Here is a 72,089-nt window from a genome sequence, read left to right as displayed (position 1 = left end):
AAATCCACCGAGCCTGTAAGTTGTGCCAACATAAAATTGGGAAAACATTTTGATTGTATCTCATTTTAAAGAAACGGCATTTCATGCAGGACTACTGTCATTAAAAGGAGGATTTGAGCTTTCTTGGTTACTAGGGTTCCACAGGTGAACTTTGAACTTTAGTCAATAACCCCTTGGTCTTTTCCTGTCCTCCTCTTTTCTCCTGTTTCCATAGTTACATTGGTGTTTTCCACATGTCTCTATCTTATCATCTGCAAAGGATGGTAATGTCATAAGCTCTGTTTTTCCTAAGAAGAAGCAAGACCAAATAACAGTTGAGAAAATGAAGTACTAAATGAGGATGGAAATAGTCTAGACTGATGAAGTGTTGTACACGATAAGTAATGACCCTTGTGGCTGTCCTGTATTGTGGAAACCCAAACTCACAACGGAGTACACGGTGCCATGAAGGTTAATGAGCTCAGTAAACATGGAACTCTTTCAGAATTATGTGGTCCAGAAAGAATTTTCCATGCCTGGGTGTGAAGAAAGCACTCAAATTTCTAAAGATCAACACACATATTTTCCACCTTGTTTTCTTCAAATATCCTTTTCAAACAGCCTCCAGGCCTGTACTCCAAGGCAGGCTGTCAGTGTAATGAATTTAGCTCTGTCAAAATAAAGACAGCGTGTGTGTAATGTAAGATCTTTTGTCATTTTTACAGTGCACACACTTTCCAGCTTTATGTTGTAGTCCACTGTAATACTGTGTTAGGTCTATCTTCAGTGTACATGTTTCACCCCCAGTGTGTGAAAATAGAAGATTAAATGAGACCGAGCAGTTATTCGATTTACCAAAAATATTTCATGAGACAGTTTTTGGTCTGAAATGGAATTTAGATGATTGAGAGTTTGAGCATTTCTCCCTGTCTGTGAAAGAATCGGGCTTTGTGATTTTGAAAATAATTTAATCCCTACAGTATATTTAACTGAAAAAACAACATATCAGATGTTGAATCTCAGAGATTCTATTATTTTTTTAAATCCACATCCTCATTTTGCATGTAATGCCAGAGAAAATATTTTTCAAAAAGTTTGGACAGGGACATTTTTACCGCAGTGCTCATGTCTTCTACTAACAACACACAGCCAATATTCAGGAACTAAGAGGGATAGTAATTGTTGTTTTGAGAGTGAAATGTTATTTTTTATTTTTGCCTCATGAAGGATTTCAGTTGCTCAATGATTTGGGGCCTTCTCTTTTTCCTTTTTCGTTTCATGACGCTTCAAATATATTTAATGGGAAATGGCTGGGGATTGCAAGCAGACCAGCTTGGTACCTGGACTCAATTACAAATAGTTTCATCATGTTTTTAATCGTGCAGAAAGTAATTTGGCATTGTCTTGATGAAATAAGCAAGACCTTGTCCAGATGGAACCACATATTGCTTTAAAACCTGTACATATCATTTAGCATTATGATGTCTTCACAGATGAACCAGCCATGTGCTGATAACAAGCTGTGTGACTTCTCTGTACCACAGACTCCAAACAGAAAAGATACTTTAAGCATAAAGAGGATAACCAATCTATCATCGACACATCAAACTAAACAATGGAAACATATTAAAAGAATTGCAATAATAATAATAATCAATTAACTCCGAAAAAGATCACTTATGCTACTGAAGTGTAACTTCGTCAGGTAGATGTAATGTTCAAATGATTTGGAGATTATCACATTCTGTGTTCATTTACATTTTACACATCATTCCAGTCTTCACTAAGTGGGGCTGTATTATTTATTTAAAATGTCATTAGAGACATTAACAGCCTTACTGAATGTGATAAACATCTGGATTGGCATAGCTGATTTTTCCAACTTTTTATAAGTCATTACTGCACATTGTAAAAATCTCTGTTGAAATAGCAAAAAACCCAACTTAAGGACTTTTGAGAGACATATAAGGGCACCGACTGTGTCTGCTGATGATAGATCCTTCTGTTATGTCACATTTGAAATTTTAGATGTGGATATGTCTGTAGAGAAATAGTGTGGTTCATCTTATCTGCAGACAACATTTGCAAATACAAATACAGTTAATTTTACATCCTTAGTGCAATGACATATTAATCTACTTCAGCAAGAACTTCTGTCTGATGCATTTGGGATTACCGTCTGACGGTATAGCTGTATATACACAAGACGAGGATAGAACACATTCCTAATTCAATGTGTTGCAGTATGAGAATGTGACTTTGCATATTTGTGTGTGTGTATGTGTGTGGGTGTGAGTCTCATATTGCTGCTGGCATCTGCAGACCTCAGGAGCAAACACAGTGTTCATATCCATGAAATAGATACGTCTTTAGAACAGTTTGACACCCCACCTTATTGACCTTTAGCCTTTTAATCTGGTTTTCCAATTGGTCACATAGCCTTACTTTGCCTTGTGTTGCTCTGCAGCCACGTGGACTTCCATAATCTCATTTGGAAAATATTTTTCTGGTTTACATAACAGATATCAACTAAGCACAGGATGAACGAGATGACTCCCACATTCTAATTCAACCCATAAGCTTATGTTCAATATTTGTAAAATCATGTGATCACAATGGTGTCCAACTTTGATTTTCTTTCATTTTAAATGCTATTAGATGTCTTGCAATTTAGCTACCTGAGAGAGATGAAAACATCAGTGTCTAGCTGCCTCCCTTAAAGAGATTCACACAAATTTGATGCTTATTTTTCATTCATGGAAACCATAACAGAACAGACAGGGAAATGAAGGGATGGAAATGGATACAGAGTCATGAGTGAGACTTTTTCCACATATTGATCTTGGAGACTGAGGATACTTGGAAAGTGTTGAGGGCTATCAGGTGTTGTGGTGAATAGGAAGTGGAGAAGCAGAGAAGAGATAAAAAAGAAAAGTGAAATGGAATTAGTGTCTCTGTACTGTCTGGTGGCATGTGATGGCTCGTTATCAGGCAGGCCTCATTGTATCTCACCACTGAGAGTGACACTTCGAAATGGCTTTGGATGCTGCCTCTTTTTGACTCTAAAGTTAGAAATCTGTTCTGTTGCATTTGTTTTACAGCATAACCAAAATCAGTTGATTTAAATGTTATAGTTTTTGTTTCATGGTTGTAGTCTAGCCTGTTGGGGTCATTAATTCTCTTGATCATTCAGTGTTAGTGAGCTGACGGGAGAGTTTGTGTGTCATGAAATCTGCCACAAATCGGTAGTAAAAGCAACTTTTTTCATAGGCTGTTCTTTTATTTTTGACACTGATATATTTGAACTACTTTACTACACATGTTTGATATTGAATATTTTCAGGTCAGTCCCACTTTTATCTGTAATATCATAATCTGCAATCCCTCTCACAGTAGGCAATAACATACAACTGGGACAGGATTTAATTGTGATGTATTACCAGGTAAGACAAACTTTCCAGTTGCAACTGGTGTTCAAACTCTGTGCAGCAGTGATGTAAATATGACACCCAGATTGACAAGACAAATGTCTCCTCTTCTCTGACATAATGCTCTGAGCTTTATCTCCTCTTAAGGAGGAGATAGGTTTGTTTAACATGAACTGTGCTTCATTATAACAGGCATCAGCAACACTAGGCTGACACAAAAAACTTTTGTTACAGTAAGCCAGACAGTTTACAGAAAACTTTAGTCTGTTATGAGAGTCATAGTGATACTCATATCCAGCTAGATCTTATCAACAATGTTATTATTCATCATTTTGTCTTCTGTTGTTTTAAATATGACATGATAGCCTACATTAAAATGATTTGATCTTTGTTCATGGTTAAAACTCCATTTTACATGAGTTCCAATGTAAATCAGGATCATCAGGTGGTAAGTCGGACATTTCCTACCCTTGCCCGAGGCTGTGAAGTTGTTGGAGCGCAACTGTGGTGCTTGGCTCCACAAACTCCAACCACTTCTGTCCTCTGAGATTTATGTTGTCTATGTTTGCATGACATCAGAGCAAGTTGGAATCTAGCTGTCATGCACTGTGTGGTGATCTCTTGTTATTGACTCTGTGTGGGTCTGGCATATCTCAAATGAGCCTTTTGTAAGCTTTTGGTCTTTGTAAGAGTGACTTCATCGTGTTTGCCAAGTCAAAAACACCCATCTTTGTCCAAGCAGAGATCAGCTGCCGTTCAGTTGCTATTGAATTTGAAGACATTGAAGATAAACCTGAAAATACAGTATAAACACCATGTTAGTTTCTGTAGTTTTTAATAATTATCATAATTATCCAAGGGCAATGAGAAGTTTTAAGTAATCTTAAAAATTAGAAAAGAAATTAAATAGAAATTGAAAAGGGTGTCAAATTTTCTTTTCTGTTCACATATTTTAAAAAAAGATTTCCAGCTATTTTGATTCTGATTATTATTTAGATATAACGATCTTGATTTCAAATATAACCACTTGCTAACAAAAAATATCATGAAAATGATTTAGGAAGGTGTAATATAGTCCAAATGTAAAACAAAGAGTAAGAACTTTAGCAGAGGCAAGCAGACAAAGTATCATAACTCTCTTTCACAAATTATCAAGCCAGGTATGTGTGTAACCGTATATGTGCACGCTTGGTATTTTTCAGAGGCGTGAATGGTGATGAGCTGCCAGCATTGAAAGATCAAAAGCTTAAAGGAAATGTTTGTCACAGTAACAGCTGCAGCACTGTGGATTTCTACTTGATACTGCTAAGTATCATCAAAACTGCAGGAACCTCTATTTAACAGTATCTGTTGAATGAGTATTACTTTAAGTTCTTTTTTTTTAATAAAAAGCATTTGAACTTAATAAGGCTTGTCCACATGTTTACTTCCATTTGTCACTTTTGCAAGGTTCACGCTGGCGATTTTACAAAGAAGCAGTTGCAACATTTGCAATAGCACACACAATGTTTCTCTCTGTTTTATAGTGGATAATATCCAAATAGAATAATATCCAAAAACATTGCATTAGGCAAAATCTCAAACCTTAACTCAAGATAAAGCAATACAATGGAAAACAGCAGGCAGCACAATAAAAACAGAAATCCATCTATCAAACCTGATATCTGCTATTCTTAAATTTATGTAGAAATCTATTTCATGATTCACATTTCTCCTTAGAGCTGCTATTCGACTTGTGTGCTGGCACAAAAGCTGTGAGAATTGGCATTCTTAGTAATAATCAGTTCTAGCTGTTGCTGTAAAGATAAAGGCTACTTTCTTTTTTTTTCTGGGAGATTCTTTTTCAGATTTAGGTCTATTCACTTAGCTAAGCAATGAATGCCAATCAGAGGAGAAACGGTCCATTTTGCAAGGTATTGTGTACAGCTGCAACTGAAAAATGACATCCATGACTCTTCAGCCCTTACATTACTTCATCATTCATAAGAACCATGGCACGGCCTGGTACTCACATCAGGTTGTCACATAGCTTCCTTATTTCTTCTTTTTTCAGAAACAGATTTGTGTGACGGATGATTCAGTGCTTTCATAAAGCGCAAGCTGCCAGTGCCTCTCTGACTGTGATAAGCCCCGTCTCCTAGCATTTGTCTTAATGAGCTCATTCCAAATTCATTGCAAGCTAATTACTTTCCACAATCACGACCAGACACATTGTAGCCTTACAGAATTTTTTTTTCATCAATGTAATGTCTTTATTTTTTGTCATTCCTTTTAAGTCCATTCCTGCCTTCTTCCTTCCTGTGGTTTCAGAACACCCACCCATATGGCTTGGCCTTTGATGTCTTTCCGAAATCCACATGCATGTTGGTCATCATGTTGCTTCATGGCAGGCACATTCCTATCTTCCAGCATGAGGGCTTCCAAACTAAGAAACACACACATACCCTCAGTGACTCAGTGCTTCCATTCAGATATCTATAGCAGTAAAGAACTTCAGTTTATGTTTTTTTTAATCCACTTAGGTAAGGCATATTTCATTTTTCGCCGTGAGTCAGAGAGACAGCTGTCTCCTCACAACTATGCAATGTAAAACTTTTTTTCTCAAAGTACCTGCACAGTAAGAGGTACGGCAGCAGCAGTTTTGGCAAGCATGAAGGGCACAGCTATCATCAGAACAGAGGATGTTCGGTAGTCTTCTGCAGGTGACAGATGACTGCACTCACTGCTATTTTATGGCTCCTTCAGCCATGCTTAAAGTTGATATATGTGTAGGAATGAGGACAGAATCTATTTCACACAAGTAATGGAGGTCATATTCAACCTGCTGTGAATTTTATGGTAGTTCAGATTCTTCCTCAATAGACATTGTATGTATGTGCGTGTGCGTGTGTGTGTGTGCATGTGCGTACACATACATAAGTGTTAATGAGAAAGAGAGAAAGAGGAAGAAGATGACATAAAAGTCACAATCAACTTGATATATAGCATAACATTCTCGGTGGAAAGTGTCATTTCATAAAATTTATTATCCTCAGCCCCCCCCCAGTTGTTCAGGTCTACTGACTGGATTCAAGGCTCTCCACTCCGTTATGTCTGATATCCATCTATGGAAACCTTCACAAGCATTGTTTGTCTCACTGAAGGAATGGAATTTAATATTGCATATTTCTATTGCATATGTATGTATAAATATGCACTAGAAATAGTATGTCACATGTATATCATATTAAATTGGTGGTGTCCCAGGTAACAGAGGGCAATAGCCAGGGTCACACATTCCGTCACGGGACAACCATGCACACTGATGATCACAAACCAGTAATCACAGTGGGTTGCTGCCGAAACCAGAGCACTGAGAAAACATAAGAAGAAAATATAAACACCACACAGAAAGGTCCCAGGTCATCAGAATAAAAACTTCCCTCTGTGAGCTGACAGTGCTAACCGCTGTACTCCTGTACCATATATAAAATCCACTTTAATGGATTCTAAGAACATTTAAAAAAAAAAAAAAAATTTTCACCATTTTTGTTGTATGATGAATGCACCCAATATAAATGCCACACGTAAAAGACCAACAATTTAATGCTGGACTAACAATTTCTTGGCTTGATCATATTTTACTTGCGCAAATGTCCTCTGTGTCCTTTAAACTGGCTTTGTTTATTCAAAGCGTATGATAATGGTAATTTCTTCTTGTGTGTAACCGTGTGAGTGTGCAAGAGAGATAAATCGAGGGAGATTCAACACTGGGAGGTATTACTCCACTTTGGGTGTTGTAAAGCCATTACTATTATGCAGATGAGTGGGTTAAATGTAGTTGGACACCAAACAGCATGTCATTAATTCTGTAATGGCGGTGGGACTGTAATGTTAGGCCCCTGCTGTAATGTGCTCTGTCTTTCCATATTCAGTACACTTGACAACCCCGAGCACCCATTAACCACCTGGCAGAGTGTTGTACAAGCTGATATATGAATATATATGTATAAAGACTGGTTAAGATATATAGTTAATTCTCTGATATCCTTCATTCTTACTTTTTATTTATTTTTTCTTTGCTTTCTTTCATCTCATTACTTTCTCCTTTCAAAAGCAGAGACATATGCTAATTACCTCAGGCTCATCCTTTTATGCCATGAGTGTAGATGACATAAATATAGTGGCTCATACCTGCTTGTAATGACAAGCTTAGCACATCACCACAGCGAAAGCCATTACCACAATTACCCAATTATCTCAAATGACGGGTGATTATCAGGTATCATCACCAGTACTGCTGTAGCACCACATCTAGAGGAGCTCCTCAGCCCGACTGAATATAACTATTCATGTCTCCATTTTCTTCATGTCAACACAGAGCCACATTCAAACATGTACACATTTAAACTTAATCATTGGCATGCTGTCATGTGCCTATTTTGACAGGTCATTCAGTGCCATGTTTTATTTTTTGAACCATTCAGGGATCCCAGATGAAGCTCTCATATTCTGTGGCAAAGGGAATAGAGCTGTTAGTGCAGGGTCACAACCTCTCACCTGACATACGAGAAGTCTGTGTGTGTGTGTGTGTGTTCCACTGGGTGACATGTGAGAAGAGCAGATCACAGTGTTAGGCCACTGATATGTTGTTTTTGTAGCTTCTCTGTGTATCTCCATCTATCCATCTGTCCTCAAACTCAGACCTCCAAAAATCTGTGTAAACAGAGCTCTGGAAAAAAAAAGAAACTGTTTCAATGACAGCAGGAGCTATGTAGTGCAACAGTCCAAATCTCTGTCCTGTAATCAGTGATAATAGCCTTGGGTCTTCATGAATCTAAAGTAAAAAAAAAAAAAGGAAGCCTAAGTACTCCTGCATTACTGCTTCCTGATGATTATCCATCTCCTCCTCCTGTTCCCTCTTCAATGATTTTGCTCTTCCGTCTCTTCTCCTCCTCCTCTTCATCTTTTCCACCCATCTCCTACAATTTATGGGATTGTGCGCTGTGACGATGGACATCTCAATAACTATTTATTTCATTCCAGAATAACAGGCTAGATCTCAAACAGTCTTAACTTGTACATTTCTAGCATGTAAGGTGCAGGGTCTGCTCGCATTTGTGAGCACATGCATACTTGTCTTTGAGAGGTGGTAGGGGTCACTGGTCAGGTCATGTGTATGTATCTATGTCAAGTAAAAGAGATGTCCAACGAAGAAAGAACACTTCTGTGTCTAGTCGTCATCTCCCATGAGACATAGTGTTATTTGCCCCTTTGCCTCCTCCCCCATTCTTCCCATCTCCCATCGACTGGTGGTAATACAGCCAGGACTATTCTTAGTTTCAGTGTTAACCCTGTCTCTAGGGAGTGGCTGAAGGGCCTCTCTCTCTCACACACACACACGGACGTCTTAAGACATTCCGAGTTGATTTTTATCAAGCACTGTAACTCTGCAATTTTAATTAGTAGTGTAGGCATATTGGTTTTTATTAGGTTACCTGCAACTGTCATGACATGTACCTGGTGACAGCCCCATCTTTGATGATCAGTAAGTGCCCTGAATTTAGAAATAAAAGCAAGATTACTAAAAGAGAAACACTGTTGCTCTATTCTCTGTGAAAGTGGATGCTTGCTCTTTGCCATAGGTGAAGCAAGAGATACAATATGATATACAACAGCACCAGGCAAATAACATGCAGACAAATAAACACAGCATCCAAATCCTATCAAATGAAAGCTAGTAAGTGTTACTTGATTATATTTAACAAAAACTACGATGACCGCTTTGAGGTCTTCTAATATTTAGCATGATATACAGCAAACACACTTAGTGTCACCAGTGGTGTGGACATGAGGCACATAACCCAGACCTCGGTCAAACGTTTGAGAACTTGACTCAGTTTGACATAATGAAAAATTTGAGACTTGGTTCCAACAAGTCTCAAAATGAAACAGGTTAAGATGAAAAAAAAAATCTAACAGTGTTGCAAGAAATGCATATGTAACATTACCAATGGCTCTACTCTTTTGGCAAATATAGACAAGTTCATTAACACCTGTGCAAAATGAAGAGGTGGAGGAAAGAGCCAGAATCCTGGCTGATTGTAGTGAACAGCAGAGTTGGCCACTGCTAAGGATGAGTAGCATAACAATTTTGCATGTGATTCTGCATGTATTTATCCCTCAGCTCTCTGTGACTCCGTCTGTCCCTGTCACTTTGGGGAAAAAAAGGGTGGTTTGCCCTGCCGTTTTGGTAAGTTTGCACTCCATTTAAAGAAGGCATTTTGACAGAAATTAAGGAATTTAATGTAAGATGTAGGAGAATGGTACTAGCAGGAGGTGATTATGTGCAGTTTACTCACTGTCTGTCATTAAAAAAAGCTGTCTTTGTTTCTGCAACAACAGTGGCACAGTTCGACATAATAGGCCATTCATCATTTGCTTATGTGTTTTAAAATCTTTCAGTTCAAAGTGCACAAGTTGGGGCGCAAGTGTAATTTTATTTACTGTGGTGGCAGAAGTCTTTGGATTCAAAAACAAATGCACTAATACCACTCTGAACAATTGAATGACTAGAATATAAAATCTTACTTGAGAAAATGTATGTATTAGGAAAACACACATTTGAAGAATGAAGAAGAAAAGAAAATGTACTCATATGCATCAAGTATGCACATTCTGAAACACTGCATTCCAAAGGGTTAATGGAAATTGCTAAATTCAGTTCCCTGTGGTCTTAATGAAATGTCTGTGACATGCGTTAGTCAAAATAACCCAGAGAGACACAACAGTAATGTCTTTTTCTTGTTTACACCTCTGTAGAGGAAATGCACACTCAGGTTCCGCCCACTTTTAACCACTGTTTGACCAGTTGGAAAACAGAAAACAAATCTAAAATGGTGAAGAGCTGTTGTGTAATAGACTGTACTGTCATGTTCTCACAAAATGATGAAAATTAAAGAGTGGAAAGTCAAAGAGATTTCTTCCAATCACAGAGACAACTGGAATCCAGGCTAAGAAATGTGGCTTTGCAGTAAATACTTTGTGTTAAGTATGCTCATTTTTGAGTAGAAACTTTAACTTTACAATATTATGAACAGCCATAGATGTTATAGGCTATTTAGCATCTCCCTTTTATAGCCCGTGTAACCCTAATATTTTTGCTTTTAAGGGCCTGCACCTTAGAAGAGCAAAAACAAGTCTTTTCAACAAGTATATTTTTTACAAAAAAATACTTATCATTAAAATAGTGACATTATAATGGATGGCTAAATTTAACCTGCCTTTTTGATCACAATATCTTGTAGCATAAACAATCCCATGAGTAACAGCAGCAGCCATGTTTAATGTTTTGCCACGAAAGAGCCAACAATTTAAGCATTCTAGGTGTTGCGAGATAGAACAATGAAGTACCTACATCACCTCTATTCGAACAGATTCAGTGACAAATGGAAATCTCAGCTTCTAACTAAAATACTTGAGGAACTCGAATTCATTCTCAGGCATAAGAAGACATAAGATTTTCTGTCAAAATCAAAACAAAAAGTAAGAGCAAAAGAGGAGGAGGCGTGTTAATCCCCCAAGTGACTCAGGTTTACCCTAAAAATCTGAACAGCTCACTAAATGCCACATTTTTAGATATGTGGGGCCCAAAACAAAATGTCAGTTGGCTCATTTAAAGAACAATCAACTGTTTCAACACTTTTATTTAATAAAATGAATAAATTTTGTAATAATAAATTATTACAAAATACTGCTTTTTGTTGGTGTTGTCTTCCGCCACGATTTGCTTCCAGTTTCGACTGTACATGCTTCAAATCCGTTAAAGGACATTACACTGGTTGCATTTTCTATGCATTGAAGTCCAAAGTTTCGTTTCAGATTCACTTGACAGTTCGAACAGGCAGCTATCTGTGTGTGAGCTCAAACGCACCCTGTTGACTGGAATAATTGTGTAAATTGCATGTCTTTCAATTTGAAGGAGCTGGGGCAGTCTGGTATAATGAATTAGTTTATGAAAAACACACCCACTCATTTAACGTGTTATAATCATTTTAAAGGTATTGTGTTATCATTGATACATCATGTACTGACTTTTACCACAGTTTTGCATGTCATTTGACGCTTCAAAATTACCCACGGAAAGATTCAAATGTATGAAATAACTTTGAAAATATTCCAGAAGTGATGAGCTAAATATGCATGAAATGAATTACATTAAGCAGGGCTGAGAACAAATATCCAACTTTTTTCAAGTAGGATCAGATAGTGAAGAAAAAGTGGTAGCTGAATTTGACAAAAAATGTTTTGCAATGGGATCAATACTTTTTATTGGTGTCATATTTTGATGTTGTAATAACATCAAGCTCCAGAAGATGCAGCAGAGTGCAACTTGAGGTCATGATACAGTATAATAACACATTTCAGCAAGTTTTGTTCTCCATTTTAGATGAGAATGCTGACCCTGTGTTTACCAGCTGAAAGCAAAAGATCCAATTTCTCTGCAGATTCAGCTGAATATGACTAAAACAAAATTGATATGAAGAGATATAAATCAACCCAAGCCACCACCTGTTCACTGTACTGTTGTCTGGCAAATCATACAGGAGTACAGCAGAGACGCACCTCTCATGTAACTCCTAAGGAAAGTGTCTTGGCATGTAGAATTTCATAACAAGGGCATTGATTTTCAGACCACACGCTAAACTGGCGCCCAGCTGAAGTCTCTGGGAGGGTAGAAAATCTTGTCTCCGTGTGCGGCAGAGGGCGGGACAGGAGGACAAAGGTCTGGGTTAGTTCTCATTACAGCTGCCCTTACTGGGGTTAAGTAGTTCCGTGCTCATCCAGGCAACCTCATACACATAAAGAGGTCCTAAGTGTTTGGAAGCTGAACGCAAGGTTTTGAAATAATAATTTACAAATCAATGGTTCAGCATACAACATCATGTAAACTAAGTAAACTAAGAAGTTTATAAACTAAGTGCAACAAATGCAATGTTTACAGTCCATGCTATTATGATTTATATACAGAATTATGTGACCAGAGTATCATGATAGCCAGAGCTTCTCAGTGCTGATCCATCAAACTTTGTTCAGTCGCTGTGGGAAAGACTCTGCAGTCATTTACTCTGCTGCGGAATTGTAATGCATTTTTTTCTGGTCGTTAATGGCCTCCTATGAGCCTGCTCTGGTTTTACTACCCTGCCTTTGGGAGTGGGGGAGGGGGGGAGGTGATGGGAGCCTTGGGCAAAAGAAGAAAAGAGGCCCAGTGAAAGAGGAAAAAAAAAAAACAGAAACACAAAGAAAATGATGAGGATAAAGTTTAACAATCAATTTAACAGTGATAACAGGGTATTGAGGCATAGGCACCTCAGTGTGAGACATGGAGTGTAATAACCCAGAGTCAAGCAAGCAGTTTGACTAACTACTCAACCAAAATGAAAAATCTATGGATTGCAAAATACAATCTGTGTTTCTATCTCTGTTGAATGAATAATAACTATAGCCATAAATAGTTTGTAGTCTATCATAAGCGCAGATAAAAAGAAGAAATGCATCTCAGGCTGTACACATCCCCTATTCTCACACATGAGCTATTATTTCGCATGGTTTGTGTGTGGTGTGTGTTCTTTGAGGCCTCCGGTGCACAAAGGTCAACAATCAAGTTCAGGGTCACATTCACAGCCATTAATCACGGACATAATTCAACACTGAAGAACAGCCTCAAACACCTCTGTCATTATATTCAGCTCAGCCTATCTTATCTCTTAAAGCCTGTAGACCTTCCTATGGGGTCTTCATAACAACATTGTGTATAAAGCACAGAAAAAGTTTTGCAAATGTCTTTGAATTGATACATGAGATAATGAGAATTTCCCCTTTTCAAATAATAGAACTGCTATATAAAGAAGTGCAAAATTGAAAATACTACCAATCTATCTATTAATTATGGCACAATGATATACTTTATATTAGGTTCAACTACGTGGCTTTTCATTTATGTATATATTTTGCCTGCAATTAACATTGCTTATGAGAAGCATTTTTATTGTAGGCCCATTTATTGATGAATGAGTGTGGAGAGAAAACACCCCAATAAATTTTCTGTTTAGCTTGGGCTTTAATGAGAGTTGACAGGAAGCTGTGGTTGTACTTCAGTACTGCTGTAGTTTATAGAGTTGAAGTCAGTTACAGGGCAGACAGATGAGCAGCCACACCAAAGCAGCCTCACTGCTGTTATATATATATAGATCCATGTTACTACACCCTGTTCAGTAGGTCAATAGACTGTAAGTTTACACATATGACTCGCATGACTGGCTTTCACACCCAACATTGTGGTTCTGTTTTTCTTTTCTTTTTTTTCTTGCAATTTTCAAACCTCTTATGCCCGTTACTTTTAGTTAGTAGTTTAGTCATGCCCTGCAGGGGTTCAGGCATGCTATTAGCATAGCATATCACATATCAACATATCATTTGGTGTCATGATTGCTGCTTCACTATTTAATTGAATATGCACAAATGTAATTGTTTTTTAACATTTTATTACATTTCATTTATTCATTTTTCTAAGCCACAAAAAGTACATCTTATGAGAATTTTGCACATGCTCTCAGAACAATGTCAGATATGGATATTGCTTGGAGTTTTTCTTTCACACGTTACTGTACTTAACAGGAAGTTCCCTGTGCATTCTTTCAACTGGCCAAACAGTTGGCAGAGTATATAGTTAAATTACAAGTTCATATCTCAGTCATAAACAATCTATTTTCTTATTGGTCTTTGGATTTGACTAGATATTTTAGAATCAAAACTTCTCAGATTTTGTCACCTTTCTTGATATTTTCATCAGAATTAGCCTGTTAAGTAAGTCCTTTTTACAACAGTATGATTATTTTCTTTCTGTTTCATTCCAGTCATGTGACAGAAATCTCATCAGCATGGACTGTCCACATATGGGATCAATTGCACTATGACCAGACCATGTGCAGGTTTGTTGGCAGGGGAAAGTCCCCACAATGTCCAGTGAGAATCATTTGGATGTGCTTGCCAGACCAGAAAGTATGGACAATGGACTACATATCAACCATTTTCATAGTCAAACCCCCCTTGAATTTTTTCCATACATGGTCTTTTGAGTTCTATTTATCTCCAAGAAGGAGGTTGGTGAAGTTTGTTTATTGGGAGGATTTTTTAAAAAGTTACGAGCAGATTTGTTTGAAAATTGTACCAGAGATAGAGCACGAGTCAACATAGACTTTTTTTCTTGAACTAAATCTGGAGCAAGCTTTTTATTTTATTCAGCTGTGGAAGAGGGATGCAGTCTTGGACGGCTGTAGTTGCTTTTTTCTAACGGTACATTAATATGTTTAGATTGATTTAAATTAAATGAGAGTCATGTTTGCAGCTGATGATGTTTCAGCAGCCTTTGCACTGAATGTGTAACACTTTCTTCTTGCTGATGTAATGATTCCTAAGAATATACTGCATTGATGGAGGTAAAAATCTGATGAGAAATAGCCCTCCGTGTGCAAAGAGCTCGAGAACATTCTAAATGTGTTGACAAGTGAAGCAGTGGCTTAATTTATTAGCATATCAAGGAGGGCCTGAAGAGAGGAGGAATGTCAGAGATCAAAGAGATAGAGAACTGACAGCAACAGGACATATGGACAGTGTAATGGAGACCCCCCATGGTGCCGTGAATGTTTTCTCCTTGCTGGCAGGGAGTGTGTGAGAGGTCAGAGCAGAACGGACACTGTGGTCATTGTCCTGAAATGGCTGACCACTCATTTGCTCTTATTCTAGACATATGACTTGTGGAAGTTGCACATGCACCGAAATTAGTCTGTAAGTGTGTGTGTGTGTGTGTGTGTGTGTGTGTGTGTGTGTGTGTGTGTGTGTGCATACTTGAGTGTAGAAATCTCTGAAGAAACTGTCAGGCATTTCATTGTTAACAGTTTTGGTGTTAAAGCAGCCAAAAACTTAATTTAATTTTGACATTATCATAACTACTACTTCTGCTACTACTAATAGTAACAATAGTAATGATAATAACAACAGAACATAAGGTTCAAGTTGAGTAAAAGGTCCAACAGCTTCACATTAAAACAGCAGAAAATCCCAACTGAATGGTTCGAATTCTTAAAAAAAAAGTGCTTCATAAGTATGTAGCTCCATTACAATCAAGCATATGTTTATTGCTTTAGGCATTTAACATTTTTGGAGTATACATTTAATGTTGCGCAATCTATAAAAAGTACCACATGTGCAGATTTATGTGATCATGTGCCTTCACGTTCTTACTTAAGTACCAACCACCTCCCAGATCTTGAATAACCCTCAAATTGCATGGCCTCCCTTTATGTTCCTCTTGCTTTCTCTGGAGAGTTAACTAGCAAGGTGCTGTTTTCGCTGCTATAGTTGTTGCTTCTAGTTACCACGTGGTCCACCTGCTGTGTGTATAAATCAACACCTTGACACTCAGACACACACCATAGTCACCTGTGACAAAACTCCCCCAAAAAGGAGAAACTAGTGGAGTAAAACACATGGCAAACAAGAGAGAAAGGGAGGCATAGATGACAATATTTCTTTTTCTGTTTTTCATTCGTTGTGCTATGGACTTACCCCGTGACATATTGTCCATATGACGGAATAACAGTAGCAGTTTGAGGGGAAGCCTTTCTCTCACAGACTTTCCATATCATGGAGATGTGCTGACAAATACACATACTTGTCTGCAGTGTCACAAACAGCTGCCACCCCCCACTCCTCACACAAACACACGCACACACACGTAAATGTGGGAAGTTGTGTGGAAAGTGAAAGAGCAACTTGTAGCAACTAAAATAGAGTGACAGCTATGCTGTTACGCTGCACAACAATAACATTCAGAGCTGTTTCAAAAATGCAGTTTTAGACATCAGTAAGAAAAAAGTAAGCGGATATGCACTCTGCAAACCGGCAGGGCTGAAGTGAGACCAGTTTTCAACCTTGGAGTTTCATGTCCAAGTCCAGCACGCCTTTTAAAAAAAAAATAATTTGGAGTAAATTCAGGCTTTTTTCTACATGTCAAATATAGAAATTCAATATGCTTTACTGCACCGTCATTGTATTTAAACTGATAGTTCAATAGATGACTCAAGTTGTCAGTAAGTGGAGGCAATGCAGAAGTTTGTGAAGAACAGGAAGACGCTTACTGGCTCAGGAGAACTTAGACTTCTTTATGTTACTGTGTACTGAAAAATACATCTATATGTCTGCTGAAAAGGATACACTAAAAAACAGCACTACAGAAACCAACACATGATGTAAAATAGTATTAGTAGAAGTTTATATTAATAATAACTACAGCAAAGTCAGCCCGGCTGAACTGTTGTTTCATTTATAATGTCTTCTTCTAATAGACCTATTTGGTAATTTAGATTTCACCAAAATAATAATTAAGGTTTCTGTCAAGTTGGATCTCTCAGTTTTCTGTTGCTATTGTCCCCTTGGGTTAATACACAGTTAACCTCACAGGCTGCTGTACATGAAGGCACTGGACAACTTGACTGCATGCACTGCTTTCTGTTATAATTTGTACACACTTGTGTTTGCTTCAATGTCCCATCTGGAACTCCAGCGTATCTCTAGATATATCATCATCCTGTCTGATTTGCTGTTATGACATGACAGTGAAATCCCATCTCTTAAGTATTTAAGTCTTTGGGCAATTATTTCATTTTAAAATTGTATCATAACGCTCTATAAGGGTCAAAATGGGTTGCATTCAGTGGTTTTTGCAGGGCTGTTTGGCACAGCAATCTGCCTCTCATCTTCTACAGCCACCTACCAGCTTACACAGTTGCTAGTCCAGTACAGCTTCAGTTACCAAACATTTCCGCCTTGGGTTGAAACAATAAATAACAAGGGTGGGTAGGTCGGATTAGAAAGACCAGTGTGTATTTTCACTCAGCTGAAGACCAAGACTGCACACTAAAACTCTAATGCCCTCCAGATGGTTCCACTCTCTTGTCAACTGCAAGACATGCCCTTTCTCCATCGCTGTGATTTGACATGATGAGACTTGACCAGACCTTTGTTTACTTCTGTTTCGACATGATAGAAGGACAGACTTTATCCAATAATTTGTGAGGAATTTACTACATGCTATGAAACCTCCCTGAAATAGTGTCATGGAAACTTATTCTCCCCAAGGCATACTAAAAGACAAACAAAAATCTCACTCTTTTATTCAGATTTTTACATCATATATCAATTTGAATATATATCCAATGTAAAAAAGAATATTTTGTGTTACTCTATTCTCCAATTAATTTCTCAAAATTCTTTAACAGGCAAAGATTTTGGGATTTGTTTTCATTAAATATGACCTGTGATTACACAGCCAATTCTGAGTGAATCCAAGTAGAATTGCTGTCCAAGTCTGTTGGTTGCAAAAAAAAATGAAATGAAAAGATTTATGATATTTAGTTGATACTGACCCAAGAGGAGAATTACTGATTGTTTCAGTGTTGATGTCTCTCCAAACAGTCTTCTACAAGAACATATGATATTACAGTTGGGGGACTTCGTTGCCACTATAAAAGTCTTCATTGTAACTTTTGATAACATCACTGAAAACCAAATCGCTAAATGAAACATATCTTATAAATTGTTATATGAAACACACATATACACATTGTAAAAAAAGAAGTGTGACAGTACTAAAAACCAACAAGTAGCAGGACTTTTCGTCAGTTTTGTAGATTACAGATTTCAGATTATACTGTACTTTAAGTAATCCCACTTTGTTTTAGTCTGGTAAAATGTTTCAGGCTTTGTCATCACAATTTTATTAATTCTTTTTCATCATCTGGTCACATACAGTGCATTTCTCTCTTCACTTTTGCATTACCTTGTAATTTAAAGGGTATCTGTAGCATCTATATTGTGCCATGCTCATTCCAATGGAGGTCTGTGAAATGTCATATATCAAAAATGACAAACACTAATTTGCTCGATTACTGATTAAGGGTCTGTTATGTTCCATGAATGTGGCTACATGAAAGTTCACATCTTCACATTATAATCTTTTATTAAATAGAAGCCTTTATTCATTGACTTCAAAAACTGCTGAAAGAAAAACCTTCAGTCAGGCCTCAGTGACTTTTAGTGAAAAACAAAATGCACTTATAGCTCCACACTGTCCAAATGTAGGCTATTAACTTTAATTACAAGCCTGCAAACACTACAACTTGGTCTATTGCTCTGCTGTTGTTAAGCCACTAATCACACTGAAGCCTTGAATAACTGTTGTTTACCAATTTCACCAACAGTATGTTAATCTGTGCAAACACACAATTATCTCCAAACACTTTTCACTGTCCCCTGGCTTTCCTTTCCTTGAATTTCATTTGACTTTGAACTTTTAGGTAAGGCTACAGTGTCTTGTCATTTGGAATAATTTCCAATTAGATTTTGATGATGGGATGGGTAATGTCTCTGCTCATCCATTCATCATGTTTTTATTCTGTTGTCATAAAAAAGTCACTTTCATAACAGAAACATTATTCATTGATGTTGCTTTATGGAATGCTGGTGGACTGGACCAGTCTGTCTGGCTGCGTCCTTACAGGAAGACAGGCAGGAGAGACAGCGATAGCACAGAAGGGCTTTGTAAAGACAGCCTAGATTACACATATGCGTGTGTCCATGTACATACACGCACACCTCAGCAACATGACAGCAAACAGTCCTACTCCATTAGGGGTGAAAACATTGAAATTAAACGCTGCATGGTTGTGGTTTTTAATTTAGTGTGCTGACAGCCATCCAATGGTCCTGTGGTGACACTGGATAACTTTATGACCCTGGTGAGCACAGCCTGGGACGAGGACCAGGACAAGCACCCATTTAAGCCTTTACCCTCTGTACACATACACTACATTTAAAACGTAACAAGCAAAAAGTGAGTTATCATTGCAGCCATTTGATTAATCATTTAAACCAATGTTTGTACGGGCGTACTTGATCTCGCAGTGAAAAAATTCTGTGGTAAAATAATGACAATATTGTTAAAAACGTATATTTAAAACCAACCTGCACAATAAACCATCTCTGTTTTGGTTGCTGAGGTCTTTGTAATTACCTGTTTTGAAACCATTTACTGATGTTACCGGACAATATGAATGCCATATATTAGTGCATCATGTGACTGTGCATTTGATGGATTTCTCCTTTGTGCTGACTGTCATTTAAGCTGACTACACAGTATTTAAACGGGAACTGTGTATTAGCCTAATTGTTAGTTTGTGGTCAACTTTTCAAAATGAGATTAAAATGGAAACACATGCAAAGAATTTCTGGTGATACAGCATCTCATATCAGATTGCCCACATCCATTACTCGCTGTTGAGTGAAGAAAACAGATCTCGCTTTGTGTCTTTGCTTACAGAGAGCTTGTGGTTTGGTGTCTTTATCATTGACTGACTAAACCTTGTCCATAGCAGAGGATATTGACATGCTGTCAAAGGGTCTCACAGCCATTTGGCTGAACTCAGTCTGACCTTGGTAGAAACTGCTTAACAACATGGATCTCAGCATGAGCTGGATCGACAGCTTGCTCAGCTTTCTCCAGTCTATAGCTGCCTATTGAGTTCACCTCTGGGCAGGTATGAAGAAGCATTTTTCCAGAAACATGGCTGGAATTTTGTCTTTTGTATTATCAGTACGATTCCACCACCAAAATTTCATAAGTGATGTGATTTGAATCAGCTTGACGTTTGTGTCAGAATAGAAGGTTTTCCATAGTTATGATATGTTTTATTTTATTTTCTGAGAACACACACAAGCCTGTAGAGGCAAGTTAATGAACATGTACTAAATTTTATGATGACTAATGGAGAAACTTTATCTATATGACTGATGTGTTTGTATGTGTTTTTTTCTTTGAATCAGAATAAATAAAGTGCAGGAAATGGCACTCCGGAGGTAGCTGTGCTGGGACATGCACAGTATCTTATTCAGAAAGTGCTCGCACTGTAGATTCGTGATATGTGGCTGTTCTATTGCCACATGGTGGTAGTAGCAGTGTGTTGATGAAAACCACATGCAAAGCTGACTGCATGAGATTTCATTTCTGCGTATCTGCCTGTCAATGTGTGTTTTAATGAAGCCAAGCAAAGTGGATTGTGGTCTATGCCAAGTGGACATCACATAAATGATATCTGCCAGTGAAACAAATTAATATGAAGTAATGACATGTCTCCAAATTAAAACTCAGGGATATTATTGTATGTGTCTGTGTTTTCAGACTGAGGGCTTGTAGGGAACGGGTCATATGAAGTCATTTGTTGGACCGTTGAAAAGGAAACATTTGCTGTTCTGTTGGAATATTCTGAATGGTTACCAGGCAGGCTTTTCTACTGTGTACAGCACTTTGGAGAGTTGTACATTTTGTTACTCTTGAACCACGGGGTAGACATGCTGCTGTTTTTATGTGTCTGTGGCATCTGGAACGCACATAGACTCCATGAATGATTCATGGATGAGTCTATCTTTGTTGACTGGATCTATGCTAAGATGTTTGTGTCCAAGCACATCCATTCTCCTTTGGGTGACGTCCATGATTCCCAGTCAGCACTCCTTATTCATGCCATACACCCGCTTACATGTCTTGCTCTATCTTGTTCTCTTCTCTTGCCAAATATCATAGATTACCGCCTTCCCCACAGAGTTTGGAAGGGGGCAAGCAGCATCAGCCCTGTTCTCCTCTGAGAATGGCTGACATCACCACTCTTTTCCCAGGTGATTTGGCAAGCACATTAACACCCTCACACACTGATATGCATTTTCACATCAGACCAGTCACTAAGGGAGGACCTGTGTATACACTCACATACACAAAAACAACTAATGATGGAAGACAGATGATGAGGAACGGAAAGAAAAATAGTAATGATTAGTAGTTAGTAGATGTATTTATGAAACAAGGAATGAAACTATCGTCCACATAAACTCATACGCTGTTACTGTAGCCCCTGGATTCGGTGCACTTCTCCAAATACCACGCGTGTACCCTAAGGCGCTTGTTCTCATACTCTTTCAAGTACACGAGATTATGAAAACATGGATCTGGATTTATAATTGTAAGTGTACACCCTTTTGTTTGTTTCAGCTGCGGTGGTGTATTATTAGAGGATATTTGATATGATCGCATAGGTGGACAATGGGGTCGTTGTTGAAAGTTACCCACAGTAAAGAGTTCAGGGATTGTTGGTGTTGTTGGGCGGTGTGACAGGTGATGATGCTGAGCTCAAAAATTTAAGCAGAGGCAGGGAGACATGCCAAATGATCTCATCTCTCAACGCAGCCTTGAGTGTTTCTGACTGTGTACATCACATTAGCATAGTAACCAAGACAGATACTGTGTGTGTGCTTGGATATGATGTACGGTGGGCAACCAGTTCATAAAATTATTAAGTGTTCAATTTTCAGTCATGAACTCAAACTTTCATAGTCTGTTGAGTCTAATAATTAGAATTTTGCTCTGGAGCTACAAAGGGATTGTCAGCAGAGGAAAGAAATACGATAAGCTCTTTTCTTTAGATGTAGACAATCTTTATGGCATTTTCTTTTTCTCCCCTGGGGACCTTACTTAGAATCCACAGTATTTCTGTTGTACGTAATACATCAGATGTCACATTATTTCATTGTTATAATATATCAATATTTACAGGTCATTACGAATGATTGGATTGCTAGATATTGAGCGAGATATACACTGTTCTGCATTCATGCACACAAATACACATAAAAGTGCTGTCCTCCTGCCTAAAATGTAGCTGTCAAAATTCAGTAAGGAGCTAAAAGCAAAACAAAAGTTTTAAGTGACTTTTGTCATTTTTGTGGTTGTCTACATTTCCTCATGTCTGCACATGTTTACATTGATCTTTTGTCTGTAGTTAAAACACTATGTTATGGTAAGTGTTTTCTTAAGTGAGTGGCTAAAAGGCAAAGAAGGCGTATTTACTGCCATGATACACTGTGGGGACTTGTTAAAGGTGCTGACAGCAACTCAAGCTGGTCCAAATACTGTAACACAGGTGCACATACTGAGCAAATGCTCATACACATACTTACATGCACACACAGTTAGGGAGCGATAATACACAACTACCCCCAGTCTCAGCAGAAGACAAGGAGAACAGAGGCAGCAACTATTCAAGTCAACTAAACATTTTACATGCACACAATTACAAAGCAACATCAAGAGTGAAAGAAAAAAAATCTGATCAGAAAGTAAACGATTAAAAGGCACTTATATGATTCTTAAAAAATGGGGGAAGAAAATACAAAGCCAACATTGTCAGTGTCCCAACTCCTGCAAAGCTGCACATTTCTTTCTGGGATTCACAAAGTGCTGAGTCACATCATATTTGGGCCAGCTTGAACTGAAAATTCATTGTCTCCTGGTATTTGGTCTAAATTTTTCCTCTCACATGGTCAGCTGTTGCAAAGTCAGAACCATACACATCTCTAAGGGAAAGATGCAGCAGAATACACCTCATTAAGTCTAGTAGGCCATAAAGATGGGTTAGAATAACATTTTGTGTGTGGTAAAGGAATCAGGTTATAATAGTGTTTTGAGAGCTCAACTCCAGCACATCAGATAATGTCACACATAGTGGCAGACAGTATGAAATTGTTTACACTATATTCTGCTATTACATCATTTTTACATACAGTGAGCACATTTACATAACACAAGAAAAAAAGCGTTTGTCCAACTGAAACTAGACCTCTATACATGCAAATGACTGAAATCCTAAAAAATCTAGCCTTTTCAGACTAAGACTCCCAGTCAATGTATTTAGGTGGCAAATCACACATTGATGTGTATGATCACTGTACTCAAATAGGCCAAGGAGCTCCTTATATCCTAGAAGTTCCATCTTTCTGCATAATTTAGAAAAAAATATAAGTGTTACGTCCAAATTTCCATTAAAGCTGTTCTATTTTCACAAATTTTTCTCCTTCTTTTGCCAGACGGCTAAACGCATCCAAATTTGTGACTGAAAGGCAGCCCATTAAGACTATGTGTCAACTCATGGTCGCTTAAAGCCTTTCCAGATGGCCGCCATGTTCTAATGAAAAATGGATTTGATAATTGCAGCATCATCAGACAAAATCACAATTCGAGTAAATTAAAGACATCTGTGAGGTAAATTGTGCTATACTTACACATACTATGATTCCTCCCGTAGAAAGTTAGAGGGGAACAAATGTTTTGTCTTGCTGGCAAAATGTTTTTTTGACACATTCCGCAGCATTGTCATCAAATGTTCTTCGGTTAATACCTCAACTCCCTTCCTCTGGATGCATACTTGGATAAAGATTGTATTCCAATTAACTGGCCAGGTTGAATTCTAACCATAGTTTGACTCAGATGAGCATGTAATATCTTTAGGTTGGTGGCCCTGCATTGCATATATGCTGTGAAAAGTGTCTGTGATGTAGTAGAGATCTAACTCAGAAAGGAAGTGAGATGCTGTTATTATAGGAGTACGTCGGGGTTGATTAATGGGTCTACAAAACACTCAACTTTAACGGGGAACACTGCGGTTTATCACTTTCCAAAGTGACTGTGAGTACAGTAATTCTCTATATGATTACTTTAACAAAGTGTTGTTATAGTACCCGTAATTTATATATAATCTAACACAAAAACCATCATCATTGTGTGAATGCTTCCAGTGCAGCCATTAGTTAATTTTGTAACAGTTTTAGAAGAGAACTGACTGTCAGTCCCACAATAGAATCATCAGATCAGACAATGCTTATATCCTAGAAGACATTGCACATATTTTATCTGGTACTATCACACTAGGTAGATGTGGTAATCACTTATAAAACATGGTCCTTCCTTTAAGTGTGGCTAGGTCCCAGACTTAATGTTAGTTAACACTCCCAAGGTTATCCTTACTTAAAAAACCCACCATACTCCATTTCAGATTTCCTTTAGGTCACTACTCAAAAAAAATAGATCCACTTTGAATCTGCATTAAACAATTAAATTCCTTCATCGTCTTTCCATCTCCTGATCCAGCACTGATTTCTTTTAATCTCACTATCCACGCCATCTCTGAACCCTGAATCTGCCTGCTGCTGACACAGATGGGTGATCACACTTGCTAACCCTGGGAGGTGAACTTCACTGCCCCGCCAGATGCTTCTGTTTGCAAACTATGATATAGTATAAACTATACCCTTTTCTGTAGGTGCGGGCAGGAATGTAAGGATGTTGGCTTGTTTATGTGCAAATTACAGATTACATCCGACCTCACAGTGCACACATTTACTCACACATGTAGACAAGTCTGCTCATGTTTTCACACAAACATTCCAGGAAGACTGGGAAAGTTTAAACTGGACTGCTATTCTGAATAAAAGTCAGCCAATGACATTGAAGGACAAATCCTAATTAAAATTACTGAAGTGCTTACTTAGCAAGATGCTCCCAGGCACATAATGATAATATGCTGTCTGTTTCATTCACACAGATATCTTAATCATCTAAATACATCATTAATTTTAGTGTAGTGTTATTAAGATAAAGTTAATGAAGTTAAGACTAATTAAGAGATGATGAACTGACATGTCACTTACTGTGTCCAATTTATCTGCTTTTACTGCAAAAAAAAGGTGCCTTGGAATTAGACATTGAAGTGTCATCCAAGTGTTTTATCTTTGAGACTGAGGCATGAAGTTAAAGCTACTTTTCATAAGATTTCTTCTGAGTTCTTCTGCAGATCACCACCGGTGCAGATTCATGAATGTATCAGTAACAGGCAACATATTTCTGCATACAAAATCCTGAATTGGAAAGAAAGACTGTTTGGAAATGTAAAAGACTACACCTGTGATTGTTTTCTGCACCGACAACCCTGTGCTACTTTTGCAAAAAAATCTGATGATACTGTATTTGCTCCATCTCACTCTCCATCTGCATAAAAAGTAGGAACGGTGGCATTAGACAGCCACCAAAGGAGGAGAGAATAATCATGAAAATGATCTCATGTGCTTGAACCTGTTGTGTCAATGCTTACATTAAAATAGATTATTTACATTCAATAGGATTAAAACAAGAATTAATCAGCAAAAGGGCTTAAATTACTTTGTGATGCTTCAGCAGACTACCAGATTATGTCACATTTATATATGAGAAAATTAGACATATATCCATAATTTACTTTTTTTTGTTATTACTGACAAAGAAATGTATCTGTAAGATGCCCAGACTGGGTGTGAGGACATTTGGGCTTAAAATACAGTAAAGTTTATGGAAATTAAATGTTTTTTTGTTTTTTTTTCCATGTAGAGTTGTACTTTGTGGTTCAATCATTCTTAGAATAAAGTGATCATGTTGTGTTTTACTTACTTATGTCTTATTATCAAAGCTGCATCTGATTGATCAATACACCAAGTCTGGAAATAATGGTTGTGTGATGTTCTCCTTAAGGAAAGCAGCACGGTCTTAATGGTGGATATAATTACAAAGTTACTGTTGGTCATGCTATACTGTATCTGAACTGGGGATTAATCTTATGAGGTAGAGTGACACCGGAGAGTGGATGTGCCAAGGGCGAAGCCTCAGGCCACACCATTAAATTTAGCCACTCTTGTAATTTACAACTTTGGCTGCAAAGGAAGCCATAAAGTTGACACCTGGAACTGCCAGAGGAAATATAATTGTATAGAAGTCAATGAGAAAACATGTACTACTTCCTCTCACTTGATCATTTTCACATTAAACAATTTTTCTTGTAAGATAACATTCACAATGTGAAGTTTCATATAATCTCCGATATAACATAATCCTAATTGTGTATCCCTTTTAAAGTAGAATAAGTGGTCAAGCAGGGCATATTTCAGAGCATGAGCACCTTGTTATTGACAAGAGACTATCATATGTGTGTAAGTTCTCCCTGATTTGTCATGTTTAAGTAAAAAAACAGACAAAGATCGCGCTGGATCAGTGGTAGCAAAACTCTGCTCTCATGGAATCTTTAGCAACTGTTGACACTCCTGCTGTATTTGACTGGTGAGATTTTCAAACAGGTTTTGTTGGAAAAATTGTGACCCAGAGGCTGTATGCATTGTATATACATCAAAAGCTGCTACAAGAAACTTGTTTTCAGGCCAAAAAAGAGAAACCCAGTTAGCTATTGAAAGTAGTGGTGTTATTGGCACAATCTTTGGGTTTTAAGAACATGGTTCAGCTTGTCGTTAAACTTTAAATAGTAGTCATTTGTGATCATTGAAATATTTGTATTCACTCACGATGTAGCTTCCTCTTTTCAGCAGAAGCTAAACAGCAGCACTGAGACAGAAATGGCAAATATTTTAACCTGCATGATAGTCTATGGACAGGTTAAGTAAACGCTCTGTTGACTTTTGACCTCAGAATGTAAATAAATGTGCCTAAAGGGCGTCTTGTGTAGAAAAGGGAATTTACTGACTTTGTAGATCAGAGTATTACAATGACCCCGATGTCCTGAGGTGAGTGTCACTTTGCTTTTAGAGCACACTTTAAGTGTGCCATTAATTCTCCCTCCTCATGATTATATTGTTCACCTTCCTTCCATGAAGAAGAGAAGGTGAAGGGGTGGGGAGAGGTTATTGTAAACTTGCTTGTCCGGGTGATAATGGCTTGATTCAAGAGGTCACTTTTCTGTCAAGGAGCTCCAGTAATAATTTAATCTCCAGTCAAATTAAATGGGGAAACGAGAAATATCATGTGAACACTGAGGCAAGAAGCATGATAAATCATAACGTAAAATAATAAGTCATATATTAGGTCAGATGTATTTGTTCATAATATTGTTTTTTTTCTTCTTTGTGATATGGGACTGTGTATCCCACAAGCTTTTGTTGTTATTTATTTCATGTTCCGACACAATATAATATATCATGGCACATTGTATGCTAGAGAGAGTCTGAGCCAAGAATAGATGGATGCAGTGTAATAACTCAATTTAATAACTTAGCCAACATCATGTTCTAAATAGTTATTCATTTTACATTCATGGTGATAGAGTTTGTTTTTTTCCATTTTCCTCCCAGTTTGATTGGTTGGTTGATTTATAACAAAGCTAAATGTATAGCAGTGGCTTGAAGTTTGAGACTAAGCTTTTCTGAAATGCTTGTCCAAAGAGGTCATGTTGCTGCTCACACAAGTTAGTGTGCAGCCGATCACCTGCACCTGAGTGATCGGCTGCTAGGCATATCTTTTACCTTGACATATCCACAGTTTGGTCAGACTTGCTTGCTGCCTGTCACGAGAAGTAGTTCTGAAAAGTCCTTGAAAGAGATTAAAAATGAAAATGATTCTTAATATCGTGTCAGAACCCTGTGAGAGACATTTGCTTTCTATAGTGGTCAATTCTGTTGTGGCCATACACATTCCTGTGAGATTACGTTTTCAGTGTCCAATTATATTCTATTTTTGAGATTAATTTGTTGTTCTTCTCAATAGCTCTTTTACATATTAAAGCGAAATGGAGTAGAAAGTTAAATTACACAATTGTGTAATATTTATGCTTCAGACACATCACATTCAAGCTGCAGCACTCACATGGAACATTATTTACACCACAGAGACTGCCCAGTTTCATACAAAGTGATTGTCCATATGCAAACAATCACAAGTGGCAAGCAAAGACTTCTGAAAAACTGAACAGACTTCCAATAAAAAACCCTCATTAATTAATCTTATGTTTACAAGTAATAAATCTACCATTATGATGAAAACAAAAACAATGCTTCCCAATTGAAAGTACACATTAAAGATGCAGAACACTGTGGTATGATTGGAGATGGCAGGTTGGACTCTCCGAGCCCGGGTGATCAGCGGCAGTATGGCAGAACCATGGGACGTAGAGGCCACAGGGGCACAGACAGAATTAGAGTGACCGTGCATGTTAAGATGATTTCCTTTGTTGTTTGTCTGCAATCAACAGCATAACCAGAATGTGTCCACTCACTGTAACAGTAGTTCCGTTCTTCTTTGTTCACCCATGATTCACTTAAGGCTATATTTAACTGTGAACTAAAAAAAGGCACCCAAGCTGAACAACATGAGGCTTGGATCGGGATGAGATATAGGGATTAGGGAAAGGAAGAGTGGATAAATGAGATTTTATACTTGGAGAGTAGTTGCCGTGTTGTTTTTGATGCCTTGGCAGAGACTGGTGCCCAACTAATGTGGCGTGATACACTGGGTACTGAAAGCAGGGCCAAGGGTTCCTTCCTTGGCATGTGTATCTGGGTTGAAGCTTAATTGGACAGCTGGACCCTTTTCCTTGCATATTTTCACGAAAGAGGATGCTGTGGCTTCTCTTTTCTTCCCCCCTCTTATCCTCTATGAATACTGAATGCTTTATTATTTTTCTCACAGTACTGACTTTGCTTTAGAGCAGGGTGAGCACTTGCTATCAGTGCTGTAATCAGAGATCGAGAGATGGTTATGTGTTGCTTCTCTGTCCCCCAAGGTAACAGCCTTTCTCACTCAACTGTGACAAGCTTGGTAGTTAGTGATACTTTAACAAAGGGGGTGGGTCATACAATAATACCCCCTTCTCTTTCTGCATGTTGTAGGGGTTCTTCCTACTTAATGTGCTGCAGAAACAGCAGTCATTGAGTGCACTATATTAACTTACACCCATGCAGGCTTTTTAAATAAAAGTAAAACTAAACACACTACTGTTTCTTGATGACATGTTTTTGTCTCCAGGGCACATATTTTTGTGAATTATTTTCTTTGACATGGATTTGAATCCGTTGAAAGTGGTTTTGTGTGTATGAGAGAGTGCGAGTGCAGTACTGAAATGAGCAAAATAAGGTAATTGCAAGGCTGAATGTGAGGTTTCATGCAAAAGGAACATGATAATCAAATGTTATTTATGTAGTTGCTCCTGGCAAGTGCGTGTGTCCAACAGTATACCTTGTGAAGAAGTTGAATATTGAAGATTAAAAAGTGAAGTAAGGTTGGATGTGTAAGACCAGCGGGGGGAAAAAAGCAGCATTTGTTTTCATGCAAGTATTGATATATTTATAATGCAAGAACATGGATATAGTGTGGACTGTGCTATGACATCCTGCAACAAGCTCAAATGTGGTGTAATTGGACCTAAGCAGCAGACTGCTGGAAGATGTCTTGATGAGTATGATATAGAAAAGACAAGGTCAGGAAAGTGTAAAAACAAAAGCGTCAGTTGAGGGTATGTCTGTTGGATTTACAGTGCTCTCCACAATGTTTGGGACAAAGTCACATTTTTCTTTGAATTACCCCACTGCTCCTCAGTGTGACATTCTAAATAAAAACAATTCAGACATGATTAAAGTGCACATTCCAGATTTTAACTTAAAGCCATGCCCCGAGACGAAAAGGAACTGCTCAAGATCCGAAGCATACTAGCTCATCTGTTAAACATGATGTGAGGGTTGTTACGGCTTCGGTATGTATGGCTGCCTCAGGTACAAGCACATTTATCTTCATTGATATAACTGCTGATGGCAGTTGCACAAGGAATTCTGGGGTGTATAGAAACATCTTATGTGTTCAGGTTCCAGTAAATGCCACCAAACTCAGTAAATGACACTTCACCCTGCAGCAAGATAATAATCCCAAACATACTGCAAATGTAACACAAAAGTTACTGAAAGCTAAAAAATGGAAGATTCTTGCATTGTCAAGCCAGTCATCTAATTAAATCCAACTGAGCATGTTTTCTACATGCTGAAGAAGAAACTTAGAGGGACAAGCCCCTGGAACAAGCAGATGTCGAAGGTAGCTACAGTCGAGGCTTAGCAGATCATCGCCAGAGAAGACACTCAGCACCTGGTGATGTCTATCAATCACCAAGTTCAAGCACTCATTGTGTGCAAGGGATGTGCAACAAAGTACAAAACATGTCTACTTTAATGTACCTACCATTACTTTGTCCCAAACATTATGTGGCACTGAAATGGACTTTGCATAAAAGGGGTTTTAATTTCTACATGGTGGAAATTAAATGTATGAAAATGACTTTAGAAAGCCTGGAATGTGGACTGTCATCCTTTCTAAATTGTTTGATTTATGATTTCACACTGAGGAGCAGAGGGATGAGTCAAATAAAATTGTGACAATGTGTCAATGTGAGAAAAAAGAAAAAAAAAACTTGCCCTCTTAAACTGACATTCATGTTTTGTCACACACATTGATTTACCAAAGCAAGATTAGTTTCTGTTAGTGTGGGCAAGTCCAAGGCTGAATGAGGATCATTTGGTTCATGTCAGTGCCAAGGTTCTGATGGAAGGTATAAATCTGGGGTGAGGGATAGAGGCTTGTGGATCCATTCTCTTTGACCTCAGCTCAATACCAGAAACCCCATTACAGGAGACACCCCAGATGGATATATCAAGGTTTTGCCTCCATCAGACACCCCTGCTCTTGACAAGGTCAATTAATCGATCTTTAAATGTCAGAAAAAAACAATGTTTATAGCTCACTTGAAACTGCTGAAGTGCATACTCTGGGATTGGCTTTGGAAAACAAAGTGACAATCAAAATGAGCAGAGACATATCACATAAAGATTTATCAAAACCACTAAACCAAGGCTAACATTAACACATTAAATTCCTCCTGACATGGAAATTAATCTTGACCTTTGAACAAATCCATATCTTACATGGAAGATGATTATTGATCTCTTACCAATATTGACTGATTTTGTTTTCAGACTTCTGGAGCTACAGACTTAAATGTTAGACTTAATCCAGTGACATAGGCTCTTAGTTGACCTCCTTTTCTGATCAAAGACTCAGCAGGGGCATAATCCACTGTGTTCAGTATTAGTTTTTAATTAAGTCTAACCTTTAACCCCCGTAAGCCTCATCAAACTATAACAATGCTAACTGAGATGCAACTGAGTTAGACTGACATGTTGACTGCAAACAGCATGTAAAAGTATACACTACATTAGCGAAAGCTCACTTTTAACAGATACATTTTTGTTCTTCGTCAAGAAAAAACATTTGAAAACATATTATTTCTGACTTTTGTTTGAGTTGGCAGAGTAGAGTAAGAGGGAAGAAATACTTCTGTTCCAAGAGTATTGTATTATTGTATCAGCAGGTTGAAACTGGAGAAACAGTAGAACCTGTGTGCTTCACTAACCACTTTGCCGTTGGCATAATAACCCGGGGGGGGGGGCTTTAGTCAGTCAGAAGCATTTTTGCCTTGAAGAAGTTATGTTATTAGTTATTGTTATGTCTGCTTCTAGAAGGTATACCATTACATGTTCGGCTGAGGTTTAGTGTCTTATGGTTCTTTGTTTCTTTCACTCTTTCCAAACCTCTTCCTTTTTACAATGCCAGCTACTTAGGACTTTGTGTATCAAACACCATGACACAAACAGTTAAGTGTATGATCTTGTCAGTACAGTTTGTTAAACTGTGAGAGGGGTGAGCGTTGAGGTGTCTCGTCTGCTGTCAATCTGAGCATTTAGTCAATAAATAGCACCACTGATGAAGATCGGCTTTTTCTCCAACATACACACACACACACACACACACACATTCACACATCTTGCAAGCCAATCCTCTTCTTGCACCTTTTGCTCCTCAACCTTCCTTTTCCTGTTGGCTGAGGGAAAATGAAAATTGAGACTTTGACACATCAGCTTTGTAAATGTAGGTAAGTTATTCTCAAGTGATGTATCACTTTTCTATTGAACATGTGCAAAGCTGCAGCAGTTACTCAAGCTTCACAAAGTCTACAACATATGTGACAGATATCAGATTTAAAGATGACCTAAAATAGCCTAAAAACAACAAGTTTTACCTTTTGCAGTGAATTCAGACCATGTTTCATATTCATATCTGTTTCAGGTTTGTTGTACTGCTTAGAAGCTATTTATTGCTAGCTCGCAATGTCTGTTTTTCTTGAAAAATACTGCACTTGCTTTGGTGCGATAACACTGAATAACTAGTATTTTCGGACAGAGCCACGAAGCCACAAAAGAATGTCTAGTGGCTTTGTATTTAGATGTGTTTTTCTTCAAAAAGCAGTATTTTTGTGTCAGGATCAGAGCAGATATTTATCATTGAGCTACTCAGTAAGATAAACGGTTTATAGTTTCCAAGGCATGTTTATGAAAGAAGATTTGGAAAGGCAATATGGATCATAGTGTGGAATGGTGTGTGCATATGTGTGTGTGTTTTCCTCTAAAGAAGCAATAACACTAATATTATTCTACAGTTAATGCAGTAATATACAGTTCAGACAGAAATGATGCATTAATCCTACAATGCACTGCATGTCTGGTTTGTATCTTCTAACTAATTGCATAGTTGGGACAAATACAATTTACAGTGCATGCTTTTCACCACGTTGGCAGGTTGTAAAGGGGGAACTCTAGAAACCCAAGCATGCTAAAAGACTGTTGAGAAAAGAAAACCAAAAAACGTTGAAGAACATGTCTGCAGATGATATCCTTAGATATCATAAATACGGCTTAGTAAAGTTGGGTGATGTGGTATAAACTGTTTGGAACCCTGCATTGGGTTTATAATACTTTAGCATTAAACAAATTCCTAAAAACTCTGCCAGCTCTAATGGCAGGCTTCTTCCACTGATCCTGCACTCTACCTCATGGAAGGTGGATATACAAGAAGTATCTTATTATGTGTGGCTTTTAGGTTGCTCATGATGTCAGTGAAACTTCTTTTCATTTCCCATTTCATTTTATTTCCCAGCGTTCACAACTGTTCTCCCTCTCTACTTTTTTAGCATGCATTGTGCTTTAGATATTAAGGTGGTAAAAAGATGATCTAATATAAGGATTTTTACACCAGTATCTCCTGAATGACTTGAAGAACTCTCCCTTATTTACTTTCAATAATGCTTGAATTAATTTTTTTCCAAAGTGTATGACCCAAAAAATGCAGAAAGTTGTTGGTAATGTCGCTGTCTCAGCTCGCCTTTTGCGCCTAAATCACTAGTGGGTAGATACATGTGACTCAAAGAGAGGCTATGCGTTTTTGTTTTCTCGAATGACTTCTGATGCAGGTAGCCCAGAAGGCTGAAATATTGATGGATGATGATAAATTCATGTTGCTGGTGAACTCATGAAGCACATCCGAACAGATGGTACACCCTTTGATTTCAGTGTTATGGCTATCTGGCAAACTAGAAATGCCCTCTAGAGTAGTTACATTACAAATAATCTCTTGTCAATATATAGTGAAGCTATATATGCTTCAGAAGTTGTACTTCTATTTTCCCTATAAGTCATTTAAACCATTGTTACTGTGAGCACTTTGGTTGCCACAATAAGATGATTACCTTAGTGTTAACAATTATACTCCCAGTACTTTATTCATAGCTTTGAGGGTTTTTTTGTGTTTTTTTTTTTTGCTATACATATATCATTAATTTTTCACTAAGAAAGAGTAAATCTCTAACATGATGTGGTGTGCTCTGTCATGAATAGTGCATTGAATACTCTATTTGCGCCATACTCTCATGGGTCTGCTTACGCAGAGTCGGCGTGGATAATAGTCTTTCTACACTTTGTGTGATCACAGATATACAACTGCTCTCTGAGCCAACTTGTGTTCTAAAATGAACAACCACTGTTGAACCATGGTCAGATTAGATGTGTTTTTCTTGTACATTGTCTCCCAGATACCCCTTGGGTAAATTGGTGAGGGCTTGACTGATTCCAGTAGCTTCCAATAAACTGGGATCGACATTTCACTTCATACTAAAACCTTGTGGCTCAAACAGCTGGCTTTCATCACTGCATGTTTATATGTGTGTATGCCTAAAATAACCACAATGTCAATACATCAGGTCTGTCAAAAGTAGCAACCCTATATCCATACCATTTGGGCAAAACCGTGTCACTGCATCATGTCATCTGGGACATAAGAATATATCTAAAGTTTCATATAGTGCATTTTAATTCTCACATGGTACATTTTTCCACTCAGAGGCACTGTAGGCTGACGGACTTTGAATCTGAATGCTGAATAATATTTGCCAAACCTGTTCTTAAATTTAGAGTATTACATTTGACAGTTTTTGTACATTTTTTGGGATTGTTTTTCTTGAATCAGCAATAAGTGAAGCTCTATCCAGAGGTGAACTTTAGAAGCTGGTATTCCAAAAGGGTAGGTGGGTGGCAAATGTGGTTAATTTGTCTTTTTTAGGGCTTATGGTTCACTATGCAGAGCCAAATTATTTTATTTAGGGGATTGCACCAGGTTTGCGGAGAGGAGGTGGAGGTCAGAGAGGATGAAGCAGAGAAAAAGGAGAGGTGGGGTTGGTGGGTGTTGGGTTAGATGGAAGAATGAAGTAAGTAATGGGGTTTTTTGGGGGGGGAGTTTATGCATGTATTGGTGTGAAGTGGATTGAGGTCATGTTGAAAGAGAAGCTGAAGAGGAAAACAAATTGTACGTGGAGAGATCTGAGGGTTAGTGGTGTACTTTGTTGGGAGAAGGTTTAATGAGGTAGAGGAGCACTATCTAAGGAGAGCAAGTGAACTTTGGTGGTGGGGGCTCCAGCTTTAGAAGGGGTATTGACAGATCCATGGCTGTTCCCACTTCACAGATCCTCATCAGCCCCACTTCCAAACATACCACGCCTCTTGACAAGTTAAAGAAGGCCTCCCCTCCCTCGGTGTACTCACGCATATAAGCTGATGAACTCTGAGATGGTCAAAGTGTTCTGAGCCCTCTGCCTTAGTGAATAGAAGAGTTTAGACAATGCTGAATTGGTGCTTTAGAAAGGGGCATTCTGACTGAAGCACATAACTCCTTTGGGCTCTGTAAAAACCTATGCATACTCAAGGACGTGTTCGTCTTTTTATTTGATCGCTGTCGTACAAGCATGAACCTAAGCTAGGTGGTAAAGGCAAAGGACTCTCTGCAACAATTTTATTAGAGTCTGTAAGATGAAAACATATTGTTTTTTCAGGCCCTTCAGATAAACTAAAAAATTTAAAGTTTATAAAGAGAAAGGTTACAACACAGTGATAGCAAAAAGTCAACAGAAAATACTTGAGGAAAATCAAAGACTGAAGGGCAAAATATCTAAAATGAACAATGTGATCGTTACCGCAGACTCTGTGTTCTTATTAGAACCTAGAACCTCTGAACACCAGCCTACATTAGCATAACCGTGAGGCCCATCCCTTTTCTACGGGATTAGTTCAGCTCTCCTCCCACTGTCTGATGGCTCTTTATCCAGATCGACACAGCCTGTTAGAGGTCTTAACTACACCATTACTACTTGAGTCATTATCATTCACCACGAGCAGGAATCAGCTCACGGAGGCTCCGCTGTTTAGCATGAGACTGACATCTCATTTGGGATGGTTTCAAAGAGGGAACTCCCCCTCAGACAATGATGAAGTAACAAGTAGGTGCCCAATCGATCCATCTTTGAGACAATTTTAGATTCATTCATGTTTTGTCACATGTTTTAATCTGGCCTTGTAAAATGTTCTATACATAAACAATATTTTGGCTACTTTATAGAAAAGCATGAAATAAAAAAAAATTAAGCTGGTAAAAACTACATTCTTGAAACCAGTAGACAGACAGGCCTGACAAGATGTATTTGCTTAATTATTCAGATAGTTACATGGAAATGGAGAGCAACAGCTCTGTAATGTCACCCTCAAAACAATAAATCAGACTCAAATAGATACAACTTCTGATCTCTTTCATCACACAAGGGTCATTTAGAGTAGTTATGGTGTCTGCAGTTCCACAGCCTGGATCTCCAGTAAAGGAACGTAAAAGCTAATTTGTGATGAGATCATTGGTATTATTTTCTGGAACCTAAAATAACAAAAGAACTAAAAGTGGTGGAACTTATTTCAGTTACGATACATTTAGCCTTTTAAAAAAGATAAAGATAGTGAAGAAAGCTGTCAAAATAAATGAATTATCTGAAACAATTGACCTTGTAGAGAGAAGAAAAGACAAGAAGCTAAAGTTTGGGCATGGATAATGATGTATGATTGCGCCAGAAATGATTCATACCCAAGGCACCTTTTTGAAAGGTCTAACATTTTTCATGTTATATTAACAAGTAGCAGCAACGCCTACGCTTTCAATGAAAGAAGCAAACAGGCTTTTTTGTTTTCTCTCTTCTACAAACATATGCATTGGCATTGGCCCAAATTTTACATAAAATGCCTGCATTTCCATAAAAATTATTAAAAACGTATATATATATATACGTCGATAACTAAATATCATGCTGATGTCGCAGCCGTAGGAAACCTCTTGGTCAAATTCACTGGTCATTTGCCATGTGCTTGAATAACCTTTAATTACCTTTTCTAACACAATAGATTAATCAAAAATAACTTGATCTCCCATTTTGATCCCGAGTTTGTGTTTATCTTCTGTGTTTTTATACCTTTTAATACAATATTTTTCTGTCCAATTTAGATGTCAGCTGTTTGAGAGAGCATCTTTTATTTTCTGAGTATTATTTTTAAAACTTTTCAACATAAAAAAGGCAAAAGCAACTTGAAAGTAAAAATAAAATAAAAAAACTCAGTTTTTTCAAAATGTTCCACTAGATTCTCTGCTGTTCTCCTGTTTTTCACACTCTCTCTAACCTCTTGCCTTGCCCTAACCTTTTCTTTCCAACACTCACAACTCATAGTTTTCTTTTCTTAGATGCTGTCTTTGCTTGATTTCACTCCTTCTCCCGCCCACACTACACTCACCCTTTCTCAATCCCTCTCTCTCCCCCTCTCTCTCATGCACTCTTACTATGCTGCCTGCCTCAGCTGTTCTCAGTTGCACTGAGTGCCTTGTGCGGTGGGGACAGAGTAGAGCTGGGCTGACTGGGGCTGAACTAGTTCAGAGGAGTGTTAAGTAGAACCAGAGGCAGATAGAAATACAGCCAGTGAGGATTGTGCTTACCAAGCAGACGGGATGAACAGCTGAAACAATCTGGACTGTTTTACTATCGTTAGCTGAAGGTGTATCGAAAGATACTTTCAATGACTGTTTATTTAGAGTTAAATGCTGGCTAGAAACTAGGACAGAAAAATTATGGCAGACCCCGTTTCGTCTTTGAATTTATCATGGTGACAAACTCTTGTGCTTAGTTTGGTTTAGTTTTCCATAGGCTAACTAGCTTAGGAGGCTCACTTGCAGAGGCACTGATTTATAACCCCCAACTCTGCTTTGCAGGTTCTGTCTCCTCTTGAGTTGGACTCTAATTTTGGCTTTTGACCTCTGAAACGGGAAAGGGATTTTAATCTGGCACTGGAAAGACCTAATGCGAGCCAGCCTGGACTAACCCACTCGCAGTTTTTTTTTCATAATTACTGGACAACACTACCAATTTCTCGCAGCACCACTTCTTCCTGCTAAACCAGATCTGAGATTGTCTGCACAGGAGTTGTTTATCCAAAGAAAGGTGGACTATCTGGACTCTTCTGCCTCAAGACCATGGGCTCTCTCAGGGGCAGCTTAATGCTGCTGTGTGGGATGACTTTGTTCAGGATGCAGGGCGGCGGAGCTCAACAGACCAAAAACAATGTCCCTCGGCTTAAACTCTCCTACAAAGGTGTGTTTATAAATTTGCATTGTCCTTATTTTACAGTAAGCGAGTGAGCTCTTCACTGCTTTGTAAAAGGTAAAGCTTATGTCCAGCCTTTACCTTTAACTCAAGCTAGTTTAAAACCCTAAACCACACATGGTTTGTGTCTATTTGTGCCCATCGGGGGAGAGAAGTGTTGGCTGTGGTTATTTGTGCAAATACTAGTAATGTAAATGGATTTGGCAACCAATAAATTAAGTCTTTGCAAGGTAGTTTTTACGTTATGGGTTTCTGCTTTGGCTATTTGATAAGTTAATGCATCTCTATGCATTTTTGAAAATGAAAGTCATTTTAAAAAAGCAGAAGTATTTATGTTCAATTACATTCAATCAAGCTTGGAAAAGGAAACTGTTGTGTGGTCATGGAAAGCTTGTTGCAGTGTTAAAAGTTTTCTTTAATAGCTTAGCATTCAGCTGGGACTAATAATGAATTAGTTGGAATCATTAATTACTCATGCTGTTATCCCAAGAGGACAGCAGTTTAGTGGAGTTAAGTAACTGAATATGCTAGACTTTCCAGTCTGATGTATGTCTGGCCAGCTGAATCGTTTAATACAAAAGTCCGATAAATTCCCTCTTTCTCTCTCTCTCTCTGTCCCTGTTTTGATCAACTGCTGCTGTCAGCTTTGCAATGAAAAGTAGTGCCAGTTTTTGGACTCCAAGGCAGCTGAGCATCATTTATCCTCCTCCCTCTTTTTTTTTTTTTTTTTTTAATTTTCCTGAATGTCATTTTTCTGCTCCATTCCCTCCTGCATGGTAATTATGCTCAGGATGAATGGTGCTGGTCTGTTTCAGCAGATGGCAGTACCAAAGTGAAATGTTTCTCGCTTAGCACTCGGGGATCCATAATTATACACACAAGTATGCGCATACGCACACACATGAATACATGGCCATCTGTAGATAGTAAATGATACCTGTGAGGGTATCAGTCATTTGAAACCACAGGCTGTCAGTTTGGAGAAACACGCCCATGCGCTGATATCTCTATTGGAAGCCTTCAGGTAGCAATCTGGTAGGATTGGTTATTTGGCTTTAATCTCTACCTCCAATTTTTCCATTAGTACTCATTTGAATTTGGGCAGGTGAAAACCATATTTGGCACCATCCCCGACAGCAGTGTGATGGAAATATTGTTCCTACAATACAACAGAATTTCTAACATGATCCACTGTGGATCACATTAAAGTGACATGGGATTATTGCATCATGAATCATTTATAATATAATATAAATTATTCATTACCCATGTGATATGTGAAGCTGATTTACTCATAGAGCAAATCAGATGATTCCCTTTACAGAATGACAAAACAGTGCCTGCCCAGACAGTAAGAGATGTCCAATCCTGAGGAGGTAATGTCCAATCAGTTAAACATGGGATGATGAGATGAAGGAACTCTGACCCCTACAGGTCAATGGGAATACTGGGGATACGTTTTATGTTCAAATTAATGTGTCTCCATGTGTTGTGGACTGTCCAACAGACTTCATTCATATGAACACAGCAGGAGGATGTTTATCTGAAAAGTGTGAACCTGCGCAGCAGCTTTCTCCAGCATAATATGAGTCCCCCCTGCCAGTTACCACATTCTCATTGAAACGTGCATACCAACGTCCCAGTTAAACTATCCGCACCATAAACACAAGCCGACCCTCCCTGTTGAGCCTAAAGACTCCAACAAATCTTTGAAAGGGAGGGTTGAGGTGCAGGAGTCCAGTGGAGCAGGGGGAAAGATAACAAGGGTACCCCATGGCTACCTCAACATAAAGTGAAATCCAACTCTATCAACAACTCTGACTGAGTGATAATGAGGATGTAGGAATAGGTGGCCGTGGACTTACAGTGCACAGCAGCACCATAAGGTATATATAATAATAAATTGATTGCAAGACAGACTCACAGCCCTAGAGTGAATGGGTCCTTTGGGAAGTGAAGAGAGATTCATACGGTGTTCAAGTTTATGGGTCACAAGAAGCAGACCACATGTTTTTAGCTGTGCAAGGGAAGAAAGACAAAGTACTTGAGTTTATAGGATGTAAGAGTTCTGCCAAAAATACTCTTTTTCTCCACATGTCCAACTCTTTCTTTCGCAGAGCCAACGGGTTGCATAGAAGGCACATATTCAATCCACAAACACGTATTTGGGCAACTACAATAACAGCAGCTCAACCAGAATCTTACTTTTGAATACCAGGACCAATAAGAGCAAATTATTTAAAAGTAAAACTACATTAGAAACCACTTCACATAATCACTGGCCACATCATTTCTCTTTTGCAGTAAGAAATTCAGGTTTTTATGTTTTCGCTTCAGTGTTAAATAATTTTTAATCAGAGCTGGATTATGAAGTTATGAAGTCTTGAAGTTTTCTTCAAGACCTTTAAACCATAAGCACATTGAGAATATCAGGGTTTCATGGGGTTTCATGGGGTGTGTACAGAATGTTTTCTGAAAAGTCTGAATCTGATGGAACAGCATTTTGTACACTCAAGAGAGCTGGATGATTTGACATTCTCTAAAGATCTCTATGCCCTGCTCTGACTGACTTGAGGTATGTTTAGGATTTGTTTAAAAATTTTTTTTAAATTTTTTGTTTTTATTTCACATTTTTCTCTTTTGGCTTTCAAATGAATTTGTTTGTCAGTTAGGTTAGACTTAATCCAAACTTGCTGCAAAGAGGGAGGTGAAATCCTCTCTGTTTATATATGTTACAGTCTCCAGTGTCCATGTCAAATAGCTCACAAGTGGATGTAGTATTATGCAGATTTGAAGTATGGTTGTTTGCGGTCTTCACAATGGAATTGCTCAATATAGATGCAAATAAGAATATAGTGAAAGTTTGAGCATGTTTAAAATGCGGTTACAAATATATCCTAAGTGAAATCTTTTATTCATAACAATAGCAGTCAGACAAGACTAATTTGCAATGTTTAGAAGAAAGGTGTGTGTCAGAATGTGTGCTTGACATTGAACAAATTACTTGAATGAACCTTTGTGGCGTTCTCCCTGAGGCATGGGTGACTCAGAGACTCTTAAGAAGTACAATGACTGGTATATTGTGTTTTTTCAGTGTGTAATCATATTTTAAAGCATGTGAAAGATTGAATATCTGAGTGGCATCAAGGGCCAAACACCAGTGTTGTTGCCACTTGTAGATTGTTATTAAGAAGTGTATTTGCTTTTCTTTGGAAGCACTAAGATACCACTTCCTGTGCCCTTGACTTGAGAAAGAGAAAGATGGGGAGAATGTAGGGTAAAAGAGTTTATTTTTATCAGTCTCACATGGGACTGTTTATTCTCTGCATCTATTCCGTCTGCCCTCTTATTGCTCTTTCTCTGTGCCTCTTTGTCTCTCCCTTTCCAATTATAACTCATCTCTTCTGCCTGCTTCAAACTAGAGGTAGAATGGTTGATTTAAATTTTTTTTATGAGAATTCAAATTATTTTTTCTCACTTAAGGCAAAGAGTTGAAAGATTGTCAACTGAAAGGGTATGGGACTAGGGAGAGCTGGTGAAACAAGAAATTTGCAGGCTTATAGATAGGCATACCTGCATAATTATAGAGGGAAACTCAACATTTGCAAAATACGGCAGGGCTGCAGCTGCCACCTGTTACAAGTCACTGATTTCCCCATCCACCTGTCTGTCTGTGTCTTTCTTCCTGTCTGCTGTACTCTGTTGTGCAACAAAGTCAACCACATAGGTCTTGTGGAGCACATCATCCTTTCATTTTTCTGTGAAAATGGCCATGGAGCATATAACAAGTCAAAACCACCTTACAAATCTCAGCTTTTTGGTTTAAAGCTACAAGTTAAACGGGATGAAAGCAAGTGTTGCTTAATGTGTGCATACCCACCTGTTATAGTTTTCCAGAGGGGACACCAGTTCAGACATGCATAGGCTACTAAGATCTGTTGTAACTTGGAAACAACCTGTTCCTCTCGACACACAACAAAACCGACTCCATAAACACACATCTGGTACACACACACAGGTTTGCACACATTACCCACCGAGTATCTGTCTCTAGACAATTAGCTTTTAATAACTTAGCTGTAGTCTCTGTTGAATGGGCTGTTGCCATGGACACTACTCTCATAGACTTTTTTTTTTTTTTCAAACCGGCGATGTGTGAATGTGTAAAGAGAGTGGATCTGGTGATGCTACTCTCCTGTCTGTCATATGATGCGGTGTGTGGGTAAGTGCAATGGAGTAATTATGTCCATTGCAGTTTCCCCACAGCTGCTTAACACCTTTGTAGATTATAAAACAACTTTAGCATTCCAATAGCTCTTATTTGCTTACTTTAGAATAAGTAATTATGGAGAAAATACATAGACATATACTTGTAAGTCATTTATTTTTGGGACCAGAAACGGTATTTAATTTTAGCTCTTCCACAAAACTCATAACTGTGCATTAGAATATAGGTACAGTTCTGTGTGTATTTGTCAAAAACAATGCAGGAAGGGAGGACCCAGATGCAGACTTCAAATCCAAAAACAAGGTTTATTCCAAAAGCACAAAAACATGAACCAAGGGCGCGGCAGAGCCGGATCTCAGACATACTTAAACTGTGAATTAACAAGACTATGAAAAACTATGGCTATGGTAACTGTGAATAAACAAGACTATGATGCAAAACCAGACTTAGTGTTTGTGGCGTGATCATGAAAGGTTAAGTGAGAATTCTGCAATGAGTGAGGGGAACCAGGAAACTATATGCTGTGGGGAAGTGATTGGTGATGATGTGCAGCTGTGAACAGAAACAGGTGACTTGAGTGAGACAAAGTGACAGGGGAAAAAATGACAAGAAATTAATCTAAAAACATGACAAAACCTGAAAACATGATAAAGACCAGAAAACATAACAAATGACCAGAAAACATAACAAATGACCTCAAAAACATGAGAATTAAAACATAAACCGTGACAGTGTTTTGATGCATAAACAGCCTCATCTCATAATAAATCACAAAACTGGCATGAAATTTCAGCTTGCCCACACTTCACCACTTTTGCAGATAGACCAGGAGTGGTCACCCGAATAAGCCAGAAAAAGGAAGATTTCTAACATGCATTAAACATTGTGAGAGGGTTTATTTTAAGCCCAATGTTTACCTGACCCTAACCAAGATGATTCTAATTCCCAACCCAACAAAACACATGTGAGGGCTAAAGTAAACGGGGAGCAAAAAGATTAGTGAACTTTTAAACAACTAAAAATAATGATTAAGGAAGACGTCAGGAGTGCATGTCTGTTGTGAGTGTAACTCCACATCCACACCCTAATTTGCTGTGCTGTTGAGTTACACACATGGACTTGGTAAATAATCCCCAAGTGTCAGTTTTTTAAATGTAGTGCCACAAGAGGTTAATCAATTCATCCATTTATCCCAAAGCTCAAACTGTCACAGAAGCAATCACTTCCAAATTAAACTTCAGGAGACTAAATGAATCCTCTGCCTATCAAGGTCATGAGCAAACTTTGACTGGTTGAAGTCAAGGAACCACTGACTCTGAAATATTTTCATGGATTTCTCACAGGCTGTACGCCAACTCATACAGTAAGTATGTTTACATGACTCCTGAAAAAACTAATTATTGTGTTAGTCCAACCAAAAACTGGCCTTAAATGCGTGTCAACTTTTTTTGTCAAACTGAAGTAATATGAAATTGAGCTTTTAACACATGCAGATAATGTAGTTGGAGTTTGAGTGACTCACGCATCTATACACTCAACTGGACTCAAATGGGCCAAGGCACACCACACATACTCATCTCATGGCGCGAGTGTAAGCAAAAGTGTTTATTAAATGAAAGTCAGCTAAGACTGCTCCATTTTAAAAAGTATGAGCATAGGTTTGTCAGTTATGATTTGGTTTTATTAATGCTTTTGACTGAGGATCAGAGATGGTATCATTGATGAGATACTGGCTTTATTTTGCTGGAAACTATTGCTATTATATTGACCATTAGAACTTCATTGTCAACCTCTAAGTAAATCTAAGAGAAAACCAAATCATTAGCTCACATGTTGTGACAGTTACTGCTGTGTGACCAGAATGCTGGGATGCTATTTAGTAAAACAGAACTGATATCCTGAATCATATTTATTTTCCTGTCATAAGGACCAAAAGTAAAATATACAGCTAATGCAGCATTGCTTCACTCTGGCTTCAGCTTTGTTTCCCACACATAATCTCACTACAGATGGAAAAGGGTCAGAGGCACTAATTAAATGTTATATTGCTGTCAGTGCGGGGCTTACAGTTGATCCACTCCTGATTGATCACCATGACTACGGAGATACTTTTACCAGAAACTTTTTCATAGCTCTTGGCAATTTTCCTTCTTTCCATTATGAAGATAGAGGGTGTGTTATGTGAAAACTAATAACTCCTTTATCTTATCAAATGTCTAATAATCCAAGAAAATTTACACAAAAAATGCAAATAGAATTGTCTGTTGTAACATGTAATATGTTGAGCACAACTTGTGTGTTCCTTAGAGACACATACATGTTGGAACTGTAAAGATCTGTCAGCACTTACCAAATTATCATTTGGACTGTGTGAGATTTTCATGGATAAAACCATCTCTGTATGTCTTATCCAGCTTTTTGGTCTGGAACCAGTCCCAATTTGTATCTGAAGAACTAAAGACTAGATCTCTTATTTACGATTTCATGAATACTTTCAAATCCTCCAGGGCTTATAATTTCTGATTTAAAAGTCAAGTTCTCATAAGACTTGGAAGTAGGGAGCCAAGCAGCCGCAGGGCTGGTCACACAGTTCAAAGTAGACTGTCTATATCCCTCCCCATCAGGTTTGAGAAAGCAGGAAACCAACAAAATCACCACAACTTCATCCATAACAAGGATACCAACCTAGTATTGAGTCTGTACACTATTGACATTAATATATACACTATGTTGCCAAAAGTATTCACTTACCCATCCAAATAATTAGATCCACGTTTTCCAATCACTTCCATGGCCACGGAAGCGATTGGGAATGACAGCAACTCAGCCACGAAGTGGTAGGCCACGTAAAACGACAGCGCGGGGTCAGAGGATGCTGAGGCGCAGTGTGCGCAGCGGTCGCCAACTTTCTGCAGAGTCAATCGCTACAGACCTCCAACCTTCTGTGGCCTTCAGATTAGCTCAAGAACAGTGCGTAGAGAGATTCATGGGATGGGTTTCGATGGCAGAAGCTGCACCCAAGCCATACGCTGCTCCATCTGCCAATCTGATGGACGAGTCTGGGTTTGGCGGTTGCCAGGAGAACCGTACTTGTCTGATTGCTTTGTGCCAAGTGTGAAGTTTGGTGGAGGGGGGGGTTATGTTGTGGGGTTGTTTTTCAGGAGCTGGGCTTGGCCCCTTAGTTCCAATGAAAGGAACTCTGAATGCTTCAGCATACCAAGATATTTTGGAGAATTTTAAGCTCCCAACTTTGTGGGAACAGTTTGGGGATGGCCCCTTCCTGTTCCAACATGACTGCGCACCAATGCACAAAGCAAGGTCCATAAAGACACGGATGAGTGAGTTTGGTGTGGAAGAACTTGACTGGCCTGCACAGAGTCCTGACCTCAACCCGATAGAACGGATGAATTAGAGTGGAGACTGCGAGACAGGGCTTCTCGTCCAACATCAGTGTCTGACCTCACAAATGCACTTCTGGAAGAATGGTCAAAAATTAAACACACTCCTAAAGCTTGCCCAGAAGAGTTGAAGCTGTTATAGCTGCAAAGGGAGGGCCAACGTAATTTTAAACCATATGGATTAAGGATGGGATGTCACTTAAAGCCCTGTAAATGCGTGTAAAGGTAGATGAGCAAATACTTTTGGCAATATAGTATATGTGTGTGTGAATGTCTACAGAACAATAAGATAATACGACCAAATGGACAAATAGAAGTTTGTTACTTTGTTTTCAATTTTTTCTTTTAACATTTCATCTCACTAAGGATAAAACACACTGACATGTTACACTTCCCCAGTTTACAACTACCATTTTTTTTATTGCATGACATTTGAAATGATATTTATTGAAAAGAACAAGCCTCTGGATGTGTAAAGTACCAGTAGTCAGTGTGATACTCTCTCCTCCCTGGTATTTTTTTTATCTCTTATTCCAATTTTCCTTCAGCTTTCCTCCCTCTTGGGCTCTGACACACTTCAGAGAGAAGGGCATTCTACCTGCTAAAACATTCATAAGTGTTTTTGTTTTTTATTTTACTCCCTGAGAAACAGAAAGAGAAAGGAAGAGAACACAGCAGGAGGCATTTCTTTGTGTGTTCCATAACTGTACACATTTTCATGTGGTTGGCCATAAGAGGATTATAATTTGGTAAGACTTTGTTGCTAAAAACAAAATGTGAAATTAGAGAGAATTAGTGTATTTGTGTATGGTGTGTGTGTATGGACACGTTATACAAAAGGTGTTTTAGATACTTTTGACAGCATGTCACCTTTAGAGGTCAATACAATAATTATGAGTCTGTCTGTCTGCTGGGAAAGCTAAAACCAGTACGTTTCTAGACTTGTCAGATCATTGTATTAGATTTAAAAAAAATGAGCTGCAGCCTATAGCAAGTGTGGATGTGGTTTAGTGTAAAGTAAGAGTCTGGCCTTTGAAAGCTTGGCAGGGCAATATGATATTACATATTCCTCGCAGTTTTCTATTGTGAGAACACCAAGTTTTGCTTGGCTGCTCTGATGAAGGTCACTTCCCAATGTTGACAATCTGACGGTTGGCTCTCAGTTCTGGCTTTACTTGTCAACTCTTTGGCTTGGCTGTGACTCTTTACTATCTGTCAGCCTGGCCGAGCTTTACAATTTCTAGTCATTGGAACAGTTTATAATGGGTTTAGAAACAAAATTTAGGTAATAATATGTAGAAACTGTGAAGAACAATTTGGTTAAAAATGGAATATCAGTGTAATACTGTTAAAGGCAAAATATCCAAATGTTACTTATTTTCCTCTATTCACTGTACCCAGTCTCATTCTCATGCATTCTCCTGCTGTTTTAATTATTGTAGTAAGCTGATCACCATTTTTCTTTCCATTTTTCTCTGCAGAGATGCTGGAGTCTAACAACCTTGAGACATTTGAAGGCCTTGCTAATAGTTCAGCTTACCACACTTTCCTGTTGGATGAGGAGAAAGGAAGACTGGTGGTGGGAGCCAAGGACCACATCTTCTCTTTTAACCTCCTCAATATCAGCAAAGACTATGCTCAGGTAAAGCCTGTAATTTACAGTCTGTCTGTGATTAGTTTATACATTCATGACCTTAGGTCCGTTTATATTCTGCCCAACTTAGCAAACGGCCGTTTTTCTCCCTCCAGAGTGCCTGGCTCAGGTATCTTGGGATTGTCTTTTCTGCTTCTACAGAAAAGTACTTCATGTATATTTCAGACTAGGGCTGTCACACGCAGTCATGCACTGTTCCAATCATGTCAGGTGCTCTCTGCACACCTTGATGAATAATGTAGTAAACTGAAACAAAGTGGATAACAAATCTTGCAGTGACCCCTCCAACTCTCATAAACACACATTCAGGCACACAAGCTGTAGGTCTATTGGATATAGGTGCAGGTGATTGTTTTCTAACTTGTACTATACTGAAAGTCTTTTTCTGTTACAGATCCCTTGGCCTGCTTCTCCCACCCGAAAAGACGAATGCAAGTGGGCAGGAAAAGATCTCTCTGTAAGTACTCAATCCATTCACCTTGCAAGTGGGTCAACTGTTTACCCGTTTAAGTAAACCTCACACAAGTTTAAAATGTCTCTTTTTCTCTTATATCATGCATACTATTAAACTTCTGCAGGTCTCAAAGAACATCTACTATATAATTACATCTTTACCATTTGTACTCCTTTTATGAGGCATTATGCCACTGTGTTGAGAATCCAGTTGAGAACATGTAGCTTAGGTTGCTATAAGTCTGATTGCTATCTCAGAGCCATCACTGAGACCGTCATTTGACCCTAATCACTCACGAAGCCTTTGGCCATTTTTTTTAATAGAATAAAGTCTTGAAAATCTAAGTAATTATTGCCAGATTTTCTGGTAAACACTACTGTGTGAGTAATAACCACTTCCATATATACAGGGATCATAGGTATTAGTGTTCCCATGTTACCAGAGTGTAATTTTCTTCAAGCCTCTGCTGCTGCATTCAAAATGCCTTTGTGGTTGTCCATCCTCCTTTTTAAAGATAGTCTTAGACTTACCTCAGGGAAAACATCAAATCTGGAAACCAACTTTACCATACCTTACTATAAAAGTGATTCTTTCAGTCAGACTGATTTGTAGTATTTGAAGAAAGACGATTTTACATCAGTTAAATAAACCCCGGTGCTTTACTGTGGCTAGAATTCCTATAAGAATGGTTTTCAAACTCAGTTTAACTGATAATATTAAACATTTAAACCATAGTAAACACTACTGAGATGAGCATTACTCAATTTTTGAAAAATAAACACTACATCATGGGATTTCTAAACCTTTGCACTGTATTTGTTAGGATAACAATATTTCATTAACATTCAATGAGCTCAAGTTGAAGCTGGACCTCAAACAAATCATGAGTCGTTGACAAGATACAGAACAGTCCTTACCTCACTCAGCCCTTTCATTACATCACATCTCCCTGCATCCAGCCAAGCTACACTTTCAAAGCAGCTAGTGTGGTGTGTTGAAGCACTTTGAACACACACAGTCTCTGCTCCCGACAAGCCATGAATTTGATCTACCAAAGGGCCTGGGGCAAAAGGCTGAAATATACACTCAAAGCAGTGCTGTTTGTGGCTCAGTTCACTCACCAGAACAGGGCAAATGCCCCTGGCCTTCAGCTCTTCTGTGTGGCACATCTGAACCGCTGTGAAGTCTTTTGTGTGTTTTATGTAAACATTTTGAAATGGATGAATAAAGAACCCCAGGGTGTGGTCTTTCTGTTTTACAGTTGGATGAGAGAGAGAATTCAAGGGAGGAGGACAGAAAAGGAGAGTGATTCTACTAATGCCCCTTGATGTTTTTTTAAAAGCAAACAGTTGTGGAGATGAAGCACAGGGGAAATAAGGATGTAGAAGGATAGGAAAAGCATAACAGTACATCCACAAGAGAAAAACAAAAGTGGGAGAGATTGCATAGCTTAAAAATACACTTTAAATCAGTGTCAAGAGTTAGGAAAAGAAAACTAGGACTGCTTGTTGCAAGTTCAGCATTACTAATCTGTACTCAGATTCATACACCCATGTGATACTGGCTCTCATTCTTTCTCATCGGACAATCAAAAATCAATTCAGATGGTAGCCATTTTTATAACACACTTGAAATCGATCTATTTGTTATTATGATGGTACGCCTACACTGTCAACTACTAATGAAAAAAAAAACACATTATCACTTTAGTCCTCCTGTGTGCATCAGTGCAAGACATAATGGATTTACTTACAGCAGTGTATTATTGATTGAAGTTTGACTCTCAGACAAACTAACCTGCATTTAAGCTGCTTAAATGAAAACAAAAGCTTACACAAACAGGGGCAGCTGTTTGCAGATGACCTAGTAAGCCAAATCAACTTAGTCATGCATAACTTGTGGTTCTTGTTTTCTTCCTTTTCTTGGTCTTTTAAGAATAAAAAAAAAGTAAAGGTCAGGGTTACGGAGGTACGTGCTGACAAAACACAAGGAAATATATCACATGGCATCAGAGTCATGCACACATATGGATACATACATCAAAAAGATAGATATAGATACCTGCGGAATTAATTAGCACAAAAGTAAAACAACAAGTAAATATTTGTTGCAGAATGATAAAAAGGAATAGAAAGTATTTATGTTTTTCTATGAGAATAACAAAAAGAAGATGGAAAAGATAAGAAAAACACAAAGCAAACATAATTCTCCTGTAACACTTTTGTGTTTTAATGTGTTATAATCATGAAGAATTATGGCTGACTTTTATGATGATTCTTTTATGAAAGAATTTTATTTTTTTTGATAAATTTCTGCCTATATGGATTTCACACCAGCTGCATTAGAAATTGTATCTCTTATTTTAATAAAATGTGTGATATATTATTTAAATGGCATTGAAAGACGTCATGAATTTAAGGAAAAAAGACGACAGCAAGCCTGTGAGCCAAGGTGGAGATGCAGGGGAAAGTACTTTAAGAAGGAAAAACAGTGCTTGTTCATAATATTATTCCTGGAATGATTATTCAGGAAACTGAAAAGGTTTGAGGCCACTTAGAATTATAATAGAATCATATTTCCAAATGAGCTGGGGAAAAAAAAGAATGCAATTTTTTAACCATCATTGTAAGACCGCATGAAATCTAATTTAATGTTTAAGTGGAAAAATAGGGAACTTGTTCAGTGATTCTCAAATAGCTTCTTCTGGGAGATGAGGACAGTTCATAATTGAATTAAATTAGTCAGAATATCTGGGCAAAACTTTGTGAGGGACAAAGCCGAAAACTAATACTGAATGCATTCAGTCACTCACATACCTCTGCATTAAAACAGGTAGATTCTGTTGTGAAAATCATAGCATGAGCACAGGAAAGCTTCTGAAAACCATTTACAGTAAACAAAATATAATACTTCAAGTACATATGTCTCAGGAGTCATCATTTGAGGTCAGGGACCAGCCTGCACAGTTCAAATGGTAGCATCTATGATGACATGAGGTGCGCATAGCAAAGGTACTTCACACATCTGTGCACTAATAATGCTGTATGATCAATCCAGGTTTTGTTAAAACTCATTCTGCTATTTAACCAATTGTCTTTTTCAGAGGTCTTTCTTAGTGCAGAAAGATAGTACCAAACTACATTCTGCAGATATGATTTTACTATTTCTACAATTCCTCCTACCTTTTCTATCTGTGCAGAAAGAGTGTGCAAATTTCATAAAGCTGTTGCAGCCATTCAACCAGACCCATTTCTATGTATGTGGAACAGGAGCTTTCCATCCTGTGTGTTCCTACTTGGAGGTGGGCAAGAAACCAGAGGTACGTGCACATGCTACCTTTCCATTATCAGACACAATAATGCATAAATGAAAAACTACTCTGAATTTCACCTCATTTCAAGTATAAGTGGTAAAACCTATTCTTATAAGGGTGAGTGAATGCTACCTCTAATGAAAGATTTGATATATCTAAGAAAAATATCATTACATTTGTCAAAATGAGATAGAGAATTAAACACAGGATTTGACTAAATGACTCGGATATAGAACTGCTGCGTATGCTGGTGTGTGTGTGCGTGTACTTGGTGTTCATTTCAATATAATAGAAGAAAATTGCTCTTTTCTCCTTCAAAAGTCAGACAGGTAAATGTGAGTTAGAAGCCTATATGGAGACAATTAGACGCAGGTAATGTCCCTTAGAAAATCCTCTATTTTTTGTGGATCATAAACTTCACATGTAACTCAGTATTGTTGAGGTCACAGAGTCACAGTAGTAATTACTTTAATTCATTCCATCTCACTTTTTTTCCAATCATACTATCTAACGTTGAAAACAGTATTTCAAAAGATGTATACTATGCACATTGACCAACATTTCTGTTTGAGAACATGTTTGCTATACTGGATAAGCAAACAATATTTGAAGCACTGCGCCACATAATGTGTTCTTTATGTTTACTTTGGGTATTGATTGGCCACAGACATGCTCTTTTATGTTGTTTCAGGGAATCATTGTGAAACATTTGTCAACATAATTTTCCAGCTAGAATTTTGGAAATACCATTCTGTTGGCCAAAATAAAGCTGTTTTTTCACATAACAATGCAATACTATCACAACCTGAATGTTATGAAGTGCTGACAGAAAAATGTGCCCCTCAGAGAGAATCCATCTCATAGTGAAGCAGTTGTTTTAGTTGTGAAACTCCATTAGCCAGAATTTAATGTGCATCGTATTTGATGACATACTAAACTTTTGTGGTTTTCTGTCTTGCTTTGTACAGGACAGTGTGTTCAGACTTGAGCCCCATGTAGAAAATGGCAGAGGGAAGAGTCCCTATGATCCAAAGTTGCTCACTGCATGCATGCTAATGGGTGAGTTTAAGGCCGGATACACTGTGCTGTCTTTCTGTGTACAATAAATCCATGTGCGGCCAGAAACACCCTGTGCCTTGCTCTTTCATTGCAGCAGCTATATAAAGTGTAATGTCAATGTGAATAACAGAACAAGGGCATTTTTGTCATTCATTACATGTGGACCTGCTTTGCATTTAGACACTGACAACCCCTCATTGACAAAACTGTAAACTCTATTTCAACCTGAATGCCCCTCATTTAAGTGTTGGGTGTGTGTGGTCGATGACACTTTACTGCATTTCCTTTGCTGTAATTCCACAATCTGCACTATTTTTTTTCTTTTTGGAAAATAAAGCTGAGACATATGAGGACAGTGTTTCTCTGTACCCTCACTCAATGCCAATAATCACACTGTGTTATACCACACCGTTTAACCTAGCAGATGGCCATTTTCCAGTCCATCACCCCTCATCTCCTTTCCTCTCTCTCTCTCCTTTCTCACCAGCATTATTATGTACTCCCCTTGTCTCACACCTCTGTCCAGTCCGTCCTCATCCAACCCACCATCCATTCAACTGTCATTTACCTCCCCTTCTCAGCCCCCTGCTCTGCCCTCTGTGTTAATGTCAATTTCACACTCCTGATGTTCCTCACGTCTGTCACTGTCTGTTTTTCCAGGGCTACAAATCTACCTGTACAGCTAATCCACAGCAAATTTACTTGGACTTTACACATGGTTCTCTGTAAAAAAAAAAAAAAAAAACTAATTGAAATGTACTTTCCTATATCCCCTACAATGTCAAGACAAATTATTTATCTCCCTCTCAGATGGGGAGCTGTATGCAGGGACATCAGCTGACTTCATGGGCCGGGACTTTGCCATCTTTCGCACTCTTGGTAAACATCACCCAATCAGGACAGAGCAACATGACTCCCGGTGGCTTAACGGTGAGTGACGGCATCCCGATATTAAAGAGAAGCACATTGTAGTGGACAATAAGATGCTGCAAAATGCTGACCACTCTGTAACTGCAGGATCAGATTTTTATTCTGCAGTTGGGCCACTGGATGCATAGCTTTAATATCAGTTTCTGATTTTAAACTGATGACAGTCATTTGTACTTGTTTTACAGAGACATTGATTCCAGCAAATGAAACCACCTGAACAGTATGATAGATAGTGGTAGTCAATAGCAAGGCAATAATGTGTGCTATTAGTTAAATCAGATCATATTCATTCTTCAGTTGTATCATAGATAAAGGTCTGACTGTGCTTTGACAAATGTTTAGATGACTGCCGAAAATTCCAAAGAGTTAATCTATTTTGTCTTGACCCGTATATTATTGCAAACCACTATACTCCTACTTCACTCAAGAGGCTTTAGCCTGTCTGCACATGGCTCAAAAATTACAGTACAAACAAAGCGCAATAAGCACTTTCATATGTCGGCTTCTCTCCACTAGAGTTCAACTTTCAATATGAGCCTTGATCATAACAAGCAGTAGACTGTGAAGCCCTTGGACATATGTTAAATAGTTGTCATTATATAGTAAGTTGGTTGGGCTAACAAGTATGTCTTCGATTTTTTTCAGCACATTGTTAACAACTCCGATTCCAAAAATGTTTGGACATTATCTAAAATGTAAAATTAAACAAAGATAATGATTATTTGCAAATCTTATAATCCTGTAATCTTTTAACAATAGAAAACGTTTAAAGTTGGGATAGGAACGTGTTTACCACTGTGTAGTAAATAGATCTGTCAGTGAGGTTGATTTCATTGATGTCAAATATATGTACTTCTTACAGAGCCCAGATTTGTCAGCGTTCATCTGATTCCAGAAGGTGACAATCCAGAGGATGACAAAATCTACTTGTTCTTCAGAGAGAACGCTATGGATGGAGAACATGCTGGAAAAGCCACATATGCTCGCGTCGGACAACTCTGCAAAGTGCGCACACACACCCTGTCACATGGACACTTAGGCTGGGCCTCACAAAAGGAAATTTAGGCATACACAGCAACATATACACACAGAGATGCACACTGACATGCAACCATTATGTGAAATTGCCTCTTTATCTGGAAAATATTTGTCAGGTGTCTGTGTGGCTTTCATAATGGCAGCTTTCAGGAGAATTTATCTGTGATTATTTTTAGCCTGAAAAAGAATAGGCTTTGTTGTGTATGACACCATTGCCTCCATAGACAGGAACCTGAGAAATATGTTAAATGTCACAGAACCTGAGAGGCAACGATGGCACTGATGGTAGCACTGTTATACTAATGCCAGGCTTTGGCTCTTACTGAGTCACCCCTCAGCTCTAGAGGATGGTTAAATCACTGGAAATTTCATGTTCCAAATCCAAGGAGTTCAGTAAACTGACTATCAATCTGATGTCCAGTCTTTAACTCGAATTTGGCTGAATATTGTGTCTTCTTCATAACAGCATAATTACCCAGAATGTCAGGAATCTGTTAACCGCAGCACACGACAAGCCATCCATTATGCAAGATGTGGTATAAATTCGGGCCTATGCATATTTGCGCACATTCTAATTTACTGGCATAAATCAATGCAAGTGGAATGCATTTTATGAGCCAGCACTTTGTGCATCTGTGTTTGTGTGCTGCATTCTGGAAAACAAACTGTGATGCAGTAGGTTACAATAGTGGATGTTTCTTCTGTAAAGCCTGGATTATCATAAATTGTTCTTAATGGTATTTATATGTGTCATGTGGGTAAAAACTACATCTCTCTGGTGACTGTAACAGTTTAAATGTTTCTTACAGAAATATAACATAACAGTATTAACAAAAAGGACAGGGACCAAACTCTGGCTTTCTCACTTCTCCTTATACCTGTCTTTTTATATAAGATAAAAAGAAGCTGAATATGACAACATCAGTTAGGGTTGCCAGTCCTCACGCTTTTAGAATAAAGGTTAATAAGCTGAATATAGGAAAATAAATGTTGTGAGAAAATGAAAATAAAAAGATTAGGAATTTAAAGAATTTGAAAACGATCCTGGCGCTGAACATCTCCATGTGATCTCTCTGACAGAATGACCTGGGAGGCCACAGGAGCCTGGTCAACAAGTGGACTACCTTCTTAAAAGCTCGACTTATTTGCTCTGTACCTGGCAGTAATGGAATAGACACACATTTTGATGAACTACGTGAGTGTCTGATCCAGCTTCTTCTCATCAAATCTGCTGAATATGAAAAGCTGCATCTTTGGCGCAGAATGTCTGTCTGTTAAACATAGCCCTCTGTTTGGCTTTCAGAGGACGTTTTTCTCATTAACACAAAAGATCCAAAGAGCCCAATCATCTATGGAGTATTTACCACATCCAGGTAGTGTAGGTCAAATTCAAGTTTTGAAGTCTTCTCTGTAAAATTTAAGAGCATGATTTGGGTCTTGATCTTGCCCTGTTTTTCCCTGACTCATTCTTTCTTTCCATTAGCAACATCTTTAAAGGTTCAGCAGTGTGTATGTATAGCATGACAGACATCAGAAGAGTGTTCTTGGGTCCATACGCCCATAGAGATGGACCCAACTATCAGTGGGTTCCCTACCAGGGACGTGTTCCTTACCCACGGCCTGGCACAGTGAGTACAATTTTCTCTTTACTAGTTTGGTGCTGCTTAACGTGTGTAATTAACTGAACTTAGAGGATTTTGGTCCTTTATTTTAAGTAACTGTTACAATAACCTAATTTCTCCACAGTGCCCAAGCAAGACATTTGGTGGATTCGACACAACCAAGGACCTCCCCGATGAAGTTGTCACTTTTGCCAGAAGCCACCCAGCCATGTTCAACCACGTATACCCAATTAACAATCGGCCAATCATAGTCAAAACAGATGTAGACTACCAGTTCACCCAGATAGTGGTGGATAAAGTAGAAGCAGAAGACGGCCAGTATGATGTTATGTTCATAGGCACAGGTATGCAGTTTTTACATTTGTTGTAACTCTGACTGACCCAGAAAATCATTAGTTGTCTCTTAGAAAAAAAATTACAGATGGTTGCATAAATTTAAAAGATGTGCTTCTATTGTTCCAGACATGGGAACAATTCTGAAAGTTGTGGCCATCCCCAGAGGCTCCTGGCATGACTTAGAGGAAGTTCTATTAGAAGAAATGACTGTCTTCAGAGTAAGTTATTCTATTACCACTTGCATGGCTTCTTTGGGGAGTTTAAAATCTGCAAGCTTTGTTTAAATAAGATTTTTCCTTTCATTTTGCAGGAACCAGTTCCCATAACAGCTATGGAACTTTCAACAAAACAGGTATAGGCTGAAGTGCCTATTTCTACTTTAAAATCTTAGGCACAAAATGTAACAGAACAAAATGCTGCAGTCAAAGTAGTCGCACTAAGCTGAAAATAAAAAAAGAAAAAACATAACACAGAGGAATGTGTAAAAATATTTGTGTACAGTGTGTGCACATGATGTGTCCAAAAACCTGTCTGCAAATGCTTTTTCTTGGTGGTGACACACCTTGCTTTAGGGCAGAGAGACAGAACAAAGACACGTTTGTATACCCTGTTTAAACACTTTGAGATAGGCCGCTGTGTAATCACACAAAGATCTCAATTGTTGGGTTTTCAACGATAGTTAACTTGTCAAGTTAAATGACATAGGGATAAAAAACGACCAAGCTAATTGACAGGTAGGAGGGGCAGAGCACCTGTACTAAAATGGTCTTTCAACGTCTTGATCTGAGCCAAACATAATTCTGTTACCTAAAAAAACATCACACACCCACACTAAAATGTATGGTATCCCTATTAAGACATCAGATATTTGATATTGATTATCCTCTGTTTTTCTCCACATAGCAACAACTTTACCTTGGTTCAGAAATTGGTGTATCTCAGATGCCTCTACACCGGTGTGAGGTCTATGGGAAAGCCTGTGCTGAATGCTGCCTTGCAAGGGACCCTTATTGTGCGTGGGATGGCACAGAATGCTCCAGATACTTTCCCATGGCTAAGAGGTAGTGAATGCACACTCCACGTTCGTATTGTAATGTTATATTCTGGTAACACGATTTATGAACATTGCAACATGTTATATATATATATATAACATATATATATATACATTTTGTATGTATGTGTATAGGGATAGGGTAGGATCTTCTACTAGTGCTCAATGGAAGAACAAAAAGGCAGAGTTGATAAAGTTAATCTATTTGCCATTCCCATGGCACAGGCCTGATTTTTAAACTCAGTCCATCTATTCTCATTTTCTCGTTGTTTTATTTTATTTTATTTTAGTTTTTGTCTTATCCTGGCTGAGAGTAAAATTTGGGGTATTCTTTTAGACTTTGGTACTCTGAGTAAAGCACCTAATTACATCAAATTATGTACAACAATTCTAAACTAAGCATACTCTTACACTCATTTAACACCTTTGGATGAAAGCATTCTAATGCAAAGGTGCAACAACTACCTTGCTTTGGTGTTTCCATAGCTGATTTAGTTATTATTTCTAGAAAATATCCTTAGGGTAAAGTTAACTATTAACATGACACTCTTTAGCATCTGCGGCTCAGAACAATGACAGGCTGGTGTGATTGATTAATTTTACTTCCTCTTTCATCACACCCCATAATTAAAGTTTTTCTGCGAAGCTATGGTGTGTCTGCTGTTTATCTGTTTGTGTTGGCCTCCATTGTTACTACACACCCAAAACTCAATCAAACACACATCTACGCACTCACTCACACAAACTCCCTGTAGAAATATACTCTTTCTCACAGACACACATACAACGCGGGTGTCTTTTCTGAGTTGTGAAGATGTTTATTCCTGTGTTTCTGCAGGAGAACAAGAAGGCAAGACATCAGGAACGGAGACCCACTCACTCAGTGCTCAGATCTGCAACACCACGGTACATCAAATAAAAAAAAACAAAAAAAACTTGTTTTTATATACTGTGATATACTCAAGGCAAATTCCCTTTTGCATGGTACTGAATGGTCCTAAAGCAGTATCTGGCCATTCCTGACTTGATCAAAAGAGGGGAGAAGCCAGTAGATTATGTGTAGTGTTGTATCTGTCAGTTTTATGTGTTTTCTGTTGGTGTGAACGTTAGGGTCGGTTCATTTGAGGCTTTTAATTAACATGGCCAAGATTCCTTCAGGCCTCCTCTCTGTCGCCAAGACCTCCAGACTAATGCCCTGCTAGTGGCCTTGATCCAAAATCAAGACTCCATCTGCGGTCTGATATACTCAGTCTGTTAAATATATAGTTCTTTTAATTTAGATCACAAGACAAGACAAACGAAAGAGATTTTTATCAAAAGCTCCCACTTTTAGATGCTTATTGTATCCTGGCATTATGCCATGGGTAGCAAGATTTTTATTTCTACTTTTTGTCTAAAATTGCTTTTGCAAAAACTAAACATTTTGGGAAAAAGATAGATTCAGGTTTTCACATAGTTTTAGAAAAAAAAATCCAACAGGGTAGAAACTTGTCAAAAAGTTACCCCTACTTGAGTATATTAAAAACAACCTCTTTATATCATTGGATATATGGAATTGAGTCACTGTCTTTTTTACTTCAGTAACTTTAACTGTGGTATGAGTTTCCTGATGAGCAAATGATTGAGAGTGACTGAGTGAAAATTGATAACAAAATGTGACAAAGCAATACAAGATGCACTACTCTGACTTAAGCAGTAATTGCGATCTTGAATTTTTTTCGTCACAGAAAAAAGCAAGGTTTTTAAAAATCTCACATGGGCTTCAAACATAGCATTTGCCAATAAGCACATGCAAAAATGCTTTAAGGAATGTCAGAAAGAAGAACTTTAGTAAACTTGTGTGATTAGATAAGACTTTTACCTTTATCCAGATGAACTAAGTGGACGAGCAACCCTCCTGAATAAGACTGTGTATGGCGTGGAGAACAGCAGCACTTTCCTTGAATGTAGTCCAAAGTCGCAGAGAGCCATGACATACTGGCAGTATCAACGTTCCACTGATGACCGAAAACAAGAGGTTGGTTTCACCTCACCACCTGCGTTCAGCTCATACTTTATCTGTTTGCTATTTGAATGGACTTTTTCTTTTAGTTGATACATATTCCCTGCAGAGCAGACAAATGTTAATAAATTATGCTTAATCATCAGGAAACTTTTCACTGGATTACACAGGTTCACATTTTATCAATGTTTAATGTCACAACTAATTCTATGTGAATTAAAAAAAAAGCAGCAAAGCTAATTAGATTTTTAGGCAACATGACATTATAATAGCTTATTTTGATAAAATATATTTGATTTATTTCTCATCATTGTCTCTTTGTCTTTCAATCTGTCTCTTTGGCCTCCAATTTTGTAACTGTATAGATCAAATCAGAGGAACGTTTTATCCGCACAGACCAAGGCCTCCTGATTCGGACTCTTAACAAGACGGATTCAGGCATCTATCTTTGCCAGGCAGTGGAACATGGCTTCATGCAGACGGTTTTAAAGGTTAATCTGGAAGTCATTGACACAGAGAGGCTGGAGAATCTTCAACATCGTGATGAAGATGGAGCAACCAGTGTCCATGCCCAGGATGTTTCTTCACCTAGAGAAACTCCCAATCAAAAGCTTTGGTACAGAGACTTCCTGTCTTTGGTTAATCACCCGACCTTGAATAGCGTGGATGACTTTTGTGAGCAGGTCTGGAAAAGGGAGAGGAAACACAAGCGGCAGAAAGCTCACCTTGTACAGCAAGTGCAAACACATCAGCAGCAGCAGAAGGTTGTGGTGCACCCTCACAGCCATGTGCATGCACAAGGGCTGGCATCCAAGTGGAAACACCTGCAAGAAAGGCAGAAGGGGCGCAACCGTAGGACCCATGAACTGGAGAGGGTTCCCCGAAGTGTCTGACCCACAAACCTTGATTTTTCCCACTGAGGCTTGAGATGACAACCAGATCACACTCTGTAAACCTGAAAAGCTTATCATGTTTTTCTCCATCATTATGTGAAACAGACATCTTCCACAAAGACTGAGCTGAAAAGTTAAAAAGTAAATGCTACCCTGATCTGCCAGCTGGTGCGTTCAGTGAGTGGGCAGTCGTGTTTACAGTACCACAGTACAGAGGACTGCAGGAAACAGGATCTTACTGTATTACACCGGACCATTTGAGCATATCATCTCAGCTGGCCTCTGTGACCTGTACTCTGCAAAAGGACAGGGTCGACCAGCACAAGAACTGGAAATGCATCACAACCTTATAGACTTGACTGACTACACTGGCCTTGGCAGTGTGTCATGGTATGTTAGTTAGGTGTCCTTGTTAGTGTGCACATAAGCACATATCTTAAATAGTTGATTTTCTTTTTCTACAACAAACACAAGGAGAGTAGGTCAGACTGTACTAAAGGCACAGACTTAAAGTGGAATTCCAAACAAACAAAATTAGTGATGCTCATGGAAAGGATAGTGTGGGACAGTTTAATTTTTTTGCATCATAGATTGGTCAATAAGCCAACATGAGATGGAAATATGCCCTAGTACTGCAAGAAGCTAGAATGATCATAGACCATTAGTTTGACAAATCTAATCATGTAATTAAGACGTGTAAATACTTTATTCTATGTCTCATCACAAGAAAGGGAATGGCTTGCAGTTGTCTTGTTGGTTCTTGTTATTTTCCCAGATCTAAATTTATTTAAGCAAAATTTTGTGAAGCAGTTGTAAACAGAGATTTTGTACTAATGTGTTTGTGTTTATGCCCTAGATAAGCTTTCCATACAAAGAGATTTCAATTTTTTTTTCTTTAGAATTTTTCTGGTCTCACTATTTAGAATGTTGTTTTGTCTCAGTTTCCAAAATGCCATAATAAGTTCTTCCATGTATACTTAAGTTTACTTTTGATCTACTTTGTTTCCACCACTTGTGTATTTATTGATAAAAAGTTCTATACATTGTGAAACTTTAAATGTATATATATTTTCAGGCCTTTTTTTTCCCCTCATGACATTTTTTGCAGGTCTTTCGTTCTTATATAATTTGCTGGACCAATCTGGTAAAAAAAAAAAGAAAATTGTGTTATGGCAATAGAGGACTGAAAGTTAATACACAAGTACAGAAGTACATACACGTCAAATCAGATGCACTGAGCAATAAGCCAGTATCAGTACTACAGTGTATTTCTTGCACATATCTATATTATCTACAGAGAGTGCAGTGTAACATTTTCTTTCACTGCATGTCGCATAAGGAAATCTACAATTTTTCAGAATATTAAAATTGTTAATCAAGCAGTGCACAGGCAAACGCAAACTCGCAATATAGCTGTGAACATCATGTAAATGTAAATACTGTGGTCTCTATTTGACAAGTATGACACTATGTACAAGTGCATGTGAATACTAGTGTAGTGTTCTTGTACTGCTATGGCGATGATATACTAGTCTGATGTCGTCACCATTAAGTTGTTGTTTGCTTATGCAGTACACAACAGTAGCAATTTCTGATATGCACATGCTACTTCTGTTAGTACTCAACAGTGTACTTTATGTAAACAGGAACTCAACAGGATCTCTTTGTGGATCCCAGTGTCCACATACCACTTACGAACAATGAACAATGAACAGTTGAGCTTTGCAACATATCAATGTGTCAGAAAACTGTGTAATGAGTGTTTGCAAGTTTCATCTGCTTTTGGAAGCCATGACGGGGGAAGATGAGAAACAGCTGGAGTAGGCCTCAAGAGATTTTAGACTAATGAGACAAGCTGAACGCTAGAGCTCTGGATGTGCATATGATACGACTACCGTTCTAAGGAGAAAATGTAGAGGGACCTGTCTGACAAACGGTGGGAGTGAGGAAATGAAGTGCTGCTGTTGCTGCTGTTTGGCATGATGATGATGGTGATGATGTATTCTACTGATCTAATAAATGTGTCTTCATGAAGTGCTGGTTTCATTAAATCTGTTTTTCATAGGTACTTCTCTAGTGTACTTGTCCTTTCTAACTAACTCGTACTGACATACAATATTGGCTATTCTAAAATTTTAACGAGCTGAGGTAATTAACTTAACATTACACACACTAAAATCAGTTTGGGTTGTTTCTTAAAAAGTGAATCTAAGATCTGTGGTGTGCCTAAGACAGTAGAGGAATTACTGTAAGTTAATATTAAGAGCTTGATAGGTGATGAGATGTGAATAATTCATATTTCTGCTGTCTCTAACTGAAGCATAGCATTATCTTTAGTATACCAGCATGAGATGCTGTTCAAATGCACTGGTATAACTAAGCTGTCTTTGTTTGTAGCTCAAGCAGAGCCAGAACAAACGGAAGAAGACCATCACCGTGCAGGGTAACATCAGTTCACATAATTCATTGGACGTCTTTTGTACATATGCCACAAGAAGATACTGTGCTGCCCTGCCCTCTGGTGGTTATGTCACAAGACCACATATTCATTAATAATGAAATAATGTTTGTTTAATCACTTTTTATCTATACAACAGCATGCAATTGTTGTACAGCATATATTTGTATAGGTCTCTAAAAATACGAGACCTCTTAAGCCGCAGTTTTATCTCAATAGGGCCTTTGTTGAAACCTTTGGCCCAAGGTCAAAGGTCAGCCAGTGTATGACTCACCAGGGCTTTGACTGTGACCCCTTTAGGCTTTTCATGTTGCTGTAGGATCTCATAAGATTCAGTCTAAACAGCTCCAGACATACTCTTCAAAGAGAACATTACTTTCATCTGGGAGGAGATGGACACTTTCAGAGACCATGAACAAAGAGACACGAGTGTGTCCATAGCACATATGACCATGGAGGGATTAATATCAGTCATATTTGTTTTTATTTGAAATGATTCACTGTTGTTATAACATCCTGCTACATATGAGCTGGATAAGTGTATATTAGGTCATGTCTGTGTAGTTTCAACAGAATGTGAGAAGTCTTGCAAGAGATAGAACAAGCCAAAGTTAATTGTAGGTTAAGATTACAAACCTGCAATTTAGTCCTGCACTGCAAATTCTTATACTCTGGTATAAATGTAAATTTGTATGCAATAATAACTTAGAAACATACCATGTGATACAAATATCATACATTATTAGATTATAGGAACATTAGGTTATATATTGGCAGCAACAGCTCTCAAAATCACAAAGAAAGCATGTTTTTTGGTATTTCTATCCAATTTTTTAAATTTTATATTATTATTGTAAGGTCCCAGCAAAGTGATAATTGTGTGGTTTCAAAATAGTGCAAAAAGACATCCTTCACAGGAATCCTACTGGCATAGCAATAACATCATAACACAGTGCATGGCTGCCCTCCTGTGGTAGAGAAGATGGCACCCAACATCGCATTAAACCTGATGGAAAAAAGCAGCTCCCTTTGACTCCGACTCAAGACCATGTATGGGTGAGAAGGACCACCCTCATACTCACACACAGTGGAAAAACTGAGTAACAAAGAAAATACAGAGATTAGGGAGAGGTTAATAACTTGCTTGCTTTCTTGCTGCTGGTTGCAGTGCATTGAGAAGGCTGTATTTTTTTTTAACTCTCTTTAACAGGACATTTGAATTAAACTGAATTGAATCCATTTTAGTTCATTTCAACTTCATTTCAATTTAATTGAATTTATTCTGCTGAAGAACACATTGTGAGAATGCATTAAAACAAAAACTGGAAAAAGCCTGATTGCCCACCTTTGTGTTTCATTATGTGAAACTGATCCTTCCCACAAAAGGTGGAAAGGTAGAAAGAAGTTATCTGGCATGAAGCTTTGTGAACATGTTAAAACATGTTAGTATGCAGAAGGACACAATCAGACTTTTTTTCTTTGACAGATGTTATTTCATTGCTACCACATTGCTCACAGAAGATGTGGGAAAAAGGAATGAGTGTATCTTCTCCCATCTGGGGCGTTGGGAGAAGTGAAACAGAGTAGAGATTCATTTATTTTACTCTAGTAAAAATACACTTGATGATGCTTCACTTTGCCAAGTCAATTTCTGGTGGAGACATGTACACACATGCACGAACCACAGGTGCATTCCAGCTGCTCTGCTCTGCATCACCTTGAGAGACAACATGTTGCTCTACCCAGAACATCCATGGAAACATTAAAAGGCACAAGGCTGCTCAAGCTTCTACCCAACACCATCCAGTAAGAGGCAGATCCCATGAGGACATACCTCAGTTCAACCACCTTATTAAACCATGATAAGGTATGTTGTAGTTCTCTCTGACTTTAGATTTACGGGGTGTTCATTTCTTCATCATAGACCAATGAGAAGAGCATACATTAAGTGCAAGTGTGAGGATGGAGTTCAAAAATATTTTTTTGAAAAACCTTTTTTTCCAGGCCGGGCAGCTGCAGGTCATTGATGAATAATGCCCTGAATCAAGATAAGGCTTCTCTGTGTGTGTGCACATGGGAGAAGTTTGCTTTAAGAAATTCCTTATAATCAAAAAGGCTTTCTCATACATATCCTAGTTTAATTTGTGAAGATTTATCTTAATCCAAACTTTTACTGAACCCAGCCAAACAGTAACTATACACTTAAAACAATAAAAACTGACAATCCATAAAATCTCAGTCAAGTCTACATTGCATGGCTTCAGAAATTCTTAATACTGCCTCATTTCACTTCCTGAAGCTTTTCAAGCAAAACGCCTTGAAGACGAGTCTACCAAAGTATTGCGTCTGTGCTGATAGTCCTATATTTTATCCTTCCATCCACTGTAACCTGCTTCCATAAAAGCCTTTAGAGAGAAAAACAAAGCCAATCTGTTAGGTTCAGGAAGTAATTGGGTTCTGGATTAACCTCTTAAACTCTATGTTATGTTTACTTCCTACTGAGAAACACTGTCAAATCAGTCAGTAACAGCTCTGAAAACATGAGGTCAAACTAAACAACCCCGGGTTTTGTGGATAAGAGACGCTTGGTAGAATTCTGAAATACAGTAAGTTTCCTTATCTTATTGCAAAGGAAGAGTTAGATTTGGAAAAACTCAAGCAGAATTTGACATACTTACCTTCAACTCTTCATAACTGTGAATTCGAGGTACTGATAGCTTTAGAAGGAAGAGTCACAACTGTTAAGTCTTTGAACCTCCTATAAGAGTTTTTATCTGCTACCAAAGTTTACCAAATGTGCTGCAACAGAAATGCACAGCAATCTTACTTTAGTCAAAATAGTGTTTGGCAGCTTCCTCAATAAAAATGTCACATACTTGACAGTTGTTGGGAAATTATGTGTATTGTGTTTTTTAAATGAATACAGCCAAGCCAGCACAAGCATGTGCAGTTGTCATCATGTAATAAGCTTGGAATGAGATTCGGGTCTCTGTGTGTCCTCCTCTTCATCAAGCTAGCATTTCAGCTTTGTGTTACCATGCAGGTGCTTGGGGTACAACAGAGGATACACTCTTCAGCTGTGGCAGATTCTGCAGTTTGGCAGTGACGGTGTCATTGGTATGCTGTAGGATTGGCAGGCACATCTGATGCTTCTGCTTCTGCTTCTCTGGAGCTATAAGTAGACCTTAGCTCATTTCCTATGGGCCAATATTTTTTTTTCTGACATACTTACAGTGTCTTGCATATTATAGAACAAACGCATACTGATATCATAAAATTCTAATGCTTTAGGTTTTATTAAAAAAAACAGCAGTTCAAACTATTGTTGCACATACATACATACTAATTTGGCAAAATGGGGACATGTAAAATCTGACAATACATAAATTCTCCTCTCTTCTTTTTAGATTGTGTAGCTGTGTTAAATTGTTTGTTTCTCTAACTCGTTCTCATTGTCTCTATCTGTACATATATAAATAGGAGTATATTATGTCAAAATATGAAATACAACCAGCGGTTTCTCTCTATTAAACCTAACTACAGAAGGTAATGTTAGAAGAACAAACAACAGAGAGACAGTCAGGAAGAAACGGCAGTGGTGTATGAATAGCTACATATATTGTAAAACACTGAAACAAGTACAAATGCATGTAATGATGAGCATCTCTGTAGCTAAATATTTCTAACACATAATGTTGGTAACACATAACTAATTATGCAAAAGACTTGTCTGTGTAACATTTTTATTCCATTATTTCTTTGTTTCCTCTTCAGTAACAAAAGGGAAACACAGTCATTTGAAAAAGAAAGTACACCTTCTCCTAGTTCTAAGGTTTTATGAATCAGGACTTATTAATTTGATTTCTAATTTACATTATAAAAGGACATGCAAGCTGAGCCTGAGGTACACAACTCAAGTACACCATAAGCTGCAAAAGCTGAGCTGCCATGACATGGCAAAAAAATAAAAACAAAGAAAAGAAAATCAGTTCTTCATTTGAATTGATCATCTGTGAATTAATTATGATTAGGTTATATTAATATATATATATATCTATATATATATATAGATATATATATATATATTTTCATGTCATGACATCATATCAGAACCGTCTGCCTTTTTTAACTCCAGACAACAACTCACAGATAGATTATACAAAGAAGTCTTTTTTTTCTCTTTTCACCATTCAAAGCTGATGTATTAAACACACATATGAACCTTCAATTTACAGCGGAACACACGTCACTGTAAATCAGAAAAAGTCTGTTATAAGCATCTCTGATTATTCATTTTATGGCAATGTTAAACATTCCCAGTAAAAAGTATATATGTCCTGTTTTTCTTTGGAAAATCTATTAACACCACTGGCAAGTGGTTGAGTTTGAGTGAATCCGTGTTTTCTAGAAAGTTTACACTGAAGACATTGCATTTAAAGAGTTTGCATATGTTTTTTTTTCTGTCATATTCCTAAATCTGTTTGTGGGCCTAGTTAGTGGAAAGTAATGGAATATGTCATTATTATCATTATTGTTATTGAACTGCAAAAAACGAGGATGGCTAATTGTCTGCAAAACCTTCAATGGAAATGCTGTTGGCAATGGTCAGACTGAAAGCATGAGAGAAGGTAATGAAAACACAACCATGAAAGCTGCTGAAAGGTGCTGATGAGATAGGATCAGACAATGAGCAAATAAGGCCTCTGGTTTGCCCTTAGCTGATCCTGAGATGGGTCAAAGGTGCAGCAAAGAGCGGAGGTCAATTTATCTAAAGAAATGTGTTTGGATATTGTGCCATGTGTCTGTCTCTCGCTTGGCTGCTCCCTTCCACACTTCTAATCTGTAGCTGATTGAGATCTGCTTAAAAAAGGTTTAACTGTGACTTCTGGAACAAATCACCCAGTAGATGACTAAGTTTTGTGTCAGTTTAGGTGGAAACTATGCCTTTTTTTCTGAATTTTACAATGATTTGACCTCAGGTCAAAAAACAAAAAAGATTTTCAGCTATTTTAAATCAATTTCAGCCTTGTGTTACAGAGAGAAAATCCATATTTATATTTCTACCTCCTCCCTAAACATTTTCACCTGCAGTTTGTATTATTGGGAGCAGGAGGAATTATACTTTATAAATCAAAGTGGGGCAAAGAGCTTCCAAGGCATAAGGTACAGTGAAAAAGAAAAAAGATATTCTACCAGGTGTACCTGGCTATCAAATTGCATTTGCTTTGACATTTACAAAAACCTTATAAGGTCTTTCAGAAACTGCATTGTTTTTCGGATTATTTTGATTTATTAATAGCTGTCAGGATGCGGGGAGATATTTGCCTGGAGGTGCTGTTAACAAGAGCTTTAATCACAGGTGTGAGCTTTAAGGTGTTTTCTTGTCAAGTTAACCATTAGCTGGTCTGTTCATGTGGTGTACATATGAAAATAACACATCTGTTTTGTGCTGTCGCCACATTATCCAATTATGGTTGGGAAGAAAGTTCAGAGTCACCACATAATGTGCTTTTTAGAGTTCATGCTGGTTAGACTGTGCCAGTGAGTATACACCGATGAATCAAAATATGTGGCTCAAAACAACTACATTTTGTTCCAGGAAAAGTGTTTGTCAGTTGACATTTTGTGGGATTTACTGAGACCAAAAGCCTCAGTGTTTACCTCCTGTTCACCTCGTAGGTTTTAAGCGGATCTTTACTGGTTTCTGTGGAGTTGTAAGTCCAGTAATTATGGACGCATCAAGTGACAAACAAAACTGGTGGAGGTTTCAGAGGCACGAAACAGAAAGGAATGCAGAAATAGTATTTGAAATAGTTGACATTGTGGTGTTCTGTCCTGGTGTCAATCTGGTACTTATTCATGGTTATATAGCATAAGGGAGTTTGTCTTTATAACGGAAACAATAAATTGAATTAAAATTGAGTTAAACTGTTGCGTTGTAGGTGAAGAGAGGCAAATCTTAACATACCAAAATGTCCTGTACTTATGATAAATGTATGCTTCTGGTTTTAACAAGTAAGAGTAACAAGTAAGCAAGTGGGAGAATAAGGTAATGCTGTGCCTTTTTTTTTTTAAAACAAGGTTTTTGTACCCTGATCATCCACATTCTTGAATTTACTTGTGTATGTAAGTAGTGTAGTGCATGTAAGAGTTCACACCTACAGCGTCAACATGCTTGTGTTGCAGAAGTCTCTGGAATGTCTCATCCTAATCTTAATGACCACTAGAGGTTGTTAATCAGAGTTAGGAAGAAATGTAAACAAAGTGACATCTACAGATGGATTAACAGGAGATTTTGACGCAAGTCACTGATAATGTCTGCCAAAGCAGTCAGAGTGATAAAGTGTAGGTTAACAGGGTAACTGATAGCTCTGCCAGAAGGAACGCTTCCTGGACAAGAACTATACCAATATCTTCCTCTGAATTCTCAACTTCACATTCTTTGTCATGTTTGTCAATAGGGAAAACTTAATCTATTGACTTGTTTTTCATGCTAATGGGCACAAAAACAATTACACAGAAGGATGCAGTGTTATCATATTTCATTAAATAGTCACAAATTTACTGTTGCTTAAAATTCAACATATGACAGAGTTGATTAGGAAGTCGGAGGAAGTAGAGGACAGTGTTACCAAACTGTACAAAAGCAAAGTTAAAGTTCTGACCAGATGCTCTACTAAAATACATTACTTCAAAAGACATAGAGGGTGCATAAAATATACAGAATTTATGCTTGTTTGCACAGACACATAGTTTTCTGTTCAGTGACTATTTCTCATTTTGTTGTGAAACCAGGCTAACGTTTTCAAGAACTTTGACTTCAGTTTTTGTCTTCCAGATGAATATCTGTCTTTTATAGTTGTTGAGCAGTTAGTGTCAGGATGTAAATATGGGAGTAGGTCTTTCTTGGTCACAAAACTTAGATTTTTCAGAACTTGCTCTGGAGCGGGATGGAAGCATTGATTCATCATTACTTTTCCTACTGAAAAAGAACAAAGATGCATGCTTACCATAATACATACACACACAGTGCACTCATAAACACACCAAGAGGCATGGGTTACATATGCATGCACAGTTTGGTCAGTTATACTGCATGTGAATAGGTTTTCCTTGTGCAAAACCAAAAATACAGTTTGGTTTATACATGACTGCATTTCCCAAAGTCATTTAGCCTCCACTGTTTTTCCATGTACCGGCCCTTGTGTTTTAGTTTTGGTGCTGATTTAAATGTGTGTGACATTTCAGTAGGAATATAAATCGTTAAGAAAGAACTGCAGTTAAGTATATGTTGGAGGCAGATGTTTAGTCTATGCCTCTCACCATGATTATTATTTATATCTTTATTTTGTCTGCCAACAGTAATGATGGTACGTTTAGGACACATGGTCAAGACAATAACAAGACTACATTGAGGAAAACCTTTTAAGAGGCCTGCTTTTTCAATCTAGAACTTTTTAACATAAATAGCCACATCACTGTGCAGGATAATTGGGTACTTCCACATGTGGGCAAGCTTTTTAATCTTGCCAGGAGTTGGAAAAGAGTTGGCAGTGTTCACCGGTAAGCACATAAACACAGGCATGCATTATTCATGTATTCACAATGATACATCCTCACTCACTCACCTGTAGATTACGAGACGGTTACCATGATGATGGATGTGGATACACATGAGACCAGATGGTCACTTCCCCATATCACTCTGGAGGTGTAACCCATTCCTCCTCTTCGCCATCTGTGACTGCAGTTCATTGGCTTGGGCTGGGTTTCCCATTACTGACCCTATAACTAAAAAATATGTCCCCAAAGCTGAATCACAGGAAGAAAGGAAAAAAGCCAAATTAGAGGCCACATAGTTTCTTTGTTGGCGGTTAAAGAGAACTTGGATGACACATTTTAGTCTCTAGCTTTATATGAGGAAAGGAGAGAAAGTATTTACCATGCTTTGGTGCTTCAGACACTCATGCGAGACGCTCACCTACTTACAGCCTCACCTCAGGGTTAGTAGCACTCAGTAGGATGTTAGGAAATGATCGGCTCTAACAGAATATAAACAGATGTTTTTCCACTTTTCTACAGACATATGTTAAAAGTGGTTACAGGTATACATTTTTTCTTTTAGCACTGTAATGTTTACACTCAGCAAACTTAACAAAGTCAATCGTAACACAACTGGCTTTCCTGTCAAAATAGGCCACTGCCTGTCGCTTTCTTCATTCAGTCATCTGTGGCTCATCAACAGTCACTCCCTCTCTCTGCATGGTATCGCACACAAGGAAACATGAGCACTCTGACAGAATCCACAGACTGTAGAAATAGGATAAACATTTATGTGTCTGGATTGGATTTTCTCATAAACCTCTGATAGTGTAATCAATGATCGCAAGGAAGCAAATACCACTACCTGCTTTTCAATTTTGATTGATGTTGGAGAAGCGTTTGAGCTTTAGTTGGCCATATGACTGCCACCTGTGTAAACGATTGGAGTATAACATGGCTCTGAAACACTGGATCCTCAGAGTGCTGCTCATGTTGCTGCGGGAGACCAGAGACATGACCTCTCTTTAGCAGGGGGTAGCACAGCAGGTGGTGAGCAGTATTACACAGTATTATGCATAGATGTATTCATACATGCTCACTCAGTTGCCAGATCTTACTCTGAATCTATATATTTCCTTTTCTCTCTTCTCATATATACTGCAGTTCAGTGCATGTAGCTCGGCAGCACTTTAAATAAAAACAGAGTGTGAGTGTGTATGCTGGTGGCAGGAAGAGTGTGCATGTGTGTCTCTGCAGGTCAGACAGGAGGTGAGAAAGGCCTCTGTTGAACCAGGTGGATATTGACACAGCATTACCATGAATGAAAATATTTTCTGTGTTCAGTGAGCTTGAAAGGAACGCTGCGAGACATTTGGACATGACTTGTTCAAACAAACACTCGACATCAGCACTCCATCAAATTCACATTCACAAACCCTAACTTCCTAAAAACAGCAGCTAGAGGAAGAGAGCATTAAAAGATGTGATGGAAGATGCAGGAATCAATGTAGCCCACTTTGAAATTGAATGCATTTACAGAGTAGACGTATTGCAGTGCCAGTATTTCTGCAGTGTTCTACACACTAGATAAAAATTCTAGGTATTGGTGGACTCTCAGGTAGATGTCTCAAAGAACAGAATTTCAATGGAGGTGGTAAGACAGTGGGTGTATGGCTGCAGTATTTATTATGTGTAGGAGTGCTGCATGGGAGGGCCCTTGGTGCAAGCTACAAGGAGAATAGTAAGGAAAATAAGTAGAGACATGGACAATGGAGCTACTACTGTTTCTAGTCTAAGGCATATTTCTAACAGATTGCAGCTATTAAAAGAGGAGACAGAATTAGAGAAGGGAATGTGGCGCCCACTGCTCAATGTGCATTAGGCACTTTAAATGGCTATTAATCTGAGGCAGTGGCTTAAGAGATCGGAAATGAAAATCTGCTGGAGTAGATTTTTTTCTGACTGCAAAGCAGAAATATGTTTACATTAGTGCCTTGGTTGAGACTGATGAAACTGTGTGACACAATCAGTCTGATAGTATCAGCTCCAGGGAAGCTGACGTTGAACAGTTGTCTCACC

General features: G+C 38.1%; 1 protein-coding gene across 1 annotated transcript; it reads left to right on the top strand.

Annotated features, from left to right (window-relative positions):
* The first annotated feature begins 37,237 nt into the window (after nt 1-37,237).
* Nucleotides 37,238-62,044, top strand: sema3ab (sema domain, immunoglobulin domain (Ig), short basic domain, secreted, (semaphorin) 3Ab). Its single transcript, XM_072385713.1, has 17 exons — nt 37,238-38,017; nt 47,137-47,297; nt 47,704-47,766; nt 50,963-51,082; nt 52,045-52,135; nt 52,946-53,065; nt 53,928-54,070; nt 55,184-55,298; nt 55,407-55,476; nt 55,587-55,731; nt 55,850-56,069; nt 56,188-56,279; nt 56,372-56,413; nt 56,965-57,122; nt 57,954-58,021; nt 58,987-59,132; nt 59,483-62,044. Exons 1-17 carry the CDS (start codon nt 37,900-37,902, stop codon nt 60,008-60,010), a joined length of 2,400 nt encoding a protein of 799 aa, XP_072241814.1. The 5' UTR covers nt 37,238-37,899; the 3' UTR covers nt 60,011-62,044.
* Nucleotides 62,045-72,089: the final 10,045 nt, after the last annotated feature.

The sequence above is a fragment of the Leuresthes tenuis genome, unplaced genomic scaffold (genome assembly GCF_036924035.1).
Source record: "Leuresthes tenuis unplaced genomic scaffold, fLeuTen1.0.hap1 SCAF_5, whole genome shotgun sequence".
Classification (NCBI taxonomy): domain Eukaryota; kingdom Metazoa; phylum Chordata; class Actinopteri; order Atheriniformes; family Atherinopsidae; genus Leuresthes; species Leuresthes tenuis.
The sequence above is the reverse complement of the archived record's forward strand: the minus strand, read 5'-3'. Positions and strand labels throughout refer to the sequence as shown.

Bases quoted from the DNA above. Each gene is read 5' to 3' on its own strand.
- sema3ab (XM_072385713.1), top strand. From the start codon at position 37,900: ATGGGCTCTCTCAGGGGCAGCTTAATGCTGCTGTGTGGGATGACTTTG. The intron at 56,070-56,187 runs GTATGCAGTTTT...CTATTGTTCCAG, and splicing joins TGTTATGTTCATAGGCACAG to ACATGGGAACAATTCTGAAA. The intron at 58,022-58,986 runs GTACATCAAATA...ACCTTTATCCAG, and splicing joins CTCAGATCTGCAACACCACG to ATGAACTAAGTGGACGAGCA.